This window comes from Sus scrofa, chromosome 4 (assembly GCF_000003025.6).
Source record: "Sus scrofa isolate TJ Tabasco breed Duroc chromosome 4, Sscrofa11.1, whole genome shotgun sequence".
Lineage (NCBI taxonomy): Eukaryota > Metazoa > Chordata > Mammalia > Artiodactyla > Suidae > Sus > Sus scrofa.
In genome coordinates this window covers 125,002,880-125,073,291 of record NC_010446.5, presented here as the reverse complement: position 1 = coordinate 125,073,291, position 70,412 = coordinate 125,002,880, and the positions used below count along the sequence as shown (strand labels likewise).

Here is a 70,412-nt window from a genome sequence, read left to right as displayed (position 1 = left end):
TTCGTGAAGGAAGTAGACAAGTGGGAGAGAGTAGAGACAGAGAAGCCGTGGGTGGAGGGAGATGAATGACCCTGGAGAACAGCAGAGATGGCCCTGCCACAGGAAACTCTCACCTCCCAGTTTCTGAATCTCCTAAAAAGAGACTTTTATTCCCACGGCTTTTTATCCACCTGGTGTTACCAAACCGAATCTGAGTCCACTTGCCTGATACACAGTGATACACAGCAAAGCCAATCTATGGATGCTGGGCTGCGGCTAAACCAAGCATAGTGAGGACTTTGAGGTGCTGCGTGTGAGCCAGCCTGGAAGGAGCAGCTAGGGTTCAAAAGGCCCGAACTGGCCAATGGCCTCAGGGAAGGGCCTATTTGTTTGTTTTCCTTTTTACAGCCACACCCAAGGCTTGTGGAAGTTCCTGGGCTAGGGGTCAAAATAGGAGCTGCAGCTGCTGGCCACGGCCACAGCCACTTGGATCCGAGCCGCATCTGCAACCTACACCACAGCTTGCAGCAACACTGGATCTTTAACACACTGAGCAAGGCCAGGGACCAAACTTGCATCCTCACAGAGACAATGCTGGGTCCTTAACCCACTGAGTGACCCAGGAGCTCCAGGGGAGGGGTTTTCAAGACAGATCAAGGGACAGGGTCACAGGGTAGGTGATCAGCTTGCACACAATTCTCTGGCTGATGGCGAGGTTACAGGGTGATGTTTCAGGAATCTGTCATCAGCTTTCTGCTTCCAGCTGTTTGGGGGTCTAAGTGCTGGTGGTCAACATGCAGTTAAATTCTTCCACCTGGTGGGGGATTTAGTGAAGGCAAAACTACTCAAGGATATGGCCTTGGATGTTATCTATAGCCCAAGAGTTCAAGAACTAAGGGTCCTTGACTCTTTTTGGCCGTGACCACGGCATGTGGAAGTTCCTGGACCAGGGATTGAACCCATGTCACAGCAGCCACCTGAGCCACAGCAGTGACAATGCTAGTCCTTAACCCACTGAGCCACAAGGGAACTCCCCTTGACTTTTTTAAATGGCTAAACTATTATTTTGCCTTGCTTGGCTATTCTCCTTGGTTTCTCTATTTTCTCATTTCTCTGATTAAAGCTGTTCTTTAAAAATCAGGGAAGGCCTAGGAGACACAACTTTTCTACAAACAAGAGGTGGGGGGGCGGGAGGGGGCGTTTCTGTTCCACGTGGCCCTGTCCTCACTTAGAACTGCATGGCCCCCAGAACCTCCGAGGGCCTTTCCCTGCACCCTCGAGCTCACTGCACTGCTCCCCCTGCCCATCATCCCGGCCCCGGCCCTTCTCCTCCATCCTCCCAGGGGCACAGCCTCATTTCCCGTTCCCTGTTCCCTGCTCTTGGCCTGGAAGGGATCGAATACCGGGAAAGGTGCGAGAACTCTGTTCCAGCTGCTTCAGAGCCCAGCGTCCTTCATGCTAGCGACCTCAGTGACCTCATTACTCTGTGCTCAGCCCCCTGCAGGGTCTGGTTAGAGGTCTCCAGTGTTCCCAGGACACACGTGCTGGCATGGGCACAGCCCAGGGACATGAGCCAAAGCCCTCAAAGCTAAACCTCCCATCTGGAATTCTAAGATTTTTTTGAAGTTTTTGAAATTTTTTTGTTCCCATGCGCGGCATGTAGAAATTCCCAGGTCAGGAATCGAACCTGCACCACAATAGATATCTAACCGCTGAGCTGCAAAGGGAATTCCTACAAAAATTTTTCAATCAAGTAATTTTACCATATTTAATACAGTCAAAAAAATTTTTTTTTTTTGTCTTTTTGCCATTTCTTGGGCCGCTCCCGTGGCATATGGAGGTTCCCAGGCTAGGGGTCTAATTGGAGCTGTAGCCACGGGCCAGAGCCACAGCAACGCAGGACCCAAACCTTGTCTGCAACCTACATCACAGCTCACAGCCAACGCCGGATCCTTAACCCACTGGCCAATGCCAGGGATCGAACCAGCAACCTCATGGTTCCTAGTCGGATTCGTTACCACTGAGCCACGATGGGAACACCTTTTTTTTTTTTTTTAAACACTAAACATTTTTTAAAACTGGGAGTTCCCATCATGGCTCAGCAGCTTATGAACCTGACTAGTATCCATGAGGCTGCAGGTTTGATTCCTGGTCTTGCTCAGTGGTCCTCCTGAGCTTAAGGATCCAGTGTTGCCATGAGCTATAGTGCATGTGGCAGATGTGGCTCAGATCCTGCCCTACTGTGGCTGTGATGTAGGCCGGCAGCTGCAGCTCCAATTCGACCCCGAGCCTGGGAACTTGCTTCCATATGCCACAGGAATAAATTAATAAATAAATTAATTAATACTGAAGTATAGTTGATTTACAATGTCATGTTACTTCCAGGTGTACAGCAGTGATTCATTTATACACACATATATAAAAAACTTTTCTTTTTCAGCTTTTCCCTTATAGGTTATTACAAAATATTGAGTACAGTTGCCTGCACTTTTTTTCTGTTTTTTTTTTTTTTTTTTTTTTACCACACCCGTAGCCCATGGAAATTCCTGGGCCAGAGATCAAACCCACGTTGCAGACAGCTGCAATAACACCGGACCCTTAGCCCACTGCACCACGTGGGAATGTCCGTGGTTATCTACTTTAATAAGCAGTGTGTACATGTTAATTCCAAACTCGTAATTTATCCCTCACCCCCTTCCCCTTTGGTAACCACAAGTTTGTTTTCTATGTCTGTGGGTCTATTTCTGTTTTGTAAGTTCATTTGTATCTTTTTTTTTTTTTTTTTTTACTTCACATATAAGTTATATCATAAGATATTTGTCTTTTCCTGTCTGGCTTACTTCACTTAGTATGATAATCTCTGGGTCCACCTATGCCAGAATGGCCGCATCAAAAACTCCACAAATGGAGTTCCCTGGCAGCTCGGCAGGTTAAGGATCTAGCATTGTCACTGCTGTGGCATGGGTTCAATCCTTGGCCCAGGAACTTTGGCATGTTGTGAACACAGACTGAAAAAAAAAGGTCCACAATAAAAAATATTAGAGAGGATGTGGAGAAAAGGGAACCCACCTGTGCTATTGGTGGGAATGTAAATTGGTGTAGTTACTCTGGAGAACAGCATGGCGGTTCCTTAGAAAACTAAAAATAGGAGTTGCTGTTGTGACTCAGTGAGTTACAAACCCAACATAGTGTCCATGAGGATGTGGGTTCAATTACCGGCCTTGCTCAGTGGGTTAAGGATTTGGCGTTACTATAAGCTGTGGTGTAGGTGGCAGAGGCAGCTCAGGTTTGGTGTTGCCATGGCTGTGGAACAGGCCAGCACCTGCAGCTCTGATTGGACCCCTAGTCCAGGAACTTCCATATACCACAAGCAAGGCGGTAAAAAGAAAAAGAAAACTAAAAATATAATTATCATATAATCCTGCAAACCCATTCCTGGGCATATATCCAAAGAAAAAATTACAATTTGAAAAGACGCACGCGCCCCCATGTTCATAGCCGCACTATTTACAACAGCCAAGACAGGGAAACAACCTAAACATCCATCAACAAATGAATGGATAAAGAAGTTAACTTCTTAAACTTATCTATGTGTTAATTATCCCTCATAAGTACAGCAAAGCAAATTCAAAGGAAAACAAAACAAAATGAATAAGAATTCCTTCCTCTTTCTTGATCTGTGCTCTAGCTTGTCAAAATAAAATTCTTCTATTACTTGTTTCTTAGGAGAGTTGATGTACATTGTAATTTTTGTCAACAGCAATTAAAGAGACAGCCAAGGAGTTCCCGGGTGGCTCAGCAGGTTCAGGATCCGGCACTGCCACCGCTGAGGCCTAGGTTGCTGCTGTGGTGTGGGTTTGATCCCTGGCCTGGGAATTTCCACATACTTTGGGTATAGCAAAAGAAAGGAAGGAAGGAAGGAAAAAGAAATAGCCAAGTTAAAATGTGCAGTTTTTTTTTTCATATTTTAAAATTTGCATTTTTTAAAATGTGTACTTCTCTGATAGAAATGCAACCTTATTATTCATTAGGTCTGGACAAGGGGGTCAGAATTAACCAAAATTAACAACAAATGAATAAGCAATAAAAGAATTTTATTTTGACAAATTGGTTTGCTTTCCTTTAATTTAGTTTTAAACATTGTAACTAACTTTGCTATCTTGGCTCTTTCTCTGATTTGGTCAGAGGGGATTTTTCCCTTTTATGAACCACTTCTTTGGGTTCTGATCAAAGAATTCGGACATGAGAAAGACTCACTGCACCACTGAAAGAATCTTCCTCAGTTCGCTGACATGGATCATGATTGTCAAAGGCAATCAGAAGATGAAGTCATTGCTCCACGTGTAAATTTTTCCTTCGGTTTGTTTGCTTTTTCAACACAGTAGAGAATATATTTGCCCATTTCCAGCCAAATGATAGAAGCGTAGCTACATAGAGCTTTAAAATTTTCAACGATATCTGCAAGCTGGTTCCCGTTGAAATTGCTGGGCAACCCCAGAAAGTATCTAGGCGCTCCTGAACCCCTCCTCACAACGAGGTCATCTCTTCTGCAGTCAATACAGAGCCCTGTCAGGGACCCTGGGGCCTCTTCCCAGGCCCAGGGACCGGCACAGGCACCCACTTTTTACTTTGGCAGGTGGAAGATCAAGACTGACCACAGCGTTCAAGCCGGAAAGTAAGGGAAGCCCAGCAGCAGGTGAGGGAGAGGGGAAAGGTTGATGATCCACTGATTCCAGGGGAGGCGCAGGACTGCCGGAGTCTCTGAGTTCCTGATTCTCTTCTAGGATGGAAATCGGAGTCCACTGGAGTTGGACTGTCCATTCTTAAAGGGTGGGGCTCACCACAGCCCGGGAGGAACCCAGACTTGGGCAAAGAGACACGCCTCCGAAACGGTTCCTTTTCTCAGGAGGTGCCTGAAAATGCACTCAAGGCTAAATGACCACCGGTCATTACCCAGCTGATTCAACCGGGGCAGGAATTTCTGAGACCTCCAGCTTAGGGTACAGCACCTTCACAGAGACAGTCCTACCTACGGAACCCGATGTGTCCTATAGTTTCACCATTCTAGATGCAAGATTAACGTTTAGTGTTTTTCCAGCGTTATTTTGCCATTTTACATAAGCTTGCTATGCAGGATCAATGGGGCAGGATTTTACCAACACATTTTCTTAAGCTGATTAAATTCTCAAGCTTTGTGGCAGTACTACACAAAATTTACGGCTTTTTTCTTCACAGATGGAGCCCCTGTTTACTGCCCATTCTCCCAAAATTATTTATTTGTAAATTTTTATTTTATTATTTATTTATTTATTTTTGCTTTTTTAGGGCTGCACCCGTGGCATATGGAAGTTCTCAGGCTAGGGGTTGGGCTAGGGGTTGATCAAATCGGAGCTGCAGCTGCAGGCCACAGCCACCGCAACACGGGATCCAGATCCAAGCCTCGTCTGCGACCGACACCCTAGCTCAAGGCAACAGCAGATCCCCGACCCACTGAGTGAGCCCAGGATTCTAGTCGGGTTCACATCTGCTGGGCCACAATGGGAACTCCTATTTTGTGATCTTTATTGTAATCTTGTCGAATCTGATGCTGGAATGAAGGGTGGAAATTTTAAAATGTTCTTTGAGCTATGTTCTTGTGATATCTTTTTTTTTTTTTTTGTCTTTTTGCTATTTCTTGAGCCACTCCCACGGCATATGGAGGTTCCCAGGCTAGGGGTCGAATCAGAGCTGTAGCCACCGGCCTATGCCAGAGCCACAGCAACGCAGGATCCGAGCCGTGTCTGCGACCTACACCACAGCTCACGGCAACGCCGGATCCTTAACCCACTGAGCAAGGGCAGGGACCGAACCTGCAACCTCATGGTTCCCAGTCAGATTCGTTAACCACTGCGCCACGACGGGAACTCCTGTTCTTGTGATATCTTGATTTGAACTAAAACGTGTATTTCATGGACCTATGATCTCTTCTTCAAAAATGTAATTAGAACTATTTCCATATTTCATAGAAGAGTCCTGTGATATCCTCGTGTTACCACACTGGTCTTCGGCCACTTTCTTGTCAATGTTTTAGAAGCTGCTTTATATTGTCTTTCTGCCGCGCAGCCCTGGCAAATCTGAATATTGGATAAAAGCAGCTATCTTACTTCCAATTTCTGGGTCTCAACAGTCTCAAAGGTGTAGTACCAACACCTTGCCTCGGTCAGCATTTTCTCCTGTTCTCCATCATTATTTTAAAACTTTTTCACTCTCCTGACTTCCTTCTGGCCCTTCTCCCCCATCTTCAGCCTAGATTGTATTTTGAACTGTATAATAAGCTCCCTATTCAAAATCTCTATCTAGACATCTTTTTTTTTTCTTCTTTTTAGGGCCGCACCTGTGGCACATGGAAGTTCCCAGGCTAGGGGTGGAATCGGAGCTGCAGCTGCCGGCCTACACCACAGCCACAGCAACTGCCAAATCCAGACTGAGTCTGTGACCTACATCACAGCCTGTGGCAGTGCCCGATCCTTTAAGCCACTGAGCAAAGCCAGGGATTGAACCCGAATCCTCTTGGATACTAGTCAGATTCTTAACCCACTGAGTCACAATGGGAACTCCCCCCACATCTTTTTTTTTCTTTTTTGGTTGCCCTGGGGCATATGGAGTTCCCGGGCCAGGGATCAGATCCAAGCCACATCCACAGTTGAGACTTATGCCCAAATTCGGCATCTTTACATCCAATTTAATGCCAAATCCTGGTGAGTCTGCTCCCAAATAAATCCATTCTCCATATTTATTTTGCAACTTAAAAAAAAAAGCAAACTCACATCTGGTTTTATCACTCGTGCTCCCCCCACCCATCCACACCCTTAATTCAAATCTGATTTATCATCGTCCTTATAACTCAGGAGGATCAGAAGATAATGTACTAAGTGATAATACACTTTGGAGGTTTTTGATACTTTGCACTCACGGTGCTTACTGTCAAGCGGCGGAAACAGACATAAATACAGCCCTGGCTATATAAGCACAATCGCAATAATAAGCCTATGTAATTAGGCTGCAATGAGAGTGCCTAATAGGAAGATCTAATCTAGTGAGATCCTCCTTGAGGAAGTGACTTTGGGTTATAACTGAGTGTGGGATGGAAGGAAAAGAAAGAGGAGATTCCCGACATCGACATGGAGGCAGAGAGAGAGGGGACAGGCACTGGGACAGCCCAAGGTGAGTGGGAGCTCTGTGGGTGGGTGGCTGGAGCTGTAGATAAATCATGCCCCACCCTGTAGCTCATCCTCAAGGATTCTGTCCTTGCGGCATATAGAGACTCCCAGGCTAGGGGTCCAACTGGAACCACGGCCGCTGGCCTACGCCCCATGCCACAGCAACTCGGGATCCAAGCCGCGTGTGCGACCTAGACCTACACCACAGCCACAACAACAACAACGTGGGATCCAAGCTGGATCCTTAATCCACTGTGAGAGGCCAGGGATGGAACCGCATCCTCATGCATGCTCGTCAGGTTCGTTAACCACTGAGCCACAAGGGAACTCCAAGGGTTTCCATCTGTATCTTTTTATTTATTTTCTTGGGCCACGCCTGCAGCACCAGGCCAGGGATGGAAGCCACACCACAGCAGATACCCAAGCTGCTGCAGTGACAACCCAGGGGATCCTTAACCAGATCCTCAACAGGTTTCGACACTAGTCAATTCCTCCATCTTTAAAATGCTGGAAAATAAGGATAGACCACGTGATCCTACCACATAACACAGGAAACCATATCCAATCTCCTGGGACAAACCATATTTTTTTAAAAGAAGGCATGTATATCTCTATAATTAAATCACTGTTGCACAGCAGAAACTAGCACAACGCTGTAAATCAACTGTAAGTTAAACACATAATGGAAGAGTTACCAGGTGCCTTTGTGGGTTGAGGTTCTGGTATTATCACAGCTGTGGCTTGGGTCACTGCTGTGGCCCAGAGGTTTGATCTCTGGCCTGGGAACTTCTGAAAGCCAAGGGCAAAGCCAAAAAAATAAAGAAAGAAATAGTTTTAAAGGTGTTAACCTGATGAGATTTAGCTTTTTAAAAATACATTATTCTTTTCTCGTGTTCTTTTTTCTTTCTTTTTAATGAAAGGGTTTTTTTAAAAAATTTTTTTATTATAGTTGATTTACAATGTTCTGTGTTTTTTTGATTGTTTTGCCACACAGGCAGCATGTGGAAGTTCCTGGGCCAGGGATCAAACCTGCGCCACAGAGCAGTGACCAGAGCCACAGCCACGAGGATGCAGGAGCCTTAACCCACTAGGCCATCAGAGAACTCCAAGATTTAGCTTTTTAAATAAAGATTACTGGGGCTTCCTTCTCTGTGGCCTCCGTTCTTACCACTTCCAAGTGCTCTCAGGAGAGAGAGAGCCAACTAAGTGCCAGTGAGCAAGACCTGAACTGAGCTTTTATTTCCTTGAGATTTTTCAGGATGCCATGGTCACTCCAGAGAGAGGTCTGTACCTAGGTCACACCTTAAGCCCCACCGGATTCCTGTATAAGGATATTTTATTTTTATTATTTATTTATTTATTTTTATTTTTTTGGTCTTTTTGCCATTTCTTGGGCCGCTCCCGTGGCACATGGAGGTTCCCAGGCTAGGGGTCGAATTGGAGCTGTAGCCACCAGCCTACAACACAGCCACAGTAACGACAGATCGGAGCCTCATCTGCAGCCTACACCACAGTTCATGGCAACGCCAGATCCTTAATCCACTAAGCAAGGGCAGGGATCGAACCCGCAACCTCATGGTTCCTAGTCAGATTCGTTAACCACTGCTCCACGACAGGAACTCCCATAAGGAGATTTTATACAACAAAAACAAGAACACAAATAGCAATGCTATGGTATGACTTCCATACAATTCTTTTTTTCCCCCTATTTTTGGCTGCCCCACGGCATACAGGGTTCCCCTGCCAGAGATCAGATCCGAGCTGTATCCTTAACCCACTATGCCAGAAACTGCGTCCCAGCGCTCCCAAGAGGCCCCCACCTGCATCCCGTTGCGTGCCACAGCGGGAGCTCCTTCCTTGGTTATTGGGTTACTCGGAAATAAAGGCCTTTAGTTCTTTCTTTGACTAAAGCAAAGTAAGAGCCTTTCTAATGTAAAAATGCCTGTAGCTGTTATTTATGTTGACCTCTAGTAGTGCCTGGCTTTCTTTTCCTTTTTCTTTTTTTGTGCCTGGCTTTCTTATAAACCCTTGGTCCTGAGGACCTTCACTCTCACATAAAAGCGATGGAATCAAGCCACCCAAGCAGGTTGAGGACCCTCAGATCTGCGCTTCAGGAAACTGGAAGTTGATTGGTTTTCGAGGGGTTTATGAAGCCGTTCACGGGCGGTTTTCATTCTCTCCTCCCTCATCCATCCTGCCATCTAGAAACACTGCCGTTGGATCCAAAAGACAACCACTGTGCTGAGTAATTCACGTCCATAAATAACGAGGAAGGGGTGGCCAAGATGTTCAAAATCCAAACTCGTTCTCCTTCCACATGGGTGGTGAAACAGACCTTAAGTGCCATTTTATTTTATTTATTTTATTTTTTCCACTGTATAGCATGGGGACCAAGTTACACATACAGGTATACATTCTTTTTCCTCCCATTGTTATGCTGCGATGTAACTATCTAGACATAGTTCTCAGTGCTACGCAGCAGGATCTCATTATAAATCCATCCCAAGAGCAATAGTTTGCATCCATTAACTCCAATCTCCCCATCCCTCCCACTCCCCCCCCCGGGGGGGGGCAGCCACAAGTCTATTCTCCAAGTCTATGATTTTCTTTTCTGTGGAAACGTTCATTTGTGCTGTATATTAGATTCCAGTTATAAGTGATATCATATGGTATTTGTCTTTCTCTTTCTGACTTACTTCACTCAGTATGAGAGTCTCTAGTTCCATCCATGTTGCTGCAAATGGCATAATTTTGTTCTTTTTTATGGCTGAGTAGTATTCCATTGTGTATATATACCACTTCTTCCGAATCCAATCATCTGTTGATGGACATTTGAGTTGTTTCCATGTCTTGGCTATTGTGAATAGAGGTGCAATGAACATGCAAGTGCATGCATCTTTTTTAAGGAAAGTTTTGTCTGGATATATGCCCAAGAGTGGGACTGCAGGGTCATATGGAAGTTCTATGTATAGATTTCTAAGGTATCTCCAAACTGTTCTCCATAGTGGCTGTACCAGCTTCCATTCCCACCAACCGTGCAGGAGGGTTCCCTTTTCTCCACAGCCCCTCCAGCACTTGTTATTTGTGGACTTATTAATGATGGCCATTCTGACTGGTGTGAGGTGGTATCTCGTGGTAGTTTTGATTTGCATTTCTCTAATAATCAGGGATGTTGAGCATTTTTTCATGTGCTTGTTGGCCATCTGTATATCTTCCTTGGAGAAATGTCTATTCAGGTCTTTTGCCCATTTTTCCATTGGGTGGTTGGCTTTTTTGCTGTTGAGCTGTATAAGTTGCTAGTATAGTTTAGAGAGTAAGCCCTTGTCCGTTGCATCGTTTGAAACTATTTCCTCCCATTCTGTAAGTTGTCTTTTTGGTTTCTTTTTGGGTTCCTTCGCTGTGCAAAAGTTTGTCAGTTTGATGAGGTCCAAATTAAGTGCCATTTTAAACCCAGTGCGTTCAGGTCGGCCCCAAGCGCAGCCGCTACCTAACGTAAAGCACTCCGGCGTTGGAGAGATGGAGCTTTGGGGCGGGCGGGAGAAAGGATGAAAGCCAAGAAAACTCGAGAACAGCGAGAACAGCGCAGGCCCCAACTCGAGAACCCGGAGAACCACACGAGACCAACTGATCGGGTTATTTCGAGGGTCAACGCCCGCGGGCGGGGCTCCTACCTTTAATCCTCGGCTCCGGGCGGGCCTGGCCCGCAGAAGCGCTCAGCCGCCCTGCACCGGGGGAGGGAGTCAACGGCCGCCCACCTTCGCTCCAGGCCGGGGCCGCGGAGCCGGGGCCTCGCGCGGTTCCTGCGCTGGGACTGCGGCCGGGCCACGTGACGCGCCGCGGCCAATGGGCGGGCGGCCCGCGGCGGGGCTCCTATAAAGGCGCCTGCCGCTGCCCGCTAGCGCCGCCATTGGGGTGAGAGCCGGCGGCGACGGCCCGGGAGCTGCCGCCGGCCCGCTTCGTCTGTGCACGCCGCCGCCGAGGGCGATCCGAGGAGGCCCTTTCGACACGGGGTAAGGGTGTCCCTGCGGGAGGACCACCCTGGGATCCGGGCCCTCGCTGTCCCCTGGGTGGGGAAGAACCGCTTTCCCCTCCCCTGCCCCTCCCCTCCCCCTCCACACTGTGCGACAGCAAAGGCGGTTAGAGGCCACCCGGCCGTGCGCCCTGCAGCCCAGGTGAGCTGCCAGGGGCTTTCCTTCGGCCTTACCAGATGCACGCTTGTTGTCACGGTGGACCGTCTGAAGTTTTATTTTGGCTTTGCTCTTAACCACTTGATGGTTCTTTTTTCTCTTCTTTTTTTCTCAAAGGAAGGGTGGGAAGAGGGAAGTTGGGTGGGGGGGTCCAGTTGTGCAACTGCCTCCCGTTTCGAAAAACACTCATTGGTCTTTGTGGTTCTCTGGGGTCTTGGGTTGGTGCATCGCTGCTTGTACTGTAGTTTTGTGAATGCAGGAGACAGCACGGAGCGTTAGCTGTAGCTGGCATTTTGATTGTGTGTATTCTGGGCATCATCGTTTGGGACAGGAAATTTCCGGTCATCTAACGTTATTAAGCCCTTGGAACACACTAAACCCTCCATTGGGTGTTGCAGAATCTGGAGGTGGGCCTGGCCCCAAGGCGCTGCCTGTGTTAAGAATTAAGATGGGGTGTGTCCAGGGTGCTTTGGGACCTCTGGAGGGCCTGGGTGGTTGGAAGGGAGCAAAGGAGGCTTCTGGGTGGGTGATAACGGAGCTGGGTCTAGAGGCAGTTCAAGTTGGTGGAAAGAGTGAGGGGAGTTCTGTTGAGGACTACTTGTAAATTTCCCAAAGAATATGTAAATTTTCCGAAGGCCTGGACTTGTGTGAGCCCTGTAGGGTGGGACAGTGGAGAAAGGCAGATTTTTGAATGTGGCTGGCCCCAGATTGGGGGAGTAGCAAGAGATAAGTCTAGTGAGATAGGCAAAGGGGCCAGAAAGGGTTTGTTTATTTGTATATCATGAAGGGCATAGCTGAAGGGTATGATTTTAAGTTGCCCAACAAACATCAGCACTTGGGGAGGTGCAGCTCCATCCCCCACTGCATGAATTCGGACGGGAAGTGGCAAGTGACTGAACCAGAGGAGTGGTCCCCGAGATTAGGAACACCATAAATATTCAGAATATGTAAGTTTATATTCAGAAGTCAATTGTGTAGAGGTATTTGAGTGGAGTGGCTGAGATCTTGCAAAAAGGGAGTAGTAAAAGGAGGACAATTGAGAACCCTGGGGGATATTAATGGGTTAGCAGAAGATGAGATTATGGACTCTTCTAGAATTCTAATCTGACCCACCTCTTTGTTTCCTTAGCACCTTGTTCTTACCTTGTGACAGCAGTAATTATAGGTATCCTTTGTGATTGTCTATTTATAAGTCTCTGTAAAGAGATAATTGCATCCCCAATTCCTAGCTTTCCACCATTGTAGGAGCTTTGCAAATATTTAATAAGTGAACAAACAGAATCTGGTGATGGGGGGGAATGGTATCCTGGAAACCAGAAAAGAGTTTCAAGAGAGTCGCAATAGCCTAGCGACAGATATAGCTGAGGGTTGGTCAAGTAGGGCATAAGATCCAAAATAAATAAATAAATAAATAAATACATTGGATTTAACCACTAAGTATGGTAAGCACTTACCCTAGTGTAAGGGGAGTTCCAGAGGAAAGGCAGGAAAAAGTCATGTGTGAGGGAAGACCAAAGACACTGTCATTTTTTAGGATGCTCTGGTGTGAGGTACAGAAGAGAAAAATCGAGGCTACAAGGAGACAAAAGGAGCGAGAGATGAATTTTTAAGAAGACTCGAAAGTTGAGGGTAAGCTAGTGTAGAAATATTTGAAGATACAGGCACAAGAGCAAAGAGTATTATCTAGAGTATCTGAGGGAGGAGCAGATGAGAGAAGATTGAATCATTGTCAGGAATATATACATTTTCTCCAAGTACCTGTTTGACCTTGTATGAAGCCTGATTATATTTCTCCCTTGAACTGGAGATGACTCATCTGAGGGTTTGGGGTCTATTTATAGAGCTCATCACAGGGCAAATTACTTTACTCAGAAGAGCCCTTAGAGGCATCTGATATTCAAAATCCAAACCTCCCTCCCCCACCTCTATCACCACTTTTATTCGATATATAGGAGATAAGAGTCGTTGACAAATTGAGAATTAAGCAGTCTTTCACAAACATAATAAAGACATAAAGCACATTGGAGTTTCTGTCGTGGTGTAGTGGTTAATGAATCCAACAAGGAGCCATGAGGTTGTGGGTTCGATCCCTGCCCTTGCTCGGTGGGTTGTGGATTAGGGATCACCCGTTGCCGTGAGCTGTGGTGTAGATTGCAGACGAGGCTCGGATCCCCGAGTTGCTGTGGCTGTGGTGTAGGCCAGCAGCTATAGCTCTGATGAGACCCCTAGCCTGGGAACCTCCATATGCTGCAGGAGCGGCCCTAGAAAAGGCAAAAAGCCAAAAAAAAAAAAAAAAAAAGACATAAAGCACAAATACAAAAAAAACTAGAATGCTTTGAGGGATGTAACACCATAAGCAAAAATTATTTAAAATATGTATGCAAAGGTTGTTTTCAGGTACTGTTAATTATATGGAACCAAACTGAAATTAGAAAATCAGACAAGATCAATAGATTCTTAGACAGTAGGTTTTTTTTATTGTTTTTTTCTTCCAGTGTTTTTGAGATAATAATGACATATAGCACGGTGTAGGTATGATTTGATTACATGCATCAGGAAGTGATTATCAAAATATATTTAGTCAACATCCATCACCTCATGTAAGTACAGAATTAAAGCAATAGAAACAAATTTTTTTTCCTTGTGATGAGAACACTTAAAGAACTCACGCTCCTTAATTTATGCTATACTGCTTCCCTGCATGTGTAAGATAGACAGTGAAAGCAACCAGAAGTGCCACGACACAGCAGACTAACTTATTCCCTGACATTTATCAAAATGGATGGAAAATATTTCCAAAGCTGTCTCAAAATTCAATACCTCAAAAAAACTGAACTCTAAAATTGAATCTTCTGGGAATTCCTGGTGTTGGCATGTCGCAGCAGAAAAATCTGATTGGTATCTGTGAGGATGCAGGTTCAATCCCTGGCCTTACAGTGGGTTGAGGATCCAGCTAAAGCTGTGGTGTAGGTTGCAGATGCAGTGGAGAGGTGGTTTGGATTGTGGTGGCTGGCAGCTGCAGCTCCAATTTGACTCCTAGCCTGGGACCTTCCATATGCCAAGGGTGCGGCCCTAAAACCTAAAAGTAAAATAAATAAAATTGAGCCTTCTAGGCTAAAGAGATGATAACTTTGATTATTGTTGTTTTTTAATCAGCTCAATTCCTTGAGATTTAAATACAGGGCAATATAGTTTAGTACTGGAACCACTGAGGTAGTAATATTTGAAGAATTAAACTTTTTTTTCTTAGCAAATGCCCAAAATTGATGAGTCTTGATCTTTTTGAAAGAAACCTTTGTCAAAGAGATCAGACTCTTCCTGATCTACCAGGGCATCTATTGTATTAGTGGTGAACTTGTGTTTCTTATAAGATTTGGGTAACAGTTTTTTAGCTTTTGTATGCCTTTCAAAAGGAAATCTTTGGTCTGTATGTGTTTGTCAGAATGACTGAAGTATTCGCAACCACCTCAAAGGCTCTCTTAGAAGTTTAAAATTTAATTTTTGTACATTGATATTAGAAATATAAGCTGGAGTAACCTATGGGGAATAATTAAACATCTAACAAAATTTTAAAGCATTGGCCCAGAAATGGTCAATAGAAATAAATTCAGTGGGCCAGGCCAAGAAAAAGAGAAAAGGAAATACATTCAGTAGGTTTGGGTGTATGTGTGCAATGATATGTTTACTTTATGAATGAGGATGTTCGTTGCAACATTGTATACAATAACCATATGGCCACATCCTCAAGACTACATGCTACACAGACATTTTCTAAGATGAATTAAGTAAGAATATACAAGATCCTGTTCTGAAAGGATACACAAGAAATGGCTAAGAGAAAGGAGGGGATCTGGCTGACTGGGGGACAGGCGTGAGAAAGGAGACTTTGTTGTATACCATTCAAACCATGTGGATGTTAAAATGCAAATAAACTTGTTCATTTTTATGAACTCCATAAATGATGTATTTAAGAATTTCTTCAGAATCCCCAAGATTATTTTATAATAAGGACAAAAGGAATCTAGTTTTCAGGCAACTAACTCGTGGAACCATAGAGTGATAGACAAGGTGCTGCTACATTATGATGTGATTATCAAAGTAAACCAGAACTTTTCATAATCATTTAGGATACATTGTCTTTGAGCAATTGTGACTGGTGGTTGTTAAATAACATTCAGTTCTCTTTCATCCCTCCATGCTCTCTTTCTTCTTAGAAATATATCCACTGGTAAAATCAACGTTTTGAAAGCAGAAATAACAATAGAATGACAACTCATCATAAACATTAGGTACAGTTGGATTTATGGGAGTTCCCACTGTGGCTCAGCAGGGTTAAGAACCTGACATGGTCTCTGTGAGGAGAGGGTATTGATCTCTGGCCTCTCTTGGCCTCAAGTTCAGTGGGTTAGGATGAGGCATTGCTGTGAGCTGTGGTATAGGCCAGTAGCTGCAGCTCTGATTCCACGCCTAGCCTGGGAACTTCATGTGCCACAGCATGGGCATAAAAAGCGAAAAACAGAAAGGATTTTCACATAGGCAATATAGACTGAGTTATGCCTCGTTGGTGATATACTTGAACTCCAGTTCGTCCTGCTGAAGTGTAAGTCAATGATTTTAGTGACAACCTTGAAGTAAGCACTCTTTTTGCAGGACAGCTTACTTCTCTGACAGCTTACTAATTGTGACCTACCATTATGTCAAGTTAGGGTAAATCTTTGAGAGGGTATGTTGCTGGACCATTATGCTGGCATTTTCAGTTTCCTATTAAGAGTAAAAGCTAAAATTAAAAATAAAGTCTGTAGAGAATGTAAATAAAATAGTGAAATTGGCAGCTAACAAATTTGCCAAGTATCTTTTAAAGCCACATAAGCTCCTTTTTTAAAAAATTGTAAATAAGAAACAGATTAAAATACTTTGAACAGTAAGACTTGGATAATTTCAAAGAATATTTTATAAAAGCAAAAATTCCCAGTCCTCTGTTGCCACACTACCAACAATTGTACAAACTACCAACAGTCGTCAACATTTTGCCATGTTTGTCAATGTACATTTTCCCCCAAAACCATTTAAACATATTTCACAGATGTGGCTATTCACACCAAGTTTTCTGAGCATATATTTAAATAAACTTTTTTCCCTACACAACTGCCCTCCTCTTCTCACACCTGTCAAACGAACAATCTCTCAATTTCCCAAGTTGTCCCCCAAAATGCCTTTAATAGCTGATCTCAAACCAAGAGTTGATATAGGATGGCAAATGGCGTTTGGTTATTATGTCTTAACTCAGAGCGGGCAGATCCTCATTTTCTTTAGCAATCTTGACTTCTTGCAAAGGTGGGCCATTCGTCTTACGGAATATTCCGTATTCTACATTTGTCTCTTTCCTTAGGGTTTTTGTTTCATTTTTTTCTAGCACCATCGCAACACTTTTCTGCAGCAATGGCAGTGTTCTGTAGCCGCACTGTCCCATGCAGCACGCACGAGGCATGTGGCAAGATGAAGCACTTACAGTGCAGCCCGGTTTTTAATTTTGGTAATTACGGTTAAATTTAAATGTGGCTAGGAGGATGACTCCACGGAAACGAATCTGACTAGCATCCATGAGGACGTAGGTTCGATCCCTGGCCTTGCTCTGTGGATTAGAATCTGGCGTTGCCATGAGCTGTGGTGTAGGTCTCACACGTGGCTCAGACCTGGCACTGCTGTGGCTGTGCAACTGCAAGACCAATTCGACCCCTAGCCTGGGAACTTCCATGCATGGCAGGTGTGGCCTAAAAAGACAAAACAAGCAAACGTACAGTTACATGTGGCTAGAGGCAGTCACATTGGACAGAGCAGCTGTAGCCCTGGAATTTTCTGTTACATCAAAGTTAAATCTAGAAGCTTGTTCCATATTTTTGGCAAAAGGCCTTTATAGATGCTACATGGATTGATTTTTGTCTTGTCAGGAGACATGTATACATACATAGTACTTTACCCTAACGTGCTATTTTAAGTTCTTACTAGTTAGTATGGTTTTCCTAAACACTACGGAAATCTCAGTTTTGGATTGAATAATCTGGTGCAGATGTTTGGTCAAAGTACTAGAAGCAAGACAGTGGGGAAAAGGGTGGTTGAAATCTAACGGTCATAAGGGGTAGCTAAGGATGGGTGGGGTGCAAAGGAGGAGAACAGTTTTAAGAGTGTTGTAGCCCTTTCGGATGCTCAGAGGCGTCTGGGAAGATGACTGAGGAAGAACAGTGAGGTGTTTGAGGTATTTCAAGGTATTTTGGGGAGAGCAGTTTCAGAAGAGAAATCAGATGGATGCATTTGACTTTTACAAAATCTTTCCGCACCCAAGAGGTTTGTTGTGTGTGTGTGTTTGTTTTGTTTTGTTTTGTTTTATCACTTTTAGGTTCACGAAAAACTTAGAAAGGTGCAGAGATTTCCCATGTATTTCCTGCCCCAGCACATGCATAGTCTCCCTTTTTACCTGCATCCCCCACCAAAATGGTACATTTGTCACAGTAGGTGACCTACAGTGACACCATGTTATCACTTAAAGACTGTCTTTTGCCTTAGGGTTCACTCTCAGTGTTGCACTTCCTAAGGATTTGGGCAAATGTGTAATTGCAGGTGTCCATCATTGTGGTATCAGACAGTATCTTCGTTGCCCTGGAATCCACTGTGTTCCCATCTTTTCATTCTGCCTCTCCCCATCTCCTGGCAGCCACTGATCTTTTTACTGTCTGCATGGTTTGGCCTTTTCCAGAATGTCGTATAGTTGGAATCATACAGTATATGTGGCCTTGTTAGATGGGCTTCTTTCACTTAATGTGCATTTAGTGTTCCTTCGTGTCTTTTTATAGCCGTATATCTCATTGCTTTTTAGCACTAGCTGATGTTCTGTTGTCTGGACATAGCTCACAGTTAACCCGTCCTGCTAAAGAACATGCCTTTGTTCCTTCCAGATTTTGACTTTTATGAATAAAGTTGCTATAAACATCCGCATGCAAGTTTTTGTGTGGAAAGGTGTCTTTATGTGTTTATTTTAATTGTTCTACTTTTTTAGGGCCAGACCTGCAGTATACGGGCATTCCCAGGCTAGTGGTCGAATAGGAGCTGTAGCTGCTGGCCTACACCACCGCCACAGCAGTGCCAGATCTGAGCCATATCTGCGACCTACACCACAGCTCACGGTAGCGCCATATCTTTAACCCCCTGAATGAGGACGGGGATTGAACCCACATCTCATGGATGCTAGTCAGGATTGTAACCCACTGAGACATGAGTTACTCAAATTCACACTTGAGCTGGAAGCATCTCAAAAGTCCCAGCGGGAACTCTGAAAGGTGTTTGTTTGTTTGTTTTTTAAATCAGGAGTTGGCATTGTGGCTCAGTGGGTGACGAACTGACAGTGTCCATGAGGATGAAGGTTCAATCCCTGGCCTGGCTCAGTGGGTTAAGGATCTGGCGTTGCCGCAAGCTGCCTCTCCTATTTGATGCCTAGCCGGGGAACTTCCGTATGTTGCAGGTGCAGCCATAAAACGGAAAAAAGAAAAAGAAAAAATAATTTAAGTCACTGATTAGAACCTGTCTGTAGGCAGAGATAGCAGCAGAAGTTAATTACAGATAAACAGGTGTAGAAAATGAAATCTTCAGACAAAGAAGGAGGTAGAACCATGTGTTCTACTCTTAAGTAGAGGAAAACCTTTATAAACCAAATACAGTAACGGAGAGAATGGAGTAATTAATGAAGCAATGGGATTGTGTAAAAAGGGAAAGAAGGGCCTTGTGGAAAAGAGGTGAGGCACTTATGAAACAAGAGGAAATAGAAAAGGAAATAAGCTAAGACATTAACTTCTAAAGAGTTTCTCTTGTAAGTGAAGATGAGATCCTTTGCAAATGGGTGCGGTGGGGCGGAGGTTTTGAGGCGTGGAACAGGTTTGGAGGAAGCATATTATAATTGATGTACATTCATTCATTCTTTTTTCTTGAAGGCAGATTCCTGAGCAGCAGAAACGCAGAATTAAAGCGTACTTTATTTTTCTCCCTACTTCCCCCTGTGTAAACAAGCCATCTCTAACATAAAATTGCACCGGACATCCTCCTTCAGCCTGTGCGGGCTCTATCCTAGGCCCTGGGTCAGTACTAACAAGATCCGTGACTGGCGTAGAGTCTACCCTCTGGCCTTTGGGGAGGGTGGGTTGGGAGACACACAGGAAACAGGTAGGCAAGAGATACAAGCGTGGTGGTGGAGCAGGGCGACGTCTGATGGATTGGAACTGGGGAGAAGGGGATAAATATGCCTTTTTAAGATGAAGGCCGTCTCCCTGACGGTTTAGAGTAGATGGGGAGGCCCGTTTCAGCCTCAGTGGAAAGGCCCAGAGACTAGAACTGGCTTGATGCAGAGAACTGGAGGGGAGGGTGGCTGGTGTGGAGGAACGTGAGAGAGAGGAGGGGAAGTGGCAGAAACAGTGAACCAGACCCTGAAAGGCTGCAGATCCATTGGGAGGTGATGATGGCATTAGTTCTTCTTGGAGGTGGCAGCTGGGGCTAGGGTCATAGGGTTGGAAGCAGTGAGAATTTAGATTTATTTTGGAGGCCGAATCAGAGAAGTAGAAATTAAAATCACAGTGAGATCCCACCATACACCCACCGGAATGGCTGAAACGGAAGACACTGATAATTAACCAAATATTGACAAGAACGTGGAATAACTGGAATTCTTAGACTGCTGTTGTGCATATAAATTAGTACATTTTGGAACGTTGTTTACTCAAAAGTCCCAGTAGGAATACATGATATATAGTATAAATTTACAGTGGAATACTGTATAGTAATGAACAAACAGCATAGGCAAAACATGGATAAATCTCATAGACAGTGTTGGTGAAAGGAAGCCAGACACGATGTAACCTGTAGTAATTAACACTATATGTAAAACTCCGAAAACATTCCCAGTTGGATGTATGGACAGAGAAGTCATCATAGCAGCGACGGTCTTTGTGGAGAAGGGAGGTGCAACCTTGGGACAGTCTGGCTTTAAGTTAATCGCAAAGCCTGGGTAAGGGCGCGTTGCAGTCACAACACTAGCACATCTCCTGTCTTCTCAGTGACTTTAGTGGGTTCTAGTTTATATTTGTGTAAGACTAGGAGATAAGTGAAAATGCTGAGATGAAAGTATAAGGTTGGTAATCATCTCCGGGTTAATTCGTTTTAATGTGGTGGTCCTCCAGACCCGGCCAGACATCACACTATCCAGGGACCTTAAAAAAGAAACAAAACTGATTCCCAAGCCATGTCTCTAGAGGTTGGGGCCTAGGCATTGGTAATTTTTAAATGACCCACAAAACCTCACACCCGCTAGGATGGCTGCTATTAAACAAAACAAAACAAAATAACTAGTGCTTTGAGGTATGGAGAAACTGGAACCCCGTAGACAATAGGAATGTGCTGTCCTGTGGTAAACAGTATGGGATTCCTCAAAAAATTAAAAATAAAATTACATATGATCTGACAGTTCCATTTCTGTACTTCTGGGAATATATCCATAAGAATTGAAAGCAAGGAGTTCCTGTCGTGGCTCAGCGGAAATGAATCTGACTAGCATCCATGAGGATGCCGGTTTTGATCCCTGGCCTCGCTCAGTGGGTTAAGCATTCGGTGTTGCCATGAGCTGTGGTGTAGGTTGCAGATGCGGCTCGGATCCCGCATCGCTGTGGCTGTGGCGTAGGCCGGCAGCTACGGCTCTGATTTCGACTTCTAGCCTGGGAAGCTCCATATGCCTCCAAGGGTTCGGCCTTAGAAGGACAAAAAAAAATTGAAAGCAAGGTCTTGAAGAGATACTTATACACTTAGGGTTTTAGAGCAGCAGTATTCACAATAGGCAAGAGGCAGAAGTTACTCAAGTGCACATCAGTGAATGAATGGATAAACAAAATGTGTATACATATAGTGGAATATAGTGAAGGAAATTTTTATATGTGGGTGTAAGGAGTGGATGAACCTGGAGGACCTTCTGGCTGAGACGGATAAGCCAGTCACACAAAGACAACTGTATGAGCCTACTTCTCTGGGATCCATAGAACAGTCACATTCCTAGAAACAGAAAATGGAATGCTGATTGCCAGGGGCTGCAGAGAGGGGAGAATGGGGAGCTGTTTCATAGGTATAGAGTTTCAGCTTTGTGAGATGAAAAAGTTCTGGAGGTTAGTTCCTCAAAAATATGAATATACTTAACACTAAACTGTACACTTAAAAATTATTAAAATGGTAAATTTTATGCTGTATGTATTTTGCCACATTTTTAAAGAAGGGATCCACAAGTGCAACAGGAGTTGAGAGCTAACACTGATTTAATGCAAAAAAGAAAAAGGAGTTCCCGTCGTGGCGCAGTGGTTACCGAATCCGACTAGGAACCATGAGGTTGCGGGTTCGGTCCCTGCCCTTGCTCAGTGAGCTGTGGTGTAGGTTGCAGACGCGGCTCAGATCCCACGTTGCTGTGGTTCTGGTGTAGGCCGGTGGCTACAGCTCCGATTAGACCCCTAGCCTGGGAACCTCCATATGCCGCGGGAGCGGCCCAAGAAATAGCAAAAAAAAAAAAAAAAAAAAAAGAAAAAGGATATACTGGCTCATTGTTAATACTGGTCTCTAAAAATGAACAGTTTAACAATCATACTTGTCATTTTGCTGATAGACTAGGTAGAACCTTTGCTCTTTTATCCTTAAGGTAATAATGCTGTCTAGAAATGTTAGATCCCATCTTTCTAAAATACTTGTGAAGCTTTAAACTTTTATTTAGGTGTAGTAATATGCAAAGAGTAGCATTTTATTTTTTTTTAATAATTAGCTTTTAAAATAAAGTACTTTGGAGTTCCCGTTGTGGCACAGCGGAAACGAATCCGACTAGGAACCATGAGATTTCAGTTTGATCCCTGGCCTCTCTGGGTTAAGGATCCGTTGTTGCCGTGAGCTGTGGTGTAGGTCGCAGACTTGGCTTGGATCCCATGTTGCTGTGGCTGTGGTGTAGGCCGGCAGCTACAGCTCCAATTAGACCCCTCGCCTGGGAACCTCCATGTGCCATGGGTGCGGCCCTAAAAAGACAAAATAGTAATAATAATAAATTAATTAATTAAACTAAATACTTTATTTAAATTAGCCATAAAAATCCCTTTGCCTTTCTCCTTTCATTGATTAATGATTGTAGAATAACTATATACTCATATTGTCTTTAACATCCCCTGTTACTTTTTTTTTTAACCAGGAATTTATAGCCTTTCCTGCTAAGACCTCAATTTGTGTTTAAGAAAGGCAGAAAGAAGTTACTGTAAAAGATTGGAACAACAGATCATCTGAAACAAAGGCATACATAATGAAACAGCTTTTAGTACTTATATAGAAAAAGGTTTGTATTTGTTTACAGATGGATTATCATTTGGCCTTTTTTTTTTTTCCTGTCTTAATCATAATATACTTTAAAATATGAAATCCACTTTTTTTTTTTTTAAATGACCGCACCCTCAGCATATGGAAGTTCCCTAGCCAGGGATTGAATCCAACCTGCAGCTGTGACCTGTGCCACAGCTGCAGCAACACCAGAAATGCTGGATCCTTAACCCTGCTGTACCACATAGGAACTCCTATGAAATCTACTCTTGAAGAAAACTTCAATTCCTATAAAAACCATTTTAAAGGTGCCTTGAAAGTAACTTCGTTTTTATGTTTTTGCTTTTTTTGGCTTGTTCTTTAGGACATGTTCTTAGAGACATCAGAATAAAAGAATTTGAAGCAGTTGAGGATGTCTCTGCCAAGTCGACAGACAGCTATTGTTAACCCTCCACCGCCAGAATACATCAATTCGAAGAAGAATGGGCGACTGACAAATCAGCTACAATATCTACAAAAAATTGTCCTGAAGGCTTTATGGAAACATAGTTTCTCCTGGCCTTTTCAGCAGCCTGTGGATGCTGTCAAACTAAAGTTGCCTGTAAGTGTGTCTTGTGTAACCCTGTGAATTTCCTCTGCAAGAAATATTATGAAATATATATTTAATAAACAGCTTTTTCGGTGGCACTAAAGAATATCTCAGTATTTTTTTCCTAGGCTAAAAGCCTCATTTTTCTGAGCATTGAAATTCTCGTTTTAGCTGTTTGTTGTAGTATAGATTTTCTTGTGTATAGTATATGTTCCTTGACTTTTTTCTTTTTTTTTTTGCGGCCATACCTTAGGCATATGGAAGGAAGTTCCCTGGCCAGGGATTGAATCTAAGCTGCAGTTAGGACCTACACTGTACTTGCAGCAAGCCGGATCCTTTATCCCACTCACTGTGCCAGGCCAAGGATCGACCTGTGCCTCTGCAGCCACCCCAGCTGCTGCAGTCAGATTTTCTTCTCCCCGCCCCCGCCCCACATTTTAGGGTTGCACCCATGGCATATGGAAGTTCCCAGGCTAGAGGTTGGGATCTGAGCCGCACCTGTGACCTACACCACAGCTCACGGCAACACCAGATCCTTAACCCACTGAGCAAGGCCAGGGATTGAACCTTCGTCCCCCTGGATACTAGTCAGATTCATTTCCCACTGAGCCACAATGGGAACTCCCTCCTCCTTTTTTTGTTTTTTGTTTTTTGTTATTAAAGTGTAGCTCGTTTACAGTGTTTGCAGCTGGACTCTTGGCCCCTGCAGCACAGCTGGAACTCCCCCCTTTACTTTTTGATGCATGTTTGTCAAGATTGTCCCTTTCCAAGAAGTCACTGTTGACATTTCCTGACAGACTGAGATGCTTCACGTGGAGTTCAACTTTAGGTCTTTATGCTAGGAATTTTTAGTTATCTGATGAAAGATTGGTTAAATAATTGGTAATATAACTAGTAAACTGTGGAGCTGGAATTATACTCTGATCTGTCAGACTCCATAAATTATATAGTTTTTTTTTTCTTCATGCCCTTTGTTATTTTCCGGGATGATTCTACTCTTCTATTCTTGTCTTTACCATTCTTTATTTATTGGTGTTCTCTCTCTCTCAAGAAAAATACCAAAATACCATGGCAGTCAGCTTTGTTTCTCATTGCTAAAGGTTTTGGTTTCCATATTATGGCTTTCTAAAGGCAATCAGTTGCTCTCTCTGGTTATAGGTATATGGCTTCTTAAAATTCTTTGTGTACCAATTGTAGTAAATTCACTCTTACTACTAACATTTAAAATTTCTTCTTATACCATAGGATTATTATACCATTATAAAAAACCCAATGGATTTAAACACAATTAAGAAGCGCTTGGAACACAAATATTATGCGAAGGCTTCAGACTGTGTAGAAGACTTCAATACAATGTTCTCCAATTGCTATTTATACAACAAGGTGTGTAATTCTTCTGTTATACTTGCTCATTCTTTGCTCTTACATATAGGAGATGCGTTTAACAAAGTGTGCTGATTTCAAATTTCAAATCTTGATTTGTGTTGCATTACATATTTTTAAAGATAATATTTTTTACTTAATTTTCTAATTTTTATATATGAATATTTGTTCATGTTGCCATATTTTTTGCCATATTTTCGTCTGAATAGTTATGGCTTATTATGTTTTAAAAAACAAAATGCCAATGATAGCTGCTTTATGTGAGTACTTTTTTTTTTTTGGCTTTTTTGGCTTTTTTGCCTTTTCTAGGGCTGCTCCCACGGCATATGGAGGTTCCTAGGCTAGGGGTCTAATTGGAGCTGTAGCCGCCGGCGTATGCCGCAGCCATAGCAACTTGGGATCCGAGCCTTGTCTTCAACCTACACCACAGCTCACAGCAACGCTGGATCCTTAACCCACCGAGCAAGGCCAGGGATCAAACCTGCAACCTCATGGTTCCTACTCATGTTCATTAACCACTGGGCCACGACGGGAACTCCTAAATTTTCACTATAAAATGTTCTCTACTACATATCTGCTACTTTATTTATAAGATGAATGATAAATCTTATTAGACACTCATCTTGGTTAAATTTTTATATCTGACTCTCTGACCATAACCTAAGAAGCCAAACAGATGACATACTTCTAAACTTTATACAAGTTAATTTAAAGATCAGATACATTCTTTTATACCCCAGTGGTAGTGATTGTACTATGTTAATACTTTAGCTTGTCTGGTAACATATGCGAAATTAATCTTCACTTTTGTCTTCATCTGTCAAATTGAATTTGTGTAGTAGTGTTCCTCCATGTAGATTCCTGTTTCCCTAAGTACTGTATCCTTTTCTAGGTGTTGTGTGATATTTAAAAATTTTATAACTTATATCTACTTACTCAAAATCACTAGTGACACTGAAATGTAATAGAAACCTTGGTTTGGTTCCCAAGGTTACCATCGGTGCCACCTTATGTATAAGGTTATTAGGAGTTTCCATCGTGGCGCAGTGGTTAACGAATCCGACTAGGAACCATGAGGTTGCGGGTTCGATCCCTGCCCTTGCTCAGTGGGTTAACGATCGGTGTTGCCGTGAGCTGTGGTGTAGGTCGCAGACGTGGCTCGGATCCTGCGTTGCTGTGGCTCTGGCGTAGGCTGGCAGCTACACCTCCGATTCGACCCCTAGCCTGGGAACCTCCATATGCCACAGGTGCGGCCCAATAAATGGCAAAATAAATAAATAAATAAATAAGACTATTAGCCAACATGACATTTTTAAAAATCAGAACTTGCGGGGAGCCGAGAAGATACAAGGAGCCAAGGAAGGGAGCTTGCCTGAACGGTACAAAAAGAAGGGGCCTGTCTGAACGGTGCAAGCCGAATGTGGGCTTCTGGTCAGGATAGAAGCCTGTCTGTATGGCTTGCACCGCACCGTTCAGGCAGGCCGCTTTTTCTGATTAGGAGCCTGCCCTCGGTTTTGTACTGTTCAGGCAAGCTCCCTTCCTTGGCTCCTTGTATCTTCTCGGCTCCCCGCAAGAACTAGTGGTAATCTGGGAGTACCTTTGGCAAATTCATTTTAATTTAACAATTCCAGAGGGTCCTCTTACATTTAATTTTTCAAAGTTCAGTAATTTCGCTGAACTACTTAACTTAGAAAAGTGTCTCTGCTTTAGTTTTTTGCTTTGTAGTTTAGTTTTTTCTCAGTAGTCAGGTAATGCAAAATGAAGACTTCTAAGCAGAGTGAAGACTTAAAAACTTAGCCCTATAGTGTCACTTTATTGCTTAGTTAATTGAAGATTGGATCACATCAAGTCAAGCCTATTTGTAAGGTAGAAATACTAATTTCTAATGTATTTTTGTATTAGTAGGATTAGTTTGATTAAAACCATCTAGTGTTCAGAAAGGCATCATAAGTCCTTTTTAGAAATTAAAAGGGTAGGATATTAGAATTTTAAATGTGAGCAGCTGTACTAGTTTCTAAATTTAATTTAGAAGCAATAACTATTGTTTAGGAAATACTATGTAAGAATACTAGGGCACTGCCTTCTCTAAGACAGCCTGAATCACAGAAATTTGAAACATGACCATATGCAAATTTATGTTACATTTTATATATTTTGTAGCCTGGCGATGACATTGTTCTTATGGCACAAGCTCTGGAAAAGCTGTTCAGGCAGAAATTATCTCAGATGCCGCAAGAAGAGCAAGTTGTGGGTGGTAAGGAAAGAGTAAAGAAAGGTAAGCGAGGAAAGGTTTGTGTTTTCTTTCTGCTCTCTTCTGGGTCTGCACGTGTGCGTGTCTGAGGAAGCATAATGGCTAGAGCTAAATAGTAAATCCCTATTTAGCTCTCTTTCAGGAGAGAGACATCCAGAAGTCCTTCTGCATCCTGTTCTTTTGATGTAAAATGTCCATTTAAACAGGTGGCTAAACCTGAGCCTTGAGCATGAGGATGGCTGAAATACAAGATTAGGGAAAATTGTGTAGATTATGGCCTTGGGCCGGGTTTTCCGTAGCACAGTGCCATTGACGTAGTGAGCATCCGGTAGCTCAGTGCTGCTATTGCTATTGTAGCGGCTGTATCTGTGCTACACTAATAAAGGGCCAAAGTTGCCAGCTGTCTGTACCAGAAGATCCCAGAGCTAAGAATGAAATGTTACAGTTGAATCTGAAGATTCTCTTTTTCTAGCTCCTATCTCAAAAATTTAGGGGGAAAAACCACTTAACTTTACAGCTAGTAATCACAGGTTTAAATATTGAGTTGTAAAATTAATCTTAATTATTCAAATGGGTTTATAGTAGGGGTTAACCAAGATTGTCATAGGTCAAATGTTGGTTTATCTTTGGGTCACTGAAGCTGTAAACTTTGGTTAAGTTCTTTAATCATTCCATGTTCGTTTTCTCATCTGTAATACCTGGAAAATAGCGTCCATGGTTGTGAATGTGAAGTATATGATAAGTGGCTGGGACGCAGGAGACTTGTAACCACTTCAAGAGATGATGGAGGTGGTTGTTATTGATCACACGATGTACTTTTTTCCTGACTGTTAGTAAATCTTTAAGATGGATCTTGCTTTTTTTTTTTTTTTTGTCTTTTTGTCTTTTTGCCTTCTCTAGGTCCGCTCCTGTGGCATATGGAGATTCCCAGGCTGGGGTCTAATCGGAGCTGTAGCCACTGGCCTACGCCACAGCCACAACAGGATCCTTCTCTCTTCTGTTGTTTTGGGTCATTGTCTTCATTTATGACCTGCATCTTGCTGTGCCCACGGCATGCAACAATTCCTGGGGCAAGGATCAAACCTGTGGCACAGCAGTGACAATGCCAGATCCCTAGCCCCTAGGCCACCAGGGTTCTTACCTTCCTAAGGACTGTATTCCTTTGATTAGCCCCTTTGTTTCATTCATCCCTAATCTTTCCTTCTCCATCAGGTTAGTCTTATTACTCTATAAACATGCTCTAGCATCTCATCTTTAAACACTGATCTTCCCCAGATTATTCCTAGGGAAAGAAGATGGTACAGATAACAGTTGTTCAAGCCAGAATACTAGAAAATTGTCCTGGGTTCTTTGCTTGCTTTCTCTCTCACACATTCTGTTCATTAATAAGTCTTTTTACTTCCTGTGATTCTGATTATCCTGCCCCATCTATTCTCTACATGATAGCAAAAGTGATCTGTTCAAAAATAAACTAGGATGTGTCATTCACCTGCTTAAAACCTCTCTTTGGCTTCCCATGGTAGAATAAAGTCTAACTTCCTACCATGGCCCTTTGCAATTCTCCATTCTCATCCTGAGCTGCTTTCCTCTCACCCAACTAAAGTCCCCCCTGCTGATGGTCTTGGGGTGCATTTTTACTGCTCCCTAGCCTCTGACTGCCCACCTCTTTTCTAGTAACATCTTACTTAATTGGACTCAGGAGCTAAAAAGATGTGTAGAATGAGGAATACTTACACTGACTTAATTTTACCTATTGATCCAAACTAGAACCGAAAGCTGTGAGGGGAACGGGACTGTGTTTTGGTCTCCACTGTATCTCTTGAGCCTGAGACAGTACTTGGAACCTAAGAGGACTCAATCAATATCTAGTGCATGCCTATTACACGTCAGGCTACCGTTTCAGGTGCCAGGGCACAGTGAATGAATAAGAGAGCCTCAGTCTCTATCCCTCTATCTCTGTAGAACTTCCTTGGCTGTCTTCTTCTTCTTTTTTTTTTTTTTTTTTTTTTTTTTGTCATTTTGCCTTTGCTAGGGCTGCTCCTGTGGCGGCATATGGAGGTTCCCAGGCTAGGGGTCCAGTTGGAGCTACAGCCACCAGCCTACACCACAGCCACAGCAATGGGGGATCTGAGCCACGTTTGCAACCTATACCATAGCTCACGGCAACACTGGATCTTTAACCCACTGAGCAAGGCCAGGGATCGAACCCGCAACCTCATGGTTCCTAGTTGGACTCGTTAACCACTGAGCCATGACAGGAACTCCTTGGCTGTCTTCTCCTAGTAGGTCTCTGCCTTAATCTAGTCAGCATCCTATTTATATCCTTCCTAGCACTTAGCATCACTTGTAATCAATTTGATTATTTATTTTTGTTTCTTAAATCTAGGCAATATGCTTACAGGGATAGAGACTGAGGCTCTCTTATTCATTCACTGTGCCCTGGCACCTGAAACGGTAGCCTGACGTGTAATAGGCATGCACTAGATATTGATTGAGTCCTCTTAGGTTCCAAGTACTGTCTCAGGCTCAAGAGATACAGTGGAGACCAAAACACAGTCCCGTTCCCCTCACAGCTTTCGGTTCTAGTTTGGATCAATAGGTAAAATTAAGTCAGTGTAAGTATTCCTCATTCTACACATCTTTTTAGCTCCTGGGTTCAAAGAGAATTAGTTGGGGATATCAAAGGGTATGAGGTTATCTGCATGTATTTGATTCCTAAGTTTTAGCTCATGGTGAGAATTTGGAAACTGAGGAATATCAGCTCTACCTTAAAACACATTCAAATCTGTTTGGTTCCTGAGTTTGTTTAGCAAGAATTTGGAGAGTTGTATGTTAAATATGATAAAGATGTGGGGAAAAAAATTAGAGAACGAGAGAGTGGTGGGGTAGAGAGAGAAGGTTGTTTTATAACTGGGTGGCTTGAGAAGGTGACTTTTGAGTAAAGGCCCGAAGGGCGTGTTGCTCTGAGCCATGAGGCTATCTTCTGCCAGGCAGAGCAAACGGTCTGCTTGTGCCTCCCCGACCTGAAGACAGCAGGCCAGTGGTCTGGAGTGACATAAGTGAGGGCGAGGGTGGTTGGAAGGCGGGCACAGGTGGGGCAAAGGTAGAGAGGTCATAGGTCCTCACAAGCCTTTGTGGGGATTTGGGCTTTTACTTAGAAGATTAGAAGCCACTGGGCAATGAGCAGAAGTGTCACGTTCTTATTTGAATTTTAAAAGATCATGTTTATTGTAGTTTTTGAGAATAGACTGTAGAATATAAAAAGCAGAAGAAAGGAAGGCCTCTTAGGATGCTATTGTGGGTTATTATCATCAGTAATAGTAGTTGGATTCTAGGTAAGAGGATAGAGCACAAATATTTGCTGACGAATTGGATATTGGGTGTGAGAGTAGAGTTGAAGATGTGACTCCAAGATTTTTTTGGCCTGAGCAATTAGAAAAGAGTGAAGGAGCCCTGATGGAAGGATGGGCTTTTGAAATACAGCCATCCCTCAGAATCCCCGAGGGGCTGGTTCCAGGACCCCACCATGGATACCAAAATCTTTGGATGCTCCAGTTCTTTATATAAAGTGGCATAGTACAGTGGTCCTCTGTAACTGTGTACTGCATCTGAGGTGGTTGCATCCTCAGATACGGAACCTGTGGATACCGAGTGCTGAATGTAATAGGTTTCAGGGCGATGTGATCCAGCTGCCTCCAGTCCTAGCACTCTGGGAACAAACAGGGCAAAAGAATATGCACACATATTCCTTTGGGAAAATCATCTGAAGGCTACATTGACAAGAAAATCATGTTCACATCTGTTGTTCAGTGTCAGCCAGCGATGGGCCATCTGAAACAGTTGTCTTGGGGGGAGTTCTCTTAGTGGGTTAAGAATCTGGCGTTGTCACTGCCATGGTTTGGATTGCTGCCTGGGAACTTCCACATGAGGCGGTGTGGCCAAAGAACCCCCAAAGACAAAAACACCGCTCATGAAACAATTATCCTAGGATATTTATGAAGAGCATACTGTTGTCTCCAGGGTGTCCAGAATTTTTGCTTGAGTTTACAGCTACCTGAAACTAAAGTCACGGAGCTGTTGATCTGAGGTTAAGCCAGGCACCTTTTTGACTAGTGAATAAGCCTACCATTAATAACAGGTTTAGAGTCTCCAGTATGATATCTAAATTAGTCTAACACTGTTAACACTGGGAGGATTTTAGAGAGGAATGGAAGCATACTGTGTTTATATTTGAAAAAGCTGAACTAAATGTTTTGGTTTTTTTTCCGTCTTTTTGCCTTTTCTAGGGCTGCTCCCACAGCATATGGAGGTTCGCAGGCCAGGGGTCTAATCAGAGCTGTAGCTGCCAAGCCTATGCCAGAGCCACAGCAACGCGGGATCTGAGCTGCATCTGTGACCTACACCACAGCTCACGGCAACACCAGATCCTTAACCCACTGAGCGAGGCTAGGGATCGAACCCGAAACCTCATGGTTCTTAGATTTGCTAACCACTGAGCCACAACGGGAACTCCAGAAAAAGCTGAACTAAATGTATTAAAGTAGAATACTAGGAAAAATAGTATTAGTTCTATGTTTTACTCAAATATTGACCCTCAGTCACACTTTACTAGGTGCTCAACAGAATGTAGCGATTTCTTCTGTTAAAGGAAAGCAGTCCCCCAAAGCACTGGAAACATTACTCAAGCAGCAAGTGATTCCTGCCGTATATCCTGAAACAACTCTCTCTCCTTCAAACGTGGTACAAGGTGCTTCGCTCAACTCTGCCTCACAGACAGTGGCCCAGGTAAGTTTTCTGTAGCTTTAAACTATTCAGTGTAAGGTTGTTGTGATGTCTCTTTCTAAAGATTTATGTGAAAATTGGTCCTCAGCAGACAGCAGTCATTGTCTTTGTGAACAGTGACCTGGGGTGTGAACCAAATTTTAGAGATTTCTAAAGGACAGATTTCAGCTGTCTTGGTATGTTTGTAGGTATTAATATCCAGCTTGTTTTTGTATGTGTGTGTGTGTGTGAGATGCAGCTTTTAATGGCTCACAACTTGATGAGTTGATAATTTTCTTTTTAAAATTGGTTATCCTAGTTGATTTCAAGTGTTCAGAAATAGCCCCCCCATCTCTCATTGGTCTCAGAGGTTTTTGCACAAGACAATTCTTTGCGGTGTGGGAAGGAAATATTTGAACTATTAAATAAAGTTAACTTTGATATTTACAAATAAGACTTGTTGCTAAATATTGGTTCTCTTTTTAAACTGATAAGGGTGGTGCTCAAAGTTTGAAAACTCTTGCTCCGAATGTCACCTTAATTACTGTTTTTTGTTGTTAATTTGTTTCATTTGAGGTTACAAAGGGTGTGAAGAGGAAAGCAGATACAACAACGCCTACGACCTCTGTAGTTAAAGCAAGTGGTGAACCGTCCCCAAAGCTTTTTACGGAAAAAAAATCAGGGAAAATGCCGCCTATGAAAGAAAATGCACTAAAGACTGTTTTGCCAGATTCTCAGCAACAGTGTAAAACCGGAAAGAATGTTAAAGTAACCGAACAATTAAGGCACTGTAGTGAGATTCTTAAAGAAATGCTTGCAAAGAAACACTTGTCATATGCATGGCCCTTTTATAATCCTGTTGATGCCAGTGCTTTGGGACTACATAACTACTATGATATTGTGAAAAATCCAATGGATCTTGGAACCATCAAGGTAAATGTTGCCTTATGAAAAGAAATTTAAAATTCAGAAAAAGATAACAGAAAATTAAAATCACCAGTAGTCATACCACCTGAAGTAAATCATGTGTACATTTAAAAATGTATCTTTCTGGAGTTTTTGTTGTGCCCCACTGGCTTAAAAATCCAACTTGTATCCTTGAGGATATGGGTTCGATCCCTGGCCTCGCTCAGTGGGTTAAGGATCCCATGTTGCCATGAGCTGTGGTGTAGGTTGCAGACTTGACTTGGATCCCAGGTTGCTGTGGCTGTGGCGTAGACTGGCAGCTGCAGCTCCGATTAGACCCCTAGCCTGGAAACTTCCATATGCCTTGGGTGCAGCCATAAAAAGCAAAAAATAAAAAAGATAAAAAATAAAAAATGTGTATTTTTTCGTTCAGTTCAAACACATTCATGACTCTTTACCACAATGTTTGGATTACAGTAGGTAATAAAACTCTGTATCTTAAATTTTCACTCTGTGGATATTTTCTTATATATTCAGAAATACTTCTAATTTGCATGATTATAATACAAGAAGGTTTTTTGGTAAGGCATTTATGTGCTTTCCAATCCTCCCTGCATCTTTTGGTCTTCTGCTGGATTGGTAAATTTTTGTCATTGCTGATTTGTAAGCTTTAAATTATTGGAAAATTATGTATATAAATTATGTATATTTACTTTATAGAAAACTACTAAAAGAATAGCATTTACAAAATAATTTATCTTATTCTTCCTTCTGAATGACTGCTCATTGAACTCTGTATATTCTTTATTTATTTATTTTTGGCCACATCCATGGCATGTGGAAGTTCCTGGGCCAAGGATCAAACCCACGCCACAGCAGTGACAGCGCCAGATCCTTAACCCACTGAGCCACTAGGGGATTCCTTTCTTATTTATTATTGTCTAGAAGAAGTTTGGTTCTTCTTTTAAACACAGTGGAATTCTAAAACGACAGTTATTTCCCTCAGCACTAGGACATCTTTGGGCGTCTCTTGTTGCTACTGGGAAGCCTGCTGTCAGTCTTCTTCTCAGTCCCTTGTAGATAATCTGTTTTTCTAGTTGTGCATTTAATTTTATTCATCCTGATTAGAAATTAGCACTTTCAATCCAAAGTTTGTCATGTTTTATGTTCTGAAAGAAAGAATTTTACCCATTATCTCTTCATAATACGCTTTTCTACTTTCCCCTAATTTCTTACACTATTTAGACTGAGAGGTCATGAAACATGACCTGCAATAAGGAAACGTGAGCTGAGTTTTAAAGGATAAATAGGACTTAGTAAGTTATAGGATATTTTAGGCAGGGGGAGCAACTCGAAGGCCCTGTAGGTGAGAAGAACATCCAGAACGCAATATTTACGCCAACGTGAAACACTTAATATGAAGCAAGGACTAGGCGAAGGTGCGACGGGAGGGAAACAGGGGCTTAAACACGAAAGACGCTCATTGGAGAGGCTGAGAGCTGGCCTCGAACGTGAGGATTGAGGATTACATACTCACACTTGACCCTTATAATGATTGCTTCAGCAGCAGTGTGGCGGCTGGGGTAGGAGGCTCCCTACAGGACTCCAGGGGATAGAAGCGGCTGCCTGCTGGCTTCTCTGCACTCTTCTACCACTTCATATGCAGCTACCTAAGCATATAAACCATCCTGATGGTTCTCGTCTGTTTAAATTTGAATGTCTTTTCATTCCAGGATAATTTTAATATAAGCCTTTCATTTAGATGGTTAAGGCTGATTTACGGAATTTATTTATTCACTGTTTTCTTACAATCAAACTGATCTATCCAAGGTTATCTGGAAGCATTTTTTCCCCCTGCTTTTGTGATTTTGTTCCTTCTTTGTTTGGAATGCCCTCCTCCATCTCTAGTTGTCAAAATTCATTGGAATTTTTTTTCAAAAATCTAAAAATGCAAAACAAATGTAGCAGAATTTTAACATTTGTCAAATCTAGATGGTGGATATCTGGTTTTGGTATTATCTGGATTATTCTTCCTGTATGTTTGAATTATTTCATAATATAAACACTTAGTATAGGTGTTTAAATGATGTTGTTTGTGAATCCTGTAATTTTTCCTGAATTAAGGGGAAAATGGACAACCAAGAATATAAAGATGCATATGAATTTGCTGCAGATGTCAGATTAATGTTCATGAATTGCTACAAATACAACCCTCCAGATCACGAAGTAGTGACAATGGCAAGAATGCTTCAGGTGAGTTTTTACTTATGTTCTCAAAGTGAGTTTCCTCTGAACATAGTTTAAAAATTTTAGAACCATAGCTTAAGAGAGAAAGAATACACCCCACCCTATACACCAAGTACTAAAGCATAATTTATACTCTTAAAGCTGTGGGGGGTTGTTGGTTTCCTGAGGTATGGCATCCACGGGGAGTGAAGCTTTTAGTGAAGCTGCCCTACGTGGAGAAGGCGTCGGGGAAATAATGGTGAGGAGAGGACCGTAGACAGCTCAGCTGAGAAGATTGGGTCAGTGTCCCATTGAAGGGACGGCTCAAGGGCTTTGGAGGCTGAGCCCCCGGAAGGCAGGTCGTAGAATGATGCACCTGCACAAGGCAGGAGGTGGTGCAAGAAGCTCCCCTGTGTCATCTGAGGCCTGTCTTACCTGGCAAAGGGAGAAAGTTGCCCAGGTTGGTAGGCGGGGAAGCTTGAGTCTTACTGTATTTCTGGAAAGTCTTTTTTTCCTTCAGTTTAGAGATATAATTGATACTGTACAAGCTTAAGTGTACAATGTGATTTGATATGTGTATATACGTGTATATACTGTGCAACAACTACCACAAAGAAAAATCGAATTCTCAGCAAAGTGTAACACTGAAATGTACCTTTTTTAAAAAGGTGTTACTGAAGCATTAAACTAGAAATGTGAAAGACCTTAATAGTCTGACTTTCCATTATAGGATGTATTCGAAATGCATTTTGCGAAGATCCCAGATGAACCTGTTGGGAGTATGCCTGTATGCTACATCAAAACAGACACCACAAAAACCCTTGGTAAAGAAAGCAGTAGTGAAGCTTCCTCTGAAGATACTTCTTCTGGTGACTCGGAAGATGAACGGGTTCAGCGCCTTGCAAAGCTTCAGGAGCAGGTAGCTGATTATATTGATATGAGGGGGTTTTGGTTTTTTTTTTTTTTTTTGGTCTTTTTAGGGCCGCACCCACGGCATATGGAGGTTCCCAGGCTAAGGGTCTAATTGGCGCTGCAGCTACCAGCCGACACCAGAGCTCACGGCAATGCCGGATCCTTAACCCACTGAGCAAGGCCAGGGATCAAACCCGCAACCTCATGGTTCCTAGTCAGATTTGTGTCCGCTGTACCATGATACAAGTTTTTATCTTCTTTCTATGAGCTGCTGCTGATTTATTATAAAATCCTATTTGTAGTTAAAAGCTGTTAGATCACTTAGCAAGTGTGACGTTACTTATTGGCATATTTTTAGTGTGTAATAGTCTTTTTTCCTACCCAATAATTTATACATGTTAAAACTATATTACTTATATTCCTAACCACAATAGTTGATTCTCATTGAGACAATTTATATGACATAACCTGAGATATTTTATGAATGAAATCTTTAGCATTTGCAATGCTTTGTGTTAAAATGTTGACTTGCAGAGTTCCCATCGTGGCACAGTGGTTAATGAACCCGACTAGGAACCATGAGGTTGCGGGTTCGGCCCCTGCCCTTGCTCAGTGGGTTAAGGATCCGGTGTTGCCGTGAGCTGTGGTGTAGGTCACAGATGCAGCTCAGATGCCGTGTTCCTGAGGCTCCGGTGTAGGCCCAGCAGCTACAGCTCTGATTCGACCCCTAGCCTGGGAACCTCCATATGCCGCAGGAGCGGCCCTAGGAAAGTCAAAAAGACGAAAATAAAATAAAATGTTGACTTGCTTGGAGCTCAGTCCTAACAAATCAGTGATTTAAGACTTAAGACCACCTGGCAAGATGAATGATTGTTTGTTGGTCTGTTTTTAGATAAAAGTTTAAGTTGAGCACATGATAGTCTTTGAAGTATGCCCTTCAAAATAACAAATTTATGAAGGGAATTTCACAAAGGATATTCTTGACTTTTGAGTGCCTTCTCTTTTTTTCCTACTGTCTTTAATTATTTAGAGCCGTTAATGTTTAAAGAATTTTTCCTTCATCAGCTCAGAGCTGTTCATCAACAGCTACAGGTTCTGTCCCAAGTACCTTTGCGTCAGCTGAAGAGAAAGAAGGAGAAGGCTAAAAGGGAAAAGAAAAAAGACAAGACCGAAAACAGAGATGAAAATCCAAAGAAAAAGTTTAAGCAAATGAAGTTAAAGGAAAAGTCCAAATGCAAGTAAGTATCTTTTATGATGCATTTTGCTACAATTGCATTGCCTGAAACCCATGAAGAGTTCCCTCGTGTGGCTCAGCAGGTTAAGGATCCAGCATTGTCACTGCTATGGCTTGGGTCATCACACAGGTTCAGTTCCTATCCTGGGAACTTCACATCCCGCAGGTTTGGCCAAAAAACAAACAAACAAAAAAAGGAGTGATTTTTTTTTTTTTTTTTTTAAGTGTTGGCCATACCCACAGCATGTGGAAGTTCCAGGGCCAAGGATCAAACCAGAGCCTTTGCAGAGACAGTTCTGTGTAGTTATGCTGTAGGCCACAGGGGAAGTCCATACATTTAATTAATTTTAACTTGTGTTACAGTCAGCCCAAGAAGAGGAAACCACAGGTTTTTGCTGTGAAATCTGAAGATGAAGATAATGCTAAACCTATGAACTATGATGAGAAAAGGCAGTTAAGTTTGGATATAAACAAACTCCCTGGGGATAAACTTGGGCGGGTTGTTCACATAATACAGTCCAGAGAGCCTTCCCTGAGAAATTCCAACCCTGATGAGATAGAGATAGACTTTGAAACACTGAAAGCATCAACACTGAGAGAACTGGAGAAATATGTTGCTGCATGTCTAAGAAAAAGACCACTAAAACCTCAGGGTACGTATCTCTCTGTGTGAGTAGCAATCAGTCTGGTATTTGTGTTAGTTCAGGGTTATACTCACTCTTTTTTTTTTTTTTTTTCTTCCTAAATCACACAGGTAAGAGAATAATGAAGTCCAAAGAAGAACTTCATTCACAGAAAAAAGAAGCGTTGGAAAAGCGATTGCTGGATGTCAATAATCAGTTGAATTCCCGAAAACGGCAAACAAAATGTAGGTAGCAGTTTTTTGTTATTTTTGAATTTCAATTTTTTTTCTTTTAAGGCCTCACCTGTGGCATATGGAAGTTCCCATTCTAGGAGTCCAGTCGGAGCTGCAGCTTCAGGCCCAGGCTACAGCCACAGCAAGAGCTAGATCAAAGCCGCATCTGCGACCTACGGCTGCAGCTTGTGGCAATGCTGGACCCTTAACCCACTGAGCAAGGCCAGGGGTCAAACCACATCCTCGTGGAGACTACTACTAGTTCTTTTTTTTTGTAACTCAATGAATTTTTACATTTACAGTTTGTGCAATAATCATCACAACCGAATTTTATAGCATTTCTGTCCTTTTAAGTTTGATTAGGTCCCATTTGTTTATTTTTGTTTTTGTCGTCATTCTTCTAGGAGGTGGATCTGAGAAGTTGTTGCTGTGGTTTAAGTCTGGAGCATGTTCAGACTACTGCTGGTTCTTAACTCACTGAGCCACATAGGGAACTCCTGTTTATTTTTGTTTTTGTCGTCATTCCTCTGGGAGGTGGATCTGAGAAGATACTGCTGCAGTTTAGGTCAGAGCGTCTTCAACTACTTCTAGTTCTTAACTCACTGAGCCACAGCGGGAACTCCAGTAGCAGTTTTGGACTTTTCTGTGACTGTTTGATGTCTGCCATTTTAATGTCTTGCCCTGTTTTGTAGCTGAAAAGACTCAGTCACCCGTGGCCATTGGAAGTGGTTCCAGATTGAGTGAAAGTAGCAGCAGCAGCGGCGGCAGCAGTAGCTCCTCGGAGTCTGAAAGCAGTAGCAGTGCTTCAAGCTCCTCAGACAGCAGCGATTCTGAATCAGGTTAGCCGCCCCCTTAAGCGCACCTCTGCTTGTGGGAAGAGATTTTTCTTGTAATATTGAGACTTAGAGTTTGAAGAAATGTTTGTTACTTCCTCAGAATCGATGGTTTGGATGCCGCACTTACTATTTCATTGCATGTTGACAATCTTACTATTTTTCTTAAAAGAGAAAACTTCACGTTATACGTAATATTGAAAATAATGTACTAAATGGTGGGATCATTTCAATATATAATGTGAAATTTTAATAACTAAACAGTCAAATCATAAAATGCTGATCTTCACTCTTTTGATAAAGTAAAAGGTGATTTGAAGACATCTTTCACTTTAGTCGGATACATCAGATCGTTCTAAGGTTGCAAAGTATGTGCTGTTGTGACAATATATTTTAAATTGAAGAATCAGTTTTGAATTAAGAAACCAGCCATCCCAGGAACAGTATAAAGCAGATTTTTTTTCCACTTCAGTGTTATCTTCGCTGTAATATATTATCTTCCATTTATAGAAAAATGTACTTTAAATTCAGATGCTCAGTTATGCTAAAGTACCAGATTCCCTTATATAGTTTATCATCAACTCTGTCAAGCTTAACTCATTCATATTTCCTCGGTGCTCTGTCATTGCTGGCTATTAGTTGACAGGTGGTCACTGCCCGCAGGATACAGACTTGGCAGAGGCGTTCCATCGTTAGTCACCAAAAGGCAAATTCAAGTGCAGGGCGCTTTGGGTCCTAAAATTTTGCTTTATTTTTAAATGAGATTTTTATTTTGTTTGCCATGAGATTCAGTTCTCTTTAAAACACCCCACGCAGAATATTGTCACATCAGGAATTCTTAGCACTTGTAAGCATGTACCTCTTATTTCAATCTGGTGGTCGGGGCTGCTGCCTTGCCCTTGCCCTGCATTGTTTGATTTTTGATTCTCTTTAGTTTGTGGCCCTGATGGCTGCGTTTTGTTTTTACATTTCTAAAGTAGTAAACATTTTTTGTTAGAATGAGCAGAATTTTTATTTGTGTTGAAATTTGTCATGCAAGAAAAAATAAAGACTCAGATGATACATTATTTCCTTATAGTTGACTTTTAGCATAAAAAATGCTGGAAAAACTCTTTAAGTTGCAGTTAGTATTTTAAATTGTGACTAGCATTTGTAATTTCATCTAATAAAGCATTTGTGGCTTACTAAGTTAAAGCCCTTTGTGTTTTATTTGTAGGATAGAACTCTTATTGAATTATCTAATTATATTTTGACTACTGAGCAATAACTACCTTGAGTATTAAGAGGAAAAGTACTTCAATAAAGTACCTTAATTTTAATTTGAATTATCAGTTTCTGATAGAATCTTCCAGTATGTTGCTTGAAGGAAAGAATGTTTGTCATCTACTGTGTTTTCCTAACTTTCTAGGAGAACAACTCAGCCTCAGAATTCTAATTTTAAAACTGCTGAATTTTTATTTTATGACTGACATTCTTATTTAGTGTCATCTTTTTCAAGTAACAGAGGCCGTTTTTTAAAAAACTGTTAAAATCAAAGGAGCAGATTTTTTATTTCTCAACTACTTCAGGCATGGTGTATAGTTTTGTGGCACTAAGGTCGATTTGTCTTCTAAATGATGGGATAGTATGAGTTATCTTTTATCTTTGAAATTTTCGTCGTTTTATGAACCACCTACCTACTTCATTGGCGAAACACTGTATAAGTTGCAAGCGCAGTGCTTAACGGGGAAAAAACAGTTCTGTCCTTGCCTATTAAAAGAAATTAGTAAATGAAGCAGTTTTTCCTATTAACATCAGCTGTACCCATTAAAGTACATGAGGTTCTTGGGTTTGTAAGGTTCTTGATTTCTAATGCAAAGCTAACTACATATATATACAATTTATGTATATCTGTAACTTTTCTGAGAACCACAAAAACTGATAAAAGGACTAGAAACTGTGACTCTGTCATCAGCTAAACCTATTTTAAAAATAAGCAAAGCATCTACTATTCTTTTCTTTGCTTTTTTTTTTTTTTTTTTTTTGCTTTTTAGGGCCACACTTTTGGCCCATGGAGGTTCCAAGGCTAGGGGTCCAATCAGAGCTGTAGCTGCTGGCTTGTGCCATGGCCACAGCAACAGCAATGCAGGATCCGAGCCCCATCTGTGACCTACACAACAGCTCGTGGCAACACTGGATCCTCAGCCCACTAAGAGAGGCCAGGCACCTCTCCTCACCGCAACCTCATGGTTCCTAGCTGCACCACGATGGGAATTCCCCCCCCTTCTTTTTTTTTTTCTTTTTGGTCTTTTTTGTCTCCAAGTCCTAGTTTTAGAGTGAAGGGAAATGGGACTATAGAAAAAATGTAATTTGTGAAGATTGGGTATATTAGCAAATTCTTTGTTTCATAAGTAAAAATTAACTGAAAATAAGATTTTGTAACTTTTTATTTTGATTTGTTAAGAACTGAGACTTATAGTTTGAATATCTTTATGTAACCAGAATTCTGATTAAATAAGACTTTGATTATTCAAGGTAGGAGATACACATATAATTACACTTTTCAACTTCTTTTTTTTTTGTCTTTTTAGGGCTGCACTTGGGGCATATCTAAGTTCCCAGACCAGCAATCAAATTGGAGCTACAGCTGCCGGCCTACACCACAGCAAGGCCAGATCTGAGCCACGTCTGTGACCCCACACCACAGCTTACGGCAACACCAGATCCTTTAACCCACTGAGCAGGGCCAGGGATTGAACCCACATCCTCATGGATCCTAGTCAGGTTCCTTATGGCTGAGCCACAAGGGGAACTCCTCACCCAAATTTTAATAGTGGACTCTCTTCTGAAAGCTTCTGTGAGAAATTCTTTTCTGAAGTTCCCTCTGTGGTGCAGCAGAAACGAATCAAACTAGAATGCATGAGGATTTGGGTTCAGTTCCTGGCCTCGCTCAGTTGGGGGTCTGGTGTTGCCGTGAGCTGTGGTGCAGGTCGCAGATTCGGCTTGGATCCTGCATCACTGTGGCTGTGGTATAGCCTGACAGCTGTAGCTCTGAATCAGCCCCTAGCCTGGGAACTTCCATATGCCATGGGTGCAGCCCTAAAAAGAAGACAGGAAAAAAAAGAAATTCTTTTCTGATAGAAAGAGGTTGAGCTTCAGTAATTTTTTCTTAATCTATTTTTAATACCTATCTTCCTAAATTTTTATAGCAGTTTGACCATATGCCGTTTTCCTAACCAAGTCACAGTCTTTCATAATTTCTATTATCAAGGACAGATCTCTCAATTAACTTTTCTAAATTCCTTAATAGTATTGATTCTTAATAATGAGTTGCTCTCTTTACTGCAATATTATTCTGTTTAGGTAGGCTAAAATGTTTTAAGGGTAAAAAACATTTTAAGTATTGCAAATAGTATAAGAGCTGTTTATAAATTGTTATCGTCTGTGTAATCTTAGACCTTATTTTATGCATGTTTGAAAAATATGGACTAATTCTGCTTTGTTAAATGGTATTAATTAGGGAATTTCCTGGTGACTCAGCAGGTTGGGTTAAGGATTGAAGTTGGAGTTGCCACTGTGTTACTGCTGTGGCACGGGTTTGATCCCTGGCCTGGGGAGCTTCTGCATGCTGCAGGCATGGCCAAAAAAAAAAAAAAAAAACAGGATTAATTAAATGGCAAAGGAGTAAGTTCCAAGGAAAGATGTATTTTACAAATTCTTTAATTATAATTTCAAACAAGATATCAGATCAGGAGTTCCCGTCGTGGAGCAGTGGTTAACGAATCCGACTAGGAACCATGAGGTTGCGGGTTCGGTCCCTGCCCTTGCTCAGTGGGTTAACGATCCGGTGTTGCCGTGAGCTGTGGTGTAGGTTGCAGACGCGGCTCAGATCCCGCGTTGCTGTGGCTCTGGCGTAGGCCGGTGGCTACAGCTCCAATTCAACCCCTAGCCTGGGAACCTCCATATGCCACGGAAGCGGCCCAAGAAATAGCAACAATAACAACAACAACAACAACAACAACAACAAAGACAAAAGACAAAAAAAAAAAAAAAAAAAGGATATCAGATCAGTCCCGAGATAGAATTATAATGAAATCCTGAATCTTTGAAAAAATAAAAGAAAGGCTAGAAAAAGTATCTAGTTGTAAATTTCAGTGTGATTTAATCTTGCCATTTAAATTATCTTCTGGACTGACATTAGGTGTACAGATTTTCATGTGTTGATAAGAACAATAATTAAACATTGGTATAAATATAAAACCTTTCTAAACTTTTTTCATAACCCAAAATGTCATTAAATGCTGATCAAAGATGAAATTGAAATTCGACAATGAAATAAATTCCATATGCATAGATCCTGTGTTAGCTAAGCTGAGCTGGGATGTACACACAAGCAAGTGAATTTTCTAGTGCCTAGCAAGGTTGGCTCTCTTGAGTGATGTAACAGAGAGGAATATAATTAACAGATTAGTCCTGTGACTAATAATATTACTGAGAAACAATCTGATGGAGCAGCTCTTAAGTAAGACTGCTCTTGATTTTAACCTTGTACCTAATAACTTAGGCATTGTCTAAATATAAGATACTTGATGAGTGTGGGAGAAAATACTTTATAGGAATGATTATCAGTTCAATTGTTAAAACAGTTATACACAGGAGTTCCTGTCGTGGCTCAGTGGTTAGTGAATCTGTCTAGGAACCATGAGGTTGTGGGTTCGATCCCTGGCCTTGCTCAGTGGGTTAACGATCCGGCGTTGCCATGAGCTGTGGTGTAGGTTGCAGATGCGGCTCGGATCCCGAGTTGCTGTGGCTCTGGTGTAGGCCAGTGGCTACGGCTCCGATTAGACTCCTGGCCTGGGAACCTCCATATGCTGCGGGAGTGGCCCTAGAAAAGGCAAAAAGCCAGAAAAAGACAAAACAAAAAAAACCCAAAAAATAGTTATACACACAAAAAAATCTATGGTTATGGCATCAGTCCTTTACTTGGTTAAGACAAAATGAATTTGTCACTTCACGCTTTACACTGTCTTTATTGGCTTCAGTGAAATGTTCTGAAAGAGAAATTTATCAAATTCCTTGGCAGTTCCTTTGTTAAACTTTCTTAATTACGAATGACTTAAAATAGAAATAAAATAGATTCTTTTTAGCACTACAGCCCAAGCCTTCCGTAAATTGACAGTGTTGCATTTTTTTTTTTTCATGCAAGGGGAAAAGGACAACCTTGATTCGTTTAGATTTTATTTTACCTTTTAAGGGAGAGGATGATACAGTAAATGTAGGAAGTATGAAATAATAGTTTTGGAGTAATTTTGCCATTCAAGCTAGAAGGTTTAAGAGAAATAATTAGCATTCATCATTTAAATTTTTTAAACTTTCATTAGTTTTTCATCAATTAATGTGTTTTTAAAGCCCAAGAAGAATAAATTCCAATACACAGTTTTGATTAAAAACTTGCATATTTTGAGGTCCTTACTTGAGCTGTGAGTCTTAGAAATAAGGATAAATTTTGTCATGTGCATTTAAAAATTATCTGTTGAAAATGAGTCTTCTTAAATAGGCTGTCTAGAAGAGTGTTTCTCAATGTTGGCAGTACATTAGAATCACCTGTAAAATGGTAAAAATAGCATCCAAATCTGAACTGAATGGAGAGTGAAGCCAGGTACAGGCTGTGTTCAGAGCGTAACATACCCTGTGATTCATTGCCAACGTGTTTGAAAACCATCAGTCTGGGGTTTTGTGTTTAGTTTCCACTTTCTTTCTTTCTTTCTTTTTTTTTTTTTTTTTTTGTCTTGTTGCCATTTCTTGGGCCGCTCCCGCGGCATATGGAGATTCCCAGGCTAGGGGTTGAATCGGAGCTGTAGCTATCGGCCTACACCAGAGCCACAGCAACACCAGATCTGAGCCGTGTCTGCAACCCACACCACAGCTCACGGCAACGCTGGATCCTCAACCCACTGAGCAAGGCCAGGGATCAAACCCGCAACCTCATGGTTGCCAGTCGGATTCGTTAACCACTGAGCCAAGATGGGAACTCCTGTTTCCACTTTCTAACACTATCAAAATGACTTTGGTAAAAGGAATAGGCAGTTTATAATCGGTTTGTTCTTCTGTATTAAAATTAAGTACACGGAGTTAACATTGTGGCTCTGCTGGTTGGGTCAATCCCTGGCCTGGCTCAATGGGTTAAGGATCCGTGACAAACAAGCTGCAGTGTAGGTCGCAGGCGTGGCTCAGTGGTGCTGTGGCTGTGGTGCGGGCTGGCAGCTGCAACTCCAACTTGACCCCTAGACTGGGAACCTCCATATGCCTCAGATGCCACATGCCTCAGGTGTGGCCCTAAAAATAAATAAATAAATGAAAAATAAAAATTTAAAATAAGTTCCACACACTTAAATGAAGGTTACCAAAACATTCTTTCAAGGGGGCAGGTTTTTTTCATTCAAAGTGCTTGGTTGTTTATCATAATAATTTGGGCAAATCATTTAACATTTCCAGACAGGCTTTCTTTTCTATAAAGTAAGGCTGCGAGTTCCAATCACTTTGCTGTACCCTGTCCTGTAAGCGGAAGTGTGACTTGGCTTTCCGATGTAAAAATCTTCAGTAATTCTTCCTGCTCTACTGGCGTTACCTTCTGGTTTTGCATTCTGGTGTTACAGTCCTACCCAGTTACTCAAGGTTCTGGCCGCCGTTGCCTTGCTGACCATTGCCGTCTCTGGCACATTAATCTCAGTGCCTCGGTAGGTGCTGAGTATTAACAAACTCAACCAATTATCTGATTCCAGATCTTTCTCTTGATTCTATGATTGATGTTTTTGCTTAGTCTGAAATGAAAACTTTCTAATCAACCTTTTATATTGAGCAGAGTCCCCTTGTGGTGCAGGGTTAAGGATCTGGCATTGTCACTGTACTGGCTCAGGTCACTGCTCATACAGGTTTGATCCCTAGCCCAGAAACTTCATGGCACAGGCGCAGCCAAAAAAAAAGAGTAGAATGAGAAATAGGTTGTCACTGTTAATCTGTCTATAGTCTGTAAGACTTTTATGAGGCATACTATATTCAGTTTTTTTTAATTAAAATTCTTTGCCTTTTGCTGGTGTTCTTAGTTTTGTTGTTGTTGTTGTTGTTTTTTAAGAGCTGCACCCATGGCATATGGAGGTTCCCAGGCTAGGGATCGAACCCGAACTATAACTGCTGGCTTACACCACAGCCACAGCAACTAGGGATCCAAGCCGCATCTGCAACCTACTCCACAGCTCACAGCAACACCGGATCCTTAACCCATTGAGCAAGGCAGGGATCAAACCTGCGTCCTCTTGGATATTACTAGTCAGATTCATTGACAGCTGAGTCACGATGGGAACTCCTTGTTTTTAGGTTGTGAAGTGCTAATTTTTCTAGTAGTTTTGAGCTTCAGTTTTATGTTACAAAACTAAGATAATGCCCTTGAATTTTTCAGCACAACACTAATGTGGTATGTCTTTTTTTTTTTTTTTTTTTTTTTGGTCTTTTTGCTATTTCTTTGGGCCGCCCCTGCGGCATATGGAGGTTCCCAGGCTCGGGGTCGAATCGGAGCTGTAGCCACTGGCCTACGCCAGAGCCACAGCAACGCGGGATCCGAGCCGCGTCTGCAACCTACACCACAGCTCACGGCAACGCCGGATCGTTAACCCACTGAGCAAGGGCAGGGACCGAACCCGCAACCTCATGGTTCCTAGTCAGATTCGTTAACCACTGCGCCATGACGGGAACTCTGTATGTCCTTTTTTAATTATAGTTAAGAGTTTATATCTTAGAATAATGTAGTTTAGGTATATATTTGAATAATTTAGATGTATAGATGGATGTATATCATATGATCATATTAATGAAGTCTGTTTTTATTTTTGTTCAAAGCTGAAATCATAATTTCTTTCCTAAATGTGAAAGCTACCTGGATCGATAGCCTCGATCTTTGCCATCTGCCTTCTTCCTTTCCCCTTCCATCTAACCCTCAACACTTAAGTAATACTTAGTGGAGTGACATTAAGATGGAGCGAGTCATCTTAAATACTTAAAGCATGTCATTGAGTGGCACTTAGCAATTTTAACAATGTCCAGCATCAAACATTTTAGGAAAGGAAAGAACAGTAACACATCCAGTGGAAACGGATGGCATTTCAGGAGGCAGAAGGTAATTATTAAAATTAGAATGTTTTAAGTTTGAATAAGATTTGGTGTTGACCAGCCATGGTGCCCTGAAGCTTGAAGCAAAAATAATGCTCAAGTGGCTCATGAAAGCTGGCCTGGAGTGCTGGATCCAGGCATTAACTATCAGTTTGGTGCTTTGCCACACTGACTTAGGCTTGCGATTGGGAGGGTAGCACCAGAACCAACTGTAGCATCAAGAAAGAGGAACCTGTTGAGCACTAAGTCAGAGCTCTTTTTTTTTTTTTTTTTGTCTTTTTGTCTTTTTGCCTTTTCTTGGGCCACTCCCGTGGCATAGGAGGTTCCCAGGCTAGGGGTTTAATTGGCGCTGTAGCCATCGGCCTATGCCAGAGCCACAGCAACACGGGATCTGAGCCACATCTACACCACAGCTCACGGCAACACTGAATCTTTAACCCACTGAGCATGACCAGGGATCAAACCCGCAACCTCATGGTTCTAGTCGGACTTGTTAACCACTGAGCCACGACGGGAACTCCCACAGCTTTTTTTTTTATACCTACTCTACCGTCAGTGTCGGCTGTTGCGGTATTTCTAAAGGTAAAGCAGGTACTACCACACCCATTTCTTGCTCTGTAGTTGAGGCTACAAATAACCCGGAAGTAAATAGAGTATTAATGTATTAATTCCACGAGACCTTTATTATAATGCTTAGCAAGTAGAGCAGACTTTAGCATGATAATCAGATAGCTTCACTTTTAATAAAAGACTGTATCCTCTCAGATAATGACATATCCTTCTCTTGTAAATTCCTAATTATCTTAATTAAGCCTCTTATGGCTACTTGCTGAAAGATGTTTAGTACAATTAACACTGCTTGTTTAAACCCTTATTTCTGCTGGAACTTGTTTTTTTTTGGACTATCACTTTACTCGGAAGAAACATGGTGTTGTTCTTTTTGCCTCATACTCCAAGTTGGAATTTGTGAGGGGATATTTATTCCATTATGTGGAAAAGAAAATATCCCTTTTCAAAGCAAGTATCCCTTTAGAAATGTTGACTGATTCCAAGAGAGCAAAAACCTGGTAAATGTAAGAATTTCTTGATTTAAGAAGCTGACTGTTTTCTTAACCATTATTCTGTTTCTAATATGAAAAAAAAATTGTAACTTAGATGATGGTGAGTTTTTACATAAGCAAATATTAAAATATTTATTTGTATACATTTGCAGAAATGCTTCCTGTGTTTACCGGAGTAAAGCACAGTGATTCTCCTTCTAAAGAGAAAGTACAGGTAGGTTTATTCTTCCTTTTTAACCTTAGAATTTTTAAATTATGTAGGTTATAACTCACTGGTGTAGTAGAAGCTTTTTAAAAAATTGTTTATTTCCATGAAGAGTTATTACCCAATTTATGAACTAAATGTTCAAAGATTTCTTCGTAAGGAAGACTGAATGGTGAAACTAACTTAAGTCGTACAGTTTAGTGGAACAAATGATACGAGTTTCAGCTTAGTTGAAATTCCAGGGGCGGGTCTCGGTGCCCCCACGTCCATGTGTACACAGTAAGGTGTGCATAGTGAGGGGGACCTCTCGAAGACTGGTAGTAGGGAATGGTCACCAGGGTTTCTGAAAATAAAAGCTTATAATTACCAACAGCTCATTTTAGCACACCTACGTTTGATTAGTAGTTGACATGCTTTGAAAAGGATTAAAGTAATGTTATCTTCTACTACTTTTTTTTTCATTTATTACTCAAATGAATTTATCACATCTGTAGTTGTATAATGATCGTAACAATCTAATTTCACAGGATTTCCATCCCTCAGCCCAGGCACATCCCCCCACCCCTCATAAGTTTTTCAATGTCTGTGAGTCAGCATCTGTTCTGCAAAGAAGTTCCATCTGTCCTTTTTTCAGATTCCACATGTCAGTGAAAGCTTTGGATATTGGTGTCTCATTGTATGGCTGACTTCACTTAGCGTGATAGTTTCTGGGTCCATCCATGTTGCAAAAAATGCTGGTATTTCGTTCTTTTTAATGGCTGAGTAATATTCCATTGTGTATATGGACCACATCTTCTGGATCCACTCCTCTGTCGATGGGCATTTAGATTGTTTCCATGTCTTGGCTGTTGTAAATAGTGCTGCGATGAACACTGGAGTGCATGTGTCTTTGCGAGTCGTGGTTTTCTCTGGGTGGATGCCCAGGAGTGGGATTGCTGGATATCTTCTACTACTAATTCAGGTGATCCTCATTATAAAAATTGTAATCCTTTGTACCCATCCCAAATACGGAATTAAGGAATTATTAAGGTAGTATTAGTTAAATGGTAAACTTGTTTAACAGCATCTCACTCTCCAAGTCAGGGGGATACAGCATAAACAACACGATCTCGAAGGAGCAGAGATGGAATCACGCGGGGTTGTATGAGTAATGCTGTAATCATCTATGTTCATGATTTAGTGAGAAAGTGAATATACTCACTGTGAGTGAGTATAAACTCATTACACACACACACACTGCTTGAAGGAGGTAATGCTTAAAGTAGGGGGTTTTTTTTAAATTATTTTTTATTTTTATTGTTATTCTCCCAATACAACTTTTTTTCCTACTGTACAGCATGGTGACCCAGTTACACATACATGTCCATTCTTTTTTCTCCCATTATCACGCGCCATCATAAGTGACTGGACATAGTTCTCAGTGCTGTAACAGTAGGAACTCATTGCTAATCCATTCCAAAAGCAATAATTTGCATCCATAAAGTACATTTTAAATTACAGGGAAAGGGAAGAAATGGTTACTATATTGACATGCTGATTAGAGACTTACTCTTTTAAACAGAGGTAGTAGCATGAAGAGGGCTAAAAAAACCCACAGGCGGTGAGTTCAGGGAAGTACGGTAGCAGAGGCTAAGGGATTAGCTGGCTGTGGAGAGTTAATAGGGAGGCTTTGTACTCCTAGGTGAAGTGGTGGTATTTACCTTGGTAGTATTTACCTTGATCTGTCCTGCCATAGGTATTAGTGGAATCAGAAAATTATGACTTGAGTTAACAAACTCTGGAATAATTCCCAATGGTAGAATGTAGAATGGTAGAATGGTAGTTTGTAGAATGCTGTCTTTTATGTTCTGTTTGTGGCCAAGCTTTTCAGTGTCGCTCACTAAAAAACAAATGCTCACTTAATGACAACAGAGGAAATACATTTATAGGATAATAAATAAATGCACATATTTTTGTGTTTCAGAAAGTTTTTGTTTTGTGGGTTTAAAACCTCAGCTTTGATTTTAGTCTCAGGACTTGGGTGTGTATAACTGTTGGGGTAACACTCCTGTGGCCTTGAGTCTCATTCAGGCTGGCGTAGGCTTTCCTGTACTTGCCTTATCCACTCACCCCGTCTAGCCCTTTACTACATGGAGGAGGAAGGTTGTCTCTCTTTTTTTATCTTTTTATTTTTTAATTTAATTTTTACTTTTCGTATGTTTTTAAGATTAAAGTATAGTTGGTTTACAATACTGTGCCAGGAAGGTTGTCTTATTCATCTGTGTACGCAGAGCTTAGTAGGTAAGATACCTGGACTTTGGTAGTGTAACTTAGCTTGCCACTGAAGAGGTGTGAGATTTTAAGTAAGTTATCTTTATATATCTGAGTCCTGTTGGAAACCGTAAATCCAAACTCATAGGATTATTGTGAGACATAAAGAACTATATAAAAGGTTTAGCCTGGGAGTTCCATCATGGCTCAGTGGTTAACCAATCCAGCTAGGAACCATGAGGTTGTGGGTTCAATCCCTGGCCTTGCTCGGTGGGTTAAGGATCCGACACTGTGGTGTAGGTCGCACACGCTGCTCGGATCCCACGTTGCTGTGGCTGTGGCTGTGGTGTAGGCCAGCGGCTACAGCTCCGATTCGACCCCTAGCCTGGGAACCTCCATAAGCCATGGGAGCGGCCCTAAAAATGGCAAAAAGACCAAAAAAAAAAAAAAAAGGCTTAGCCTGTCACCTTACACAAGGAAAGCATTAAATAAATGTTGACTATTATAATAGAGCTTTTAATTAATAAATAGTTAACTAATACTGAATCAGAATTTGTTTTTCTTTTTTTTATGTGTGTTTGCCTTTTCTAGGACTGCTTCCTGCGGCATATGGAGGTTCCCAGGCCAGGGGTCGAATCGGAGCTGCAGCCGCTGGCCTACACCAGAGCCACAGCAATGTGGGATCCGAGCTGTGTCTGTAACCTACACCACAGCCCACGGCAACACCAGATCCCCAACCCACTGAGCAAGGCCAGGGATCGAACCCGCAACCTCATGGTTCCTAGTCAGACTCTTTAACCACTGCGCCATGACGGGAACTCCAGAATTTGTTGATAGTCTTTGGGTCAACCATCATGTGATAAGTATTATGTGTACTAGTAGCTGCAATCATCAGCTTTGACTAACTCTACTTACAAGCTCTATCATAGCCACGTTATTTAATCTTTCGACATCTTAGTTTTTTCATTTGTAAGATAGGGTTAACTATGCTTTATGTTTTTGTGACGTAATACCATATTCAAAGGTAGTATTAAATTATATTCTATCCCCTTACGTTTCTGTTGTTTTAGTCATTTTTCCTGATGGTTAAAGCTCTAAAGATAGTCTTGTTTAACTTTACAGATAGAGTCTTCTGTGCAAGATACAGTCTCTGGGCAAACCACCCAGGTTCATCAGACTATATGCTCAGGTGGGATACCACCAAGTCACCACCAGGTGGTATTTAATCATCAAGAATCCGAATATTTACACAGTGTGGAAAACAGTTCACCTTTACAAATTCTGCCTCTGTCAGGTAAGAAATTAACAAGCAAATGACTGTGCTTGAACAAGTGACTTCTAGACTGTGTCTGAAAGTGCCGAGATAATCTTAAATGTTACATGTCTGGGATTCTGAAAATCATAACTAGTAAATTCCAGGTTAGAAGTAATCACTGAAGCCTATTGCTTTATATACAACGGTACTCATTACATTTGAATAAAAGAAAATTATGTGTATGGTTCACACACAGCATACTTTGATAGAGATGATATAAACTGACATGTGGGCCATATCTAAAAACCCGTCACTGCCGTAGCTCAAAGCAGGCTCTGAGCAGGCTTGGTAAATGTTACTGCAGTTTCCATGATGTGCACATGGGTTGGAGAGGTAGGATAGAAGAGGGGAAAAGACACTTAGAGATTGTGTAGGTAGAGAAATGAAGTTAGAACATTAAAAATAGTTTATAGTTAAGGAAACTTGGGCTAAAAATTCTTCCCTGCTGGTGATTCTTATTTACCAAATTCCTATTTACCTACCTTCCCAAACTGGAATTTTTTATATTGCTAGACTCATTTGCCTTTATAAATGTCTTACCTGTTAAGGATTAGAAGTGAAGCTGTTGTCCTTCTCAGCCGGCTTCCCCTGTGGATGCGTGGCACAGGAGGCTGCTGCTCTGATACGGACGCTCAGCTCAGGGAGTGCCTGAACCTCGAGGCGCTGGCGTATTCAAGCCCAGACTAGAAAGCCAGTGAAGGCGTGAATGTTCATTCCGTGTCCCCTTCCTTCTAGACTGCTCCTTGGTTTCCACTAGGGCTTCCAAGGGCAGGCGTTTCTCCAAAGCAGGAGGAATTTCTAAGCTGTTTTGCTGCAGCCCAAGTTAGGGACACAGAGAAGTTCTGACCCTCTTTTATCACTTCCCGTACAAGCTCCTACTGTTGTGTGTTTGAGTGTCCGTTTTGTATTGAACTTGAGTTTTAGCTCTTGACTGCGGAGGTCAAGAGAGAACATATCTGAGGCAGCATTAGAAGGCGTCCAAGGAAAGAAAAACAAAGACCCAAAGTATGAAAAACTAATATCCATCCTTTTCTGGAAAAATATTTTCAAGATACTCAGGAGACTAACTGAAGATGCAGTGCTCTCGGTCAGAAATTACCTTAAATACCAGTGCTACATTTGGGTCTTTTAGTTTGTACACAACACATAGCTTCAAACAGGAGCATAGCAAAATCAGATTTTACACTAGGAAGAGATTGCTGCTTGCTTTATAGGGGGTGGGCAGAGATGAAGGTGCTCTGATGTAGCTGGGACCAAGTAAGAACGCTGAGTGCCGTAGACTAGGAAAGAGATTATGAGGCCCAAAACGAATGCAGTAAGTACAGAAAGGATGTGGCTAAGTCCGAGACTTTGGTGGCAGAGTTCCTACGTCATTAGATTCCGGTCTTGCCAGAGTGTTATCCAATAGTTGGATTGAAAATAGAGGCAGTGCTTATTTGGGACGTGTTTAAGATGTGGAGAAATTCTAATTGGAAATACACACCTAGAAATAAGTTTCTGGAACTAATAGGGTGTCACAAGAACTATTTTTAGGAATTACCCATGTGAAGCTATTTGAACCCACGAGAATGAATGAAAACACCCAGTAAAATGTACAGAGCAGGAAGAGGAAGGTCAGACAAAATACTAGGTAGCCAACCTCCCTCGGTACAAGTAGAAAACATTAGTAAGTTAAAAGCAGAGGTAATCAAAGCTGAGAGGAAACGGAAAATGGGGCAGTAGGCGCAGGAGATGTGTGTCTACAAGGAAATCCTCGCATGAAGCAGTCACGCGCCCTCAGGAACGAGGGAGAGGAGCACAGCGGGCAGCATGACAGGTTTCTTTGTTTTTACAAAAGCTTCTTTTGTTTTTTGTTTTTTGGGTTTTTTTTTTTTTTTTTTTTTTTTTTTTTGTCTTTTCTAGGCCGCACCCCCAGCATATGGAGGTTCCCAGGCTACGCCAGAGCCACAGCAACGTGGGATCCGAGCCTCGTCTGCGACCTACACCACAGCTCACGGCTACACTGGATCCTTAACCCACTGAGCAAGGCCAGGGATCGAACCCACAACCCCATGGTTCCTAGTCAGATTCATTAACCACTGAGCCACGACGGGAACTCCTACAAAAGCTTCTTTTGTGGCCAGTGTGATTGGGGCAGAAGGCAGGTGGTTGTCAATTGAGAAGTAATAGAATCTGAAAGTAAACCCGAATGTAAGCAGATTTTCAAGGAGTTTGTTGGTGAAGAGGATGGGAAGATAGCTGTGGCTTTAACAGGAAGATAGGTTTTTTAATTTTTGTAGGAGTGGAGAGTGGTTGTTTTGTTTTGAATTTTGAAATGGAAGAGATTTGAACATCTTTGAAGGTAGATCAGAGAGAACCAGAGTTGGGGAAAGTTGCTGTTTTCATTATAGTAAGTTAATAGAGGAATGGTAGTCATTGCCCGGAAGAAAAATAATGGAAAGAATGCAGTCAAGAGGAGTCTTTTTTTTGTTGTTCCAGTTTTAAGAAAACATCAATGAACAGTCAGGCTTTAAGTATCTAAGTTTTCTTTTCTTTTCTTTTCTTTTTTGTCTTTTTGTCTTTTTAGGGCCACACTCAGGCATATGGAGGTAGCCTCTGGCCCTCACCACAGCCACGCCGGATCCTTAACCCACTGAGTGAGGCCAGGAGTTGAACCCTCGACCTCATGGTTCCTAGTCAGATTTGTTTCCACTGTGCCACGATGCGAACTCCTTTTTTGGTCTTAAGTTTTCGATCAGGATCAGTTTCCTTCAATTTCTCTTTATATGTGATCATATTGTGTAAAAGGAAAGGTTGAATGATGAGAGTAGGTATTCTACCGCACTTAGCAAACTTTTCAGAACCAAAGTGGTTTGTATTTGCCAACAGTAGGTGGCACTATGCCCAAGGGAGACTGCAAATGTTTCTATGCCATAACATGTATGTAGAATTTTACTTTTCTAGAATTTAATTGTGGTGGAACCTTTTGCTTAAACCTTTAAGAAAAAGAGTAGAACATTTTTCACTGAAGCTTTCTTAGAGTTTGACGTAAGTGTTGAGAGTAGATAAATATTTAAGCAATTGAAGTTTTAAGTATTATCGGTTTTGTTCAAAACCTCTGTCATTATCTCCATAGGAACTGGAACGTGTCTGATTTTTTTTTTCCCTTAAAATAAGTTGAAGTTTTTAGTCACAAGGATGACTAAACTTATCTTTAATTTCTCCTTTCCCAAGCTCATGAAACTCTTCATTCAGTTATATTAAGAACTAAAAAAACCCAAATTTATAACACACATTGCTGTGTTACAGCAGTGTGCATTAGCATAGCAAAAGAGTAGGTAAATGGAGTTTGCCGCCTAGTAGGAGAAAGAAACATCTGGTATATAAAGTAAAAATAATGTGCTCTAAAAGAAAAAAAATGAAATTTAAGGAGGTGAGGAAGGCGGCATTACCCGTCTCTTTAGAGATGCGTGTTTCTGTATACGGGCGGAAGGGCATTTTGGATGGAGGCAACGCCACAAGTGAGGATGTTGAGGGCCCAGTAATTGACTAGGATCAAAACTTTGGCTGGACAAACAGGAATACAAGCAAATCAATTTGAAAAGGTGGAGCAGGTTCGGGTCATAAAGAACATCAGTATCTAGAGACTTAGAACTAATGTGTATGGTTAGTGGGGAGCCACGAGGGTTTTCTGAACAGAGCGTGTCCTTCGATGTCGTGTGTCTGCAGTTTGGTGGCGGTCAGGTGGAGGGAGGGCCACAGAGACCAGAGGAGGAGGAGACCAACTGAGCTGTGACAGGAATAGGAAACAAATGAAGTAAAGCGATGGAAAAAAAGAAAGGGAAAAGTGGAAAGATAGCACCAAGGTGGAGTGAGCAGATGTGCAAAAGATGAAGATATGTTCGGTTTTGATAACAAAGGGGTGTACGCTTTGGAGGCTCAGAGGATAAGGGCTGGATACTGGTCCAGGCTGACAAACTGGAGCACAGGTGAAGGCCGGGTGGCTGAGGAGGGTGAGTTGTGCAGTGTTTTGAGGTGCCGGAGGGCATCCGTGTGAGTGTTTTTCGGGGAGTCTTGGTACACTTCGTGCCTGTCCTTGGCCTCTGTGACACTGTTCCCTTGACCGTTCCATCTTTGTGTGTTCCTTACAGATCTTCATCTGCCTACCTTTAAATGTGGGTGATACTCCGAGTCATATCCTTAAGCTTCTTCTTCCTTTACTCTCCTAGCCATAGGCTTGGGGCAGACGTCCCCTTTGCCCAGCTGTGCCATGCCATACATGCATCGTTTTCTGCTTCTTATGGCATACACAAGGTTGGAAGGCCGCGATCGGTACATTCTTCCTGAGTCATCTTCTTGGCGTCTATGACTTCGAGTCTCATTTTCACAACTCAGGCATTCAAGCCCCGGACAAGTTTATGTAGCTCTCCTGACTACCCTAAAGAGCACAAAGGCATGTCAAACAGCTTGTCAAAACTGAATTTCCCCCTTTAATCCCCACGTTTAAGTCTTTCCTCTTTAATTATTTTTTTGTTTTGCTTTGGGGTTTTTAAAAAATTTCTTTCTTTTATTTATTTTTAAAATAATTGATTTATTTTGCCGCACCTGTGGCATGCAGCGGTTCCCAGGCCAGGGACTGAACCCGCGCCACTGAAGTAACCTGACTAGCCACAGGGGAGCTCTTTAATCTTGATGATAGCACTGTCCCCACTTACTTAGAGTCGGCAGACCGAGTCATTTAGAATTTCTTTCTCTTGACATACCTACTCTTTCTACTTCTTAATCAATATCTGACCCGAAGCAGAAAAGGCATGTAGTTTTGTATGTACTCTTTTCCCATTCCTTGTTGGACTGAGAAAACAGGTACATGGGGCCCCGTAGGAACATACAGTTTAAACTGTTCTTTTCATTCACGCATCCACTGTCCGTTTTGTCTGTTCGCCTCCTGTGCTCACCCCTATCCTGTAATGTAACTCCCTTCTTCAAGGCTCGGCTTCAACTAGTGTGATTTAGCCAGAATTGATAGGTGGTAGAAGCTTGGATTCAAGTTCCTATAATTCTAAGTCGCCAGGATTTTATGAGCTTGAGCCAGCTAAAGAGAGCAACTCAAGGACCGGGGAAAACCAAAAGAGAAATGACCTAATGAAGTTTCATACACCAGGACACTCTGGTCATCAATGACAGCAAACTCAGCCCAAGCTGGCCGACCAGGATGTTAGCACACATGCGAGCCATCCAAAAGGAGGTCCATCATTTAGACTCTCTTTCTGTAGTTATCTGCACCTGTAGTAATGGAATATTGCATGAAAGCTTTACAGCTAACAGGACTGCAGAGTTTGCTCTCCACTTGGCTCGTCAGGCAGCATGTGCATTGCTTACTTCTTTCCCTTCACTGTATCCCAGGTGTCTGGTGTCTCAGTTTGTCCACTCTTTGTATTGTCTTTGCTCTCAGTCTGGCTACCAGGAAGCATCCTTCCTGGAAGCCCCACAGCAGTTTAGGTTGCTCTTTTCTGAATGGCTCGCTGGTGGGGGGGTAGGGATACTGTGATTGGTTTGGTCAATGAAGACGCATCTCTGGAGCTCAGGTCAGTTTACAAGCTGAAGGACCCCTCTACCACGGGGGCAGATAAAATAGATTTTGGTAGGTGAGCCACAATTTCAGCCATACTTTACACTGATAAAAAAGAAGAAAAGAAATAAGAGATAAAATTTCAAGTGAAAAATGTTTATTTTACAGTATAATAATTCCCCAACCAAGAATATTCCAAAATTAAGGAGCATAAAAAATTATTTTGTTTTCATAGTTTCTGACCTGGAGGGGTTGGGGCGGAGTCAAATTCTGGAGAATCAAGGTGAAGTATCTTGACTGTGCTCTTTTACAAATGTGTGCATCTAGATGATTCTGACCAACCCCTGAATGACGTGGCTGCGGTGCATCCGTCCAGTGACAATGACACAGTGGTGTTAGAATCAGAGCGTCAGGTTCCTGTGCCAAAGGTAAGAGTGGTGTTACTTTTTCTCACGGATCTTGAAGGGATTGAAACCTGGATATACAAGTGGCCCAAGGATTTTAAGCCCTAACTTGAGGGAATTTTGGGTTTCTAAGCCTAATTTTTGCCTGTGTAAATTCTGTAATGTTGGTATGTGTCAGCTCTCCTGATTTTAAAACATGGTATAAAACTGTCAGACTCTGCTGTTGGAGATTTCCTTATGGAGTCTTTTGTGCGCTTAATCTCAAACCACGTGCCATGTCATGCTTCCAACAAGTATTCTAGATGTTTGAGATACACTGGATACATCAGGTACTCTTCCAGACATTTGAACCCAGTAGTTCTCAGAACCCGACCATGAGTGAGATCCTCACATATGGGCCCCCCTGTCTCTCTCCTGCCTTTCCGTCCATTCTTTGCTTGTTCATTAAGTACTTCCAGGGACACAGCTTGCTGTTTGGGCACACTTTTTCACTACGAGAAGCGCACTGCTTTAGCCCTTGTGTTTTCTTATTCTTAGAATCTCTGACTTTCTTACATAATGCTCTGCTACTCAGAAGAGATGACCCATGTTTAATTTGAATCTTTTGTGATTGACAGGAGCCATTTAAAAAGTGCGTTTTCTGATATCCAACATACATTTTTTACATTTTTTTGTTTGAACAACAACGGAAGTGTCACCTATGTCCCCTTTAGGATGCAAAGAATAGTGCAGCAGAGTTTCTCAAATATGCGGTTTACTGTGTACTAATATCTTTGTTTCTAATTTAACGAAACTGTAATGTTGGCTGACTCAGTAAAGTTTGAAAACAGTAAGAAAATTTTCAAAAGGGCATTGAGATTACAGCAAAAATATGCAGCAAGACATCAAGTATACGCCATACCCTTGAAGTTTATGCTCAAGGTAAAAATGACATAAAAGTGACAAAATACTCTTGTTTATTCCTAATGCTTAGTACATAGTAAGAACTGAAATCTTGAAGTGAAAGCTTAAGGAGGAGTGGGATTGAGCGGCTTTTTCTCTTTACAACAACTGTTTCTTTTCATTCTTGACACTGTTTCCTATCCTTGCTCACTCGCTGTCAGCAGTGTTACCACAAAAGAGAAAGGCTACTGTGGTGGCTCAGTGGTCAACGAATCTGACCAGGAACCATGACGTTGTGGGTTCGATCCCTGGCCTTGCTCAGTGGGTTAAGGATCCGGCATTGCCGTGAGCTGTGGTGTAGGTTGCAGATTCAGCTCAGATCCCGCATTGCTGTGGCTGTGGTGTAGGCCGGTGGCTGCAGCTCTGATTCGACCCCTAGCCTGGGAACCTCCATATGCCACGAGAGTGACCCAAGAAATGGCAAAAAGACCAAAAAAAAAAAGAGAGAGAGAGAGAGAAAGCTAGGCTACAGAATGTTGGTGCTAGACAAGAGCTTTGAGAATTAGTCTTTGTGAATAAACCGTGGTCCAGACAGTCCAAGCATCTTGCCTGGAGAAGAGCTGATGTTAAAATACAGCATTGTAACAACCCCCCCCCCACCCTCTTGTTTCACTCAGAAGCACTAGCTTTGTTCTTTTCTTATTCACATATTTCTTCCTCAAGAACAGCTGTCCCTTCCTGCAGAAACGCATCCATCTCTGCTCCCTTACTTTGCTTTCATTCAGCAGATTTTTGTGGAGCTCTCCTGCCATCGCTATAGTCTCTATTATTCCTTCTGTCTTATTTCCCCGCTGCCTGTTTACATTTTAAATCAGGCTTTCTCATCTGTGGCCTTACTGACATTTGGTGCTGGATAAGTTTTCATTGGGAGCAGGCCTGTACATTGTAGGATGTTTAGCAGGAACCCTAACCCCTACCCCCTGCTACCATGTGACAGCCAAACACTTTACTGATATTGTCAGATGTCATCCCTGAGCAGAGGAGAATCACCCTTTTCTGATGCTTCTTCTGCATCTACTAAGATGGTCATATGGTTGTTAACCTTCATTTTGGTCATGTGGTATGTATCATGTTGATTGATTTGCAGGTGTTGCTGTTGACTATTCTTGTGACCCTGGAATAAATCCCATTTGATCACAGTGTGTCATCCTTTTAACGTACTGTTGAATTGTAGTATGTTTTTGAGGATTTTTGCATCTGTGTTCACTAAGGATATTAGCATGTGATTTTCTTTTCTTGTGGTTTCCTTATCTTGTTTTGGTATCAGGATAATTCTGGCCTAGTAAAATGAGTTTGGAAATGTTCCCTCCTCTTCTGCTTTTTGGATGTGTTTGAAAAGGGTTGGTATTAATTCTTATTTAAATATTTAGTAGAATTCTTATTTAAATGTTTAGTAGAATGTACTAGTCCATCTGGTCCTGGACTTTGTTGGAAAGTTTTTGATTACTCATTCAGTCTCCTTACTAGTAATTGATCCGTCTAGATTTTCTGTTTCTTCATAACTCACATAGTTCTGTAGTGCCAGTTGTAATATCTCCTCTTTCATTTCTTTCATTATTTATTTATTTATTTATTTTTATTTTATTTTTTGTCTTTTTAGGGCTGCACATTGGCATATGGAGGTTCCCAGGCGAGGGGTCTAATCGGAGCTGTTGCTGCCAGACTACGCCAGAGCCACACAGCACCAGATTAGAGCCGCATCTGCGAGCTACACCACAGCTCACGGTAACGCCAGATCCTTAACCCACTGAGCAAGGCCAGAGATCGAACCCGCAACCTCATGGTTCCTCGTTCGATTCACTTCCACTGCGCCACGATGGGAACTCCCTCTTTCATTTCTGATATTATTAATTTGTCATTTTTTTCCTCGATAAGTCTAGCTAAAGGTTTATCTATTTGTGCTTATCTTTTCGGAACACCAGCTCTTAGTTTCATTGATCTTTTCTGTTTCTTTTTAGCCTCTATTTCATTTATTTCTACTCTGATCTTTATTTTTTCCTTCATTCTACTAACTCTGGGCTTCATTTGTTCTTCTGGTTCCTTGAGGTATAAATTAGGTTTATGTAAAATGTCTGTCTTTCTTTCTTTGCTTTTTTAGGGCCACACTTGTGGCATATGGAGGTTCCCAGGCTAGGGGTTGAATCAGAGCTGCAGCTGCTGGCCTACACCACAGCTACAGCAATGCCAGATCTGAACTGCATTGCAGTCTACACCACAGCTTATGGCAACACCAGATCCTTAACCCACTGAATGAGGCCAGGGATTGAACCCACATTCTCATACTAGTCAGATTCATGACCGCTGAGCCATAATGGGAACTTCCTCTTTGTCCCTTGGTGTAGGCATTTATCATTATGAATTTCCCTCTTAGAACTGCTTTTGCTGCATCCCATACTTTTGGTATGTTGTATTTCCGTTTTCTTTTGTCTCAAGGTGTTTTTTTCTCTCGATTTCTTCTTTGACCCATTGGTTGTTCAGTAGCATGTTATTTAATCTCAATATTTGTGAATTTACCAGTTTTCTTTTTGTAACCGATTTCTAGTTTCATACCATTGTTGTTGGTAAAGATACTTGATATGACCTCAGTCGTCTTAAATTTATCAAGACTTGTTTTGTAGTGTAACATTATTCTGGAGAACATGGCAAGTTAACTCAAAGTGCCATCTAGGCATGTAAAATCCAGTGCCCAATATGGTAGCTACTAGCCACATACGGTTATTGAGCTTTTTAAATGTCTAGTGCAACTGAGAACCTAGGTAGAACATATTTTCTAATATTTTCCAACTCAGTTCAGTTACGGGAAAACTTAACAGTATTTGGAAAGTTTGATCATGTATATCTACTTTTCAACTGTAAGTTTTATGAAGTCTAATTACAGATCAATGATTTCTAATCAAAATTTAGCATTTGAATTGAAATTAATTATAAATGTAAAATACCAATTTATCCTGATTTCATTTTGAAGCAATAATGCTTTGGATATATTTGGCGAAATGAAATATATTATTTAAAAAAATTTTTTTTGTCTTTTGAGGGCCACACCCATGGCATATGGGGGTTCCCAGGCTAGGTGTCAAATTGGAACTGTAGCTGCCGGCCTATGCCACAACCACAGCCATGTGGGATCCAACCCTACACCGTAGCTCACCTACTCCATGGCTCACACTATTTTTTATCTATTCTGTATCAAAAACTACTGCTTTTCTTCCAAAATTTAGCTGACATCTTCAGACATAAACTGAATCAAATATTTCTTTTAGGATATAAAGATCAAGAATGCAGACTCTTGGAAAAGTTTAGGCAAACCAGCCAAGACATCGGGTGTACTGAAATCATCAGATGAACTTTTTAACCAATTTAGAAAAGCAGCAATAGAAAAGGAAGTAAGAGCTCGAACACAGGAACTAATACGGAAACACCTGGAACAGAATACAAAGGAACCAAAAATTCTTCAAGAAAATCAAAGGTCTGTAATTTACTGAAATAGTGGAGACTTTGGGAGAAATAGACATACATTTTAAATACATTAAATGAATGCTTGTAAGTGATCATGATTCAGCTGTTCAGTAAACCACAGAGAAGATTATAGTTGCAAAAAGTTAATTTTTTTTATCTTTATTGGTAGGTAGTAGTACCTGTTTTGAAAATGATAGAAATATTCAAGTGATTCGAGAAGCTCTTAAAGATACTAGTATCACTAAATTAAAAAGACAGTTATTTTCTAGAAATGTCTTAATATTGTTTCCATTCTATATGCAAGAATACAGTGGTAAACCTTGGCCATAGTTTTCCAAAACCTTTTCTTTGTTAACATAAATTGCCTGATGCGCAACTTGATATCAGAAATCTTAAAAATAATGTCATAACGTGAAAAAGGGTATCTAGAACCTTGCTTTATATTTGTCATTTAATGAGGTCCCGTTGTAGTGAAAACTGTTAAGGAGCTTGAAACCTACTTTGAACTTTTTAATACTTCTTTAAGGGTTCATGGATTCACTCAAGAATCTTTTCCAAATAAAATGCAAAATAAGCGTCTTGCAGAAGAGCAGAAAGAACATCAGCTGTCACTGGAAGCTCAAGATAAATGCAAACTCTGGCTCAAAGACCGTAATTTGGCAAGGGAGAAGGAGCAGGCGCGGAGGAGAAGAGAAGCAGTAAGTGAACGTTCGTGTGTGAACTCTAACAAAGCAAAGACTTGACAGAGCACTTGCTTTGCATGTTCAGAGATGTATTCTGGGCGGTTCTTCAGTGACAGTTACTTCTTTAAGGATCAGTTTCTAAAATCAGAGTAAAATTCAGATTTTATAGTCAAAAGTCACAAGCGTAGTGCAATAATCGCACATCTAATCCTGGAACTGCCAGCTTTGGTTTCACATCCTGGTTCTGCCATTTACTAGACTTTGGGGCCTGGGTAGGTTATTAACCTTCCTGTGCCTCAGGTTCCTTTTCTGTAAAGTAGGGATAGTAACGGTAAGCGGTGAACTAAATTGACAGGTGTAAGCGGATCTGAAAATGCCTGGCCCATAGGCAGCTAAAGATCACAGTTGTTATTCTTGAAAAATCTGTAAGCCACCTATGAATTGTGGCCACAAGATATGCCATCTCTATTTATTTAGTTGAACACTAGATGAAGAGTTACGTGTCAATTATGTCTTAACAAAACTGGAAACGAAGAAACCAAAAAGAGACTTGTGTTTAGGGAGTCTTCACTATATAGAAAGTGATGTTTTACAAAGCAGAACTGACTTGCTTCTTTTATCTGTGGATTATTTGGAAGTGTCTTATGTAGTTCCCAGATATTTGGAAATTTTCTGGCTAGTGAAAATAATAGAAAATTCGTAATTTCTAATTGAATTCCATTGTGGTCAGGGAACATACACTGTCTTGAATTCTTTGAATTCACTAAGACTTGCTTTATGGTCCACTTTTGATCTACTTTGATAAATATTCTGTGTGAATGTGAATTCCGCTACTGTTGGGTAGAATATTAAACACGGCAAGTTGGTTGATTTTTATGTTTTTCAAGTCTACTAAATTTTCTGCCTATTTTTTTTAAATTCAGTGAATTTTATTATATTTATGGTTGTACAACCATCATCACTGTCTGTTTGTTCCATCAAATACTGAGACGGGTGTGGGCATCTAATTACTATAATTACAGATGTCTTTACCCTTGTAAATTCTATCAATTGTACTTCCCGTATTTTGAAGCCGTTATTAGGTGCATAAACATTTAGGATTGTTATATTCTCTTGGGTAATTGATTCCCTTTTCATTACAAAATTATCTTTATTCCTGGTAATATTATTTGCTCTGAAATATAACCACTTCATTTTTTTATGACCAGTGTTGGCATGGTGCAAAAATTTTTTCCATCCTTTTAACTTATCTTTACATTTAAAGTGATTTTCTTGCAGGCGACATATAGTATAGTCTTGCCCTTTAAAAAAAAATCCAATCTCTGCCCTTTGTAGGAGTTCACACTTTCAGTGTGATTACTGATGTGTTTAAGTTTTAGTCCATCTTGCTGTGTGTGTGTGTGTGTGTGTGTGTGTGTGTGTGTGTGTGTGTGTGTGGTCTGTTCTTGTGGGGTTGTTCCCCTGCATTCTTTTAGATTAATCAAGTATTTCTTACGATTCCATTTCCTTTATTGGCTCATTATCCAGTAACCCTTTGTTCCTTTAGTGGTTGTTGACGTGTTTACAGCATAAACTTTAGCTTGTCACAGTCCTCTTTGTAGTAGAAGAGCTTCTGTTTCTCCCCTCCCAGCCTTTAGGCGGTTGTTTAAGCAGTGAAATTATCTCTCAAAGTGGTCAGTGATATGAAAAAAATCTTACATTTTCCTATGTAGTTACCATTTCCAGTACCCTTCATTCATCTGTCTAGATCTGGGTTTCTGATAGAATTTTCCTTTTCCCTAGAGGACTTCCCTCGAACATTTCTTATGGTACAGGGTCAGCTGGCAATGAATCCAGCCCTTCTATACCTGAAAATATCTTTGTCACTTTTCATGAATAGACTTTATTTTTAGAGTGCTTGAGATGCACAGCAAAATTGAATGAAAGTATAGAGAGTTCTCACACATCCCTCTCTCCCCTCGTCCCCACACGACGACGTCCCCACCCGTTTACATCCCCTATTAGTGTGGTATGTTTGTTACAGTCTGTGAACCAGCATTGACACATCATCCTTAAGCTTAGTTTATCAAGCAAAGTCCATAGTTTACAGCAGGGTTCACTCTTTGTGTTGCATTTTCTGTAGGTTTTGACAAATGTGTAGTGACATACATATCAACCATTATGGTAACACCAGAAGACGCTCCCTTTCCTAAAAGTCCCCTGTGCGCCTCCTGTTCACCGCCTCCCTCCCGAACCCCTCTCAACCACTGGTCTTTCTACTATCACCATAGTTTTCCTATTTCCCAGAATGTCATATAGTTGGAATCGTTATATATAGATATATATATATATAGCTAGCTAGCTAGCTAGATCAATCAATCGATCGATCTTTTTTCAGATTGGCTTCTCTCTCTTAGTTACATACATTTAAGCATCTTCTATGTATTCGTAGAGTGATAGCTCTTGTCTTTTTCATGCTGAGCAATGCTCCATTGTAGAAATGTACCACGGCTTCTTATCCATTGGCAGACACCTTGGTTGCTTCTAAGTTACAGCAATTAAAATAAAGTGGCTGTGAACAGTTGCTTGCAGGTTTTTTGTGTGGATATGTTATTAACTTATTGTTACTAAAAAATGTTTTTGCTGGATATCCAGTTCTAGGTTGTTAGTATTTTTAGGGCCGCACCCATGACATGTGGAGGTTCCCAGGTGAGGGGTCGAATCAGAGCCTCATCTGCTGGCCACAGCCACAGCGACGCCGGATCCTTCACCCACTGAGCAAGGCCAGGGTTGGAACCCGCAACCTCATGGTTCCTAGTTGGATTTGTTTCCCCTGGGCCATGATGGGAACTCCAGTGTCTTTTCTTTTAGTACTTTAACGATGTCTTCAGTGTCTCATTGCTTGCTTTGTTTCTAATGAGGAATTTAATGTCCTTGTTCCTGTGGATAAAACATGCCTTTCTTCTGGCCGTTTTTAACACTTTTATTTATCACTGGGCTTCCAGTAATTGTTCTTCAGGTTTCATGTGCTTTTTTTTGAGCTTATTGGAGATGTGTGTTTATAGCTTTTATCAAGCTTAGAAAACTTTTGGCCATTAGTTCTTCATATTTTTTGTTTTCTCTTTTTCTGCTTTTAGTGACTCCAGCTACTTTTATATTAGGCCACTTGAAGTCGTCCCATCTCAGACATTATAGCTGTCACCTTTAGAAGTTTGATTTGGGTCTTTTTCATGTTTTTAGTACTTCTGTTAAACTTGTGAACAAATGGAATACAGTTATCATAACTGGGTAAAGGCTTCTCTGCTAATTCTGACGTTGATGTCGCTTCTCAATTGGCTCTGATTGGTTGATTAATTTCCTTTACAAATAATGTTTTTTCTGCTTCTTTGCTTACCTGGTAACTGCTGATGCCAGAGGTTGTAAATTTTACCATGTTGAGTGCTGGATGTTTTGGTAATCCTAAGAAAGTCATGTGCATTCATAGGACTTAAAGGAACATTAGTTCCAGAAGAAAAAAGCCATTGGCTTTGGCTAGAAATGAATTTCCTGGGAAATAATATACAAAGCTTCTTATTTACAGTATGAAGGCAGAAACAAATTGCATTTAGCTGTGTTGTACCATATGGTGGGATTTACTTTAGAGCAACATGGTCTTATGAAACTTTCTACAGTGATAGGAATGTGCTTTATGCAATCAAATACAATAACTAGCCACACATGTTACTGAGCCTTTGAAATGTGGCCGATGCAACTAAGGAACTAAATTTTTTATTTTAATCTCAATTAATTTGTCTGGGTTTTTGTTTTTTAGGAGTTCTTTATTGAAATTCCATTAGTGATCTAGAATTTTCTAGTGATCTAGAAATTCTTCCTTTTGATACACACGAGGACCTCACTTCATTCACCCACAAGTGATAGGTGTCTCAGCAAGCTACCTGCCACCTAACTACCCAACTAGGAAACTCAATGCAATTTATAAAATCCAAGCATTTTTCTGGAACCCACTGAAATATGACTACAAATGCCACCTCTAGCAGCTTAGCAATTAACAACCTACTCTCATTTTTGACCCCCCAAACATTTAGGCTGCTGCTACATGACACATGCACACTGTGAACAGCTGTGATGAATGGGCACCTCTGCAGAGTCCCTGAGAGTTCACCTTAGGCCAGTTCCCCTGACACTGTTTCTGATCTTAGATTTGAACAGTTGCAATGTGTATATTAGGACCACTAAGAAAGGAAGGCTTATGGTGTCCGCAGCCAAGAGCCTTAGTCACTAGTTAGTATTTCAATAGTGGTAGCCGGGGTTAACTGGTATGGGTAATAATAATCAGTTCTATACTAGTAATGATTCCACAAGTGCAGGTCTAGTCTCGGTTAAGGTTCAAGAACTTGGAGTTCCCGTCGTGGCTCAGTGGTTAATGAATCCGACTAGGAACCGTGAGGTTGCAGGTTCAATCCCTGGCCTCACTCAGCGGGTTAAGGATCCGGCATTGCTGTGAGCTGTGGTGTAGGTCGCAGACAGGGCTTGGATCTGGCGTTGCTGGGGCTGTGGTGTCGGCCGTCGGCTACAGCTCCGATTAGACCCCTAGCCTGGGAACCTCCATGTGCCGAGAATGCGGCCCTAAACAGAAGAAAAAAAAAAAAGAACTTATCCTTTTTTGTCCAAGGCATCTTTAAAGAAATTTTCAGTTTCAAAGAGTCACACATAACTTTTTAATATGCTTTTGGTAGATAACATCATAATTCCAGAATCTTCTCCCACAGAGCCAGAGATTCCTGTCCAGGAAGTCAAGCAACTGGTTGCAGACTGGCACTTCAGCCTCCACTCTGGGCTGTTACTAATTTTTAAAAAACAAAACATTTTTTGAACTTTCCTAGTTGGTATCATTTCAGATGTGGCAAAGACTAACTTGTATATCATGGGCATTTAGAGAAGGCTTCAGAGAATAAGGAAACATTTGTTTCTTTTGTCTTAAATAGCCTGCCATGTACTTTAGCTTACTTTAGATTTTTAACGTTTAACAAGCAATCTGGTTGATCTTCATAAATAATCTGTATATAAAATAAACGTGGTGAGATAATTTGCCTTAGGTTACGTACACAGTTAGTAATTGGCAGAATCATGGAAAGTCCATGGCTTGAACATTAATATTATAGGTCTCACATAGGTAAGATACTAGTCCATTCAGAAAATAATTTTAAGTTCTAGCACTATGTTGGCTAGAGAGATACATGAAACCGTGTAATCTTAGTTTATGTTAATATTAACACTGAGAACTTTCTCTCTTAGGTAAATTTGTTTTTTGTGTTATTCAAAGTTTTAGGTTTTATCATGTAAACAATATTTTAACAAAAAAATAAACAGAAATAAATATGTACAAATGTGTTATTAAATAAATTGCATTCATTTTGTATGTTCCGCATGTTGTATAATCATTTTTTATGTAGATATAATGAAGGCATAAACTTTTAAGGTATTAGTTACATTTTTCCTTTCTTTTCTACAGATGGCTGGTACCATTGATATGAATCTTCAAAGTGACATTATGACGATGTTTGAAAACAACTTCGATTAAAACTTTCTTCATTAACCATCAACTGAAAGTGAATAATACAAAAGATTAAAATGCATATGGTAAAATGATTGCTTTCAGACACCAAGATACCAATCTTATATTGTATTTTGACTGCTCTAAAATGATTAAACAATTTTTCACTTCCATTTTTAATAGCTATATGTTCATTTTTTATGACATAATTTACATAAATTTTATAGCTTTGGATCTCTAAAAATTGAATCAGTTCCCAAATGTTGTTCATTTTACAAATAGTATACTATATAGGCCCTAAGAAATAAAAATCCTAAAGAAATGGTCCCTTCTTGTATGAAAAAAAAAAAATGAAGATGATATAAGGGTATCAAAAATACAGTTCTTGTTGGAGTTCCCTGGTAGCTCAGCAGATTAAGGATCCAGCATTGTCACTGCTATGGCTTGGGTCATTTCTGTGGCACGGGTTCCATCCCTGGCCCAGGAACTCCCCCCCTGCCACAGGCATGGCCAGACAACCCCATGAGTCTTTGTAAATGTTCTGATTTTGTTTTTTGGAGGGTTTTTTTTTTTTTGGTTTTGGTTTTTTTTTTTGAAGGGTTGTCATTTAATGGAGTTCAGACAACTCCTTTTATAGAGTGAAGGGTCCTTTTGTAATGCAAATAATATTTCAGTGAGCCATGATTCTGTTGTGGCTTTCTTTAAATGAAACACACTTCTGTGGGGCTTACGTGCAGTGTTTTATTTTTTATTTTTTTTTGCTTTATTTTTAATTGATGTAGAATTAACCTAAACACTGTGTTAGTTCCAGGAGCACCACATAGGGATTCAGTATATCTACAGTACAAAATGATCACCACAAGTTTTTAACTTTTAAAACAAATATTTTATGTGCCTTCGAAAATATCTAGAACCTCTAAACAAATAAAACTTGGTTTTGTTGAGTGTCGGGTTACGTAAGATTCTCTGTTGGTTCTATATTCAAAATTTATGCCAAAATTTAAAGAAAATATTACCTATGGTTTGAAAGATGTTGAATTTTGAAAGATGTTGAATTTGAGGCAAAATGACTAACATTAATTATTAATTATGTATGTAAATTTCTATAAGAACCCATACATTTCTTAATATGCATATGTGATAGCAATGGATGTCTAAATTTTTACATAACTATACTAAGTATTTAAATCTGTAAAATATTTTTGTTTCATCATTCTCAAGTTGCAACTGTGTATAAATCATGTATATCAGTTTCATGTGTTTTAAAATTTGGGGCTCTTAAAGTATAACATTCAGGCACTGTTACAGTACCATCTAAAGTAAAAATTCAAAGTAGATGTGTATGATAGAAAGTTTTCTTGATTTCATTTATTTATCTAATTAATATGATTAATTTTAAAAAATATCTTATCAACCATTTTAAAAACATGATTAACTAGTGGCTAAAATATAGCCAGAAACAAAACAAGAATTAAAGTGATAGTCATACCTATACCATTAAACTATATTTTAACCAAGAAATTAGTATGTATATACTGAAGAGAATGCACTATTATTTTTGTAAAAGATCATATAGATTATGTATATATTCTGATCTATATTTATGTAGTATATAGTCTTTTTTTAGGGTCACACCTACAGCATATGGAGGTTCCCAGGCTAGAGATTGAATCAGAGCTGCAGTGCTGCCCTATGCCACAGCCATAGCAACACCAGGTCCGAGCTGCATTTGTGACCTACACTACAGCTCATGGCAAGACTGGATCCTTAACCCACTTAGCAAGGCCAGGGATTGAACCCGCATCCTCATGGATACTAGGTGGGTTAATTTCTGCTGAGCCACAGTGGGAACTCCATATATATGTATATATAATCTTAGATATATCAGAAATGCATAGTGGTTACCTCTAGGTGATGGGATTACAGGGTTTTTGTTTGTTTCATTTTCTGTAGACTTCGCAGTATTTTCTAATTCACTTAAATATTATGTAATGCTTTTAAGATCTGTGGGAAAGTTTCTATTTTGTAGACAATAAAAATAGAAAATTAGAATTTACTTAAAATAAAGAACTGACCTCTGTCAGGACAAATACCATATGATATCACTTATGTGGAATCTAAATATGGCACAGATGAACCTATCTATAAAGCAGAAACATATTCACAGACACAGAGAACAGACTTTGTGGT

The 70,412-nt window shown here is 41.1% G+C and overlaps 1 protein-coding gene across 2 annotated transcripts; it reads left to right on the top strand.

The window, feature by feature from the left end:
• Window positions 11,084–68,395, top strand: BRDT (bromodomain testis associated). 2 transcript variants are annotated; one of them, XM_021090248.1, is made up of 19 exons: window positions 11,084–11,188; window positions 22,611–22,751; window positions 23,097–23,333; window positions 24,567–24,704; window positions 26,865–26,979; window positions 31,568–31,740; window positions 32,293–32,649; window positions 34,747–34,875; window positions 35,579–35,767; window positions 36,826–36,998; window positions 37,358–37,647; window positions 37,749–37,862; window positions 38,543–38,689; window positions 48,039–48,100; window positions 51,464–51,635; window positions 57,532–57,632; window positions 61,811–62,016; window positions 62,533–62,704; window positions 68,181–68,395. In XM_021090248.1, the coding sequence occupies exons 3-19, from the start codon at window positions 23,145–23,147 to the stop codon at window positions 68,247–68,249; spliced, it is 2,796 nt and encodes a 931-aa protein (XP_020945907.1). In that variant the 5' UTR covers window positions 11,084–11,188; window positions 22,611–22,751; window positions 23,097–23,144; the 3' UTR covers window positions 68,250–68,395. The 2 variants fall into 2 exon arrangements, with proteins under 2 accessions (XP_020945907.1, XP_020945908.1); XM_021090249.1 differs by lacking the exon at window positions 22,611–22,751.

Bases quoted from the DNA above. Each gene is read 5' to 3' on its own strand.
- BRDT (XM_021090249.1), top strand. From the start codon at position 23,145: ATGTCTCTGCCAAGTCGACAGACAGCTATTGTTAACCCTCCACCGCCA. The intron at 37,648-37,748 runs GTACGTATCTCT...TAAATCACACAG, and splicing joins AAGACCACTAAAACCTCAGG to GTAAGAGAATAATGAAGTCC. The intron at 48,101-51,463 runs GTAGGTTTATTC...TTAACTTTACAG, and splicing joins CTTCTAAAGAGAAAGTACAG to ATAGAGTCTTCTGTGCAAGA.